The sequence below is a fragment of the Xenopus tropicalis genome, chromosome 8 (assembly GCF_000004195.4).
Source record: "Xenopus tropicalis strain Nigerian chromosome 8, UCB_Xtro_10.0, whole genome shotgun sequence".
NCBI classification, from domain to species: domain Eukaryota; kingdom Metazoa; phylum Chordata; class Amphibia; order Anura; family Pipidae; genus Xenopus; species Xenopus tropicalis.
In genome coordinates, this window is record NC_030684.2 from 115,487,518 (window position 1) to 115,559,606 (window position 72,089).

The 72,089-nt window shown below is 38.8% G+C and overlaps 1 protein-coding gene and 1 long non-coding RNA gene across 2 annotated transcripts; one reads left to right on the forward strand and one right to left on the reverse strand.

Annotated features, from left to right (window-relative positions):
• Window positions 1-19,895: 19,895 nt before the first annotated feature.
• LOC116406724 lies at window positions 19,896-30,693 on the reverse strand. The gene is made up of 3 exons (XR_004219773.1): window positions 30,396-30,693; window positions 28,282-28,401; window positions 19,896-20,214 (listed from the first exon to the last, which is right to left on the reverse strand). It is a non-coding gene; the product is annotated as an uncharacterized LOC116406724 (long non-coding RNA).
• Window positions 24,561-41,525, forward strand: dll4 (delta-like 4). The gene is made up of 11 exons (XM_002939550.4): window positions 24,561-25,045; window positions 25,171-25,431; window positions 26,646-26,688; window positions 27,726-27,992; window positions 34,087-34,147; window positions 34,829-34,959; window positions 35,742-35,911; window positions 36,299-36,518; window positions 36,974-37,667; window positions 38,318-38,426; window positions 39,460-41,525. The coding sequence occupies exons 1-11, from the start codon at window positions 24,986-24,988 to the stop codon at window positions 39,463-39,465; spliced, it is 2,022 nt and encodes a 673-aa protein (XP_002939596.3). The 5' UTR covers window positions 24,561-24,985; the 3' UTR covers window positions 39,466-41,525.
• The last annotated feature ends 30,564 nt before the right edge of the window (window positions 41,526-72,089 follow it).

Genomic DNA, 72,089 nt, shown 5'->3' on the forward strand with positions numbered 1-72,089 from the left:
TAGCTGCCTCATGCATTCATGTTGTATCCCAAACAAAGCTTGCCTTACTTGATTAGCAGATGATGCTGGCAGGAATACAGGAAGATAACTGCATGCAAACACTGAACTGTTCAATGATCCTGTCCTTTGTTCATTCTGTATTTCCTCTCTAGTCTGTTTTATTTATATATTTCCTTGTACTAAAAGGGTGTTCTTTGCTAATGCTCAGGAGAAGTCCTTTAAGTAGATGGCCAAGGTCAGTATTGGCTAAAGCTTTCTTTTAATTCTCAAAACGGTTTAGTTTCTTTCTACTGCAAACTACCAATCTACAAAGCTATACTAAATATAAGGTTTTTTAGGAAATTTCTGAAAATCGTCACAAAGCTTGCATTGTACCCCATTATATACTCCACATTTCATAATGTATGAACATAAAACATTCTAAATATGAACGCCAGGGGTCTACTGAACAGTTTGATGCCCAATATACATAGATTTAGCAAACTATGTGGCACACAGAAGCACCCAAATGAAAATAGTGCATTTGAATTTTAACGTCTGAAACACTGGCTGCTGCAATATAAGCCCCCAGTATGTGCCATTAGACCCCCTAACAGTACGGAGACCCTAGAAAACCTTATATTTTCCGAAAGTACACAATCTGACAAAACAAAAATGGGTTATATGAGTTATTACTGCAAACTACCAAACTAGAAATTTCGTAAAAATAGTCACAAAGCTTGCATTTTTACCCCATTATGTACCCCACATTTTGTAACGTATTAACATAAAGCATTCTAAATACCAACCCCAGGGATCTACTATGCCCTATATGCATAGATTTACCAAACTAAGGGGCATGCAGACACACCCAAATCAATATATATAGCAGACAAAATTTCCATGTGCAAAAGCAAGTAATAAAGAACTACTTGCAATAAAATAGCTAAAATCCAAAAAAAACACTAAAATCAATGTTTTATTTTTAATGTATGAACCCACCCCAAACTGTATGTGTGTGTAAGTGTGTGTTTGTGTGTTGTTTGACATTAACCTGGGGTTGATGGGGGGGGGGTAATAGAAGACCAGGAAACAACAGGCACGTAGTATCCACTGCCTGCCATTTCCCATGGGGCCCCTGGACCACACGTTCCCCACCTCTGCTCATTGTCTAGGTGGCTGTAAACCGAGCAGGGAGCAGCTTTATAAGCCGCTCCTCCACTTCCAAACCCAGAAGTACACCAAAATGTAGCATCTATGATCTGTGTCACTTCAGTCCTTTTATCCACAGAGTGTAGATTCTACGTTCTGTGGCACTTAAAGGGTTAAAGCATGACACTTTGACAAACATAAAGTTCCTCTGTGGGTGTGTGCATTTGGTTTATATGTTACAGGTTACCCGTGGATATCGTCAGATAAGTAATACATGCAATGATATTATTGTCATCCAACGGAAATTGGATATTAGAATGATTATTCAGAGCCCAGACGTGGTCTGTAAATCGTACGGATTATATTGGCATTTGTATGGTCATCTTAAGTCAGAATAAAAGTCACACTCAGGCCAGATTTTTTTTGTTATCCATACAACTGGCCCCATTGGCTAATTCTTCAGTTATTACACAGTTTGGCAAAGCACAAAGATAGCTTAGTTGTAATTAACAATTAGGTCAGGTCCCTAGGGTTCACCAGGATGGCTCTTAGCCTGTTATTATTAGTCACATTTTTTTGCAAAATGAAGGTTTACTGTAGATAACCTGCCAGGTATCCAGGGAACAGATGCACCAGTCTGGGAGTAATCAGTATTACTAGATTTACATGCACAAGAGATGCCCAGGCTCACTTTCTGACACTGGTCAAATGTGCCCAAGTGCAGTATCCCATAGCAACCAATAAAGGGGTTACTTTTTTGTTCTTCCAGCAGTAGACTGAACAAACTGCTCATCTTGCTATATGTTACTGCACTTAGGGGGGAAATTTGCCCAGTTTAGATAAATAAGCCCTTGTTAGCATGGGTTTAATGAAAGAAGACAGCCTTCTTACCCATATAAAACAAGACACAGCCTGCAAGTTGTCTTCTTATATTGCATAATACAGTGAAAATAGTTATCAAAGTGTATAACTGACTTCAGTGAAACTATAGTGAAGCCAGTTCAATATAAGGTATCATAGAGTTTAAGAAATTCTGTGATTTTTTTTTCTGAAAACTAGAATATAGAAAGTAATTCATGCAAAATATTGCATTGTGGCATTCAATAAAATCACTTCTGTTCAGCATACCCATTTCAGCTTAGGAGTTTTATTTCAATGCTCTTTATTAACATTAAGTAATATAGCTTTGGGTCATCTACTGTCATATACTTATGTTTTCCATCAACTCTGAAGTCAAAAACTGCACAAAATAAAAAGCAACACAAACTGCCTCAGAATACCACTGTCTACATTGCGCGATACACTGATTTTAGACTAGTAATTATACAATGTTTGTGGGAAAACTACGTTCTGCTTGTGTATATGACATGCTGCTAGAGACACTCTTTGACTTAGAAATGTCCTTGCCAAGATAGCAATAATAATTATTATCTCTTATTTATAGAAAAAACACAAAATGACACAGTGATATATAAATTATAAGGAAAACAACTGAAAAGAGAAGATGATAGTCAACAAAAATGCCAGCCAAAGCAAGAATAACTCTGAGCACCCTAGGTATCAAGGGATCCATAAATCATGAGCTGAAAATAACAGATTTTCAAAAGCCATTAATTATATTATGCATTAGTTTTGCTTCCCATCTATTGTTTTATTGATGATATATTTAATATGCACAGAAGATCTGAACCTAGTTCATTTCAAGGCTCTCTTCAAAGATCCCATGATTAAATACTGAAATAATAAAAGGGACAAAACAACTGCACTAGTCACACAACTCTAAATTCACAGTTTCATAATGAAGTTTTCCTTAACCTGGCATAAATTACGCATCCATCCCTAACATCTTTATATGATGTGACTAACCACATCACTAAAATGCCATGTATATGATTTTCCTTTGGTTGGAATAATTTGTGACCATGAAAAGAACTGATCCTTCTATCTAGGGTGCCCATTAAATTATTAATTCTGATAAGATTTTGGTCGAGTGCTGTGTTGGTATTCATCAGTTAGCACTAATTTATGAATGATCTGTTAATAAATTTCACACAGATGATTTAAACTGGCATTTAAACTGGCAAATTATTATTTATCATTGTTCAAACCTTCCGGATGTTATCTCAGACTCCCAAAATAACAAGTGGTCTGAGATGTTGAATCCCACAGAAGACAAAGTTGAATGCATTTTTTTTCATTGTTAATATTAGTCAAATCCGCTTACCTGGAAGCATGAATGTACTACCCTAGATGATTATTCAGAATTATTCTGACTCATTCTTATTCAAATCTCATTCTACTGAATTCTATATTTGGATTAACAAACACTAACATTGTTATGGGACAGTCTGAATCAAATCTAAACAATATACTTTGTTCACTTTTTTTAACAGAAGATGCTTTTTAATGCTCCTGATGTTGCCAGAGTGATTACTAATTTGGCCACATTTTTCTTTATCCACTTTATCCACAGTGTTTCATATTCCTAGATCCGTACAGGCAGAATCACTACTCCAAAATGCACCAGGTAACCAATGTTCCAACTAATTCCTTCTCAGCTATGTCCGCAAAAAAATAATTTTGTGCGCACATTTTAAACTTGTGTGCGCATTTTTAAAAACAGTGTGCACAGGTCAGAATAGATAAAAAATGTAGTGTTTCACACAAAATGCTTTGGGCACACCACAATTTGTCATGTGCACTGCTGTCAAAATTTGTGTGTGTGCGTAGGAGCGCACAGCTTAGAGGGAACATTGCAGGTAAGCAATCTCTCCCCACATCAAGAAGGAGAAATGTAACTTCTCCAAGCCCCCCAGGGGGTCAGCCTCACAGTTTGGAAACCACTGCCTTAAGGTGAAGATGGCTTAAATGCTTTCATTTAATGGTGTGATCCATGCCCACAAATTTGAATTAGAAAAGTGCAATTCATACAACTCTTACCTGAACTTTACTATAGTTCTTTATGTGTATCCCACAAAGTAAGATGGCCACGCCGCTGCGCTTGAGAAAGGGGGTACAAAGTTTCCCGAAACGTTGCGCTTAGGTGGTATGTCTAACTACTATTCATATTTGCTGTATTGGATGATATCATATGGAACTTTTTAAAGATTTGCAAATAAAAGATTCTTTTTAACGAATTTGGAGTGCGACTCGGTTGGAAAATTTATATATATATATATGTATGGATCGATAGATAAACAAAAGCCATAAATATCTTGTAAATTATATCCTTATAAAGGATGCTTAGTGATGCCATGTATTATAATCAGTGCTTAGTAATGTAATTTCTGTCACATGACTTGTTAACTTGTGTATTATAATAAATAAAGTACCACCTATTAAAAGGCCTTGTGCATTTATATGATCATGAAACTCTGTGGTGACTTATAAGATCCTAATATATTACAATATGGAAGATATTTGTGTGGTCTTGTGGAGGCTTGATGTTTTTTTTTAGGACTATGATTTTGGAGCTCTTTCATATATGTTCATTAAAGAACTATATTCATGATAAAATATTGAAAAAGAAGTAATATTTTAAGTCAAGGCCTTCATTTATAATTTATAAAAGTAATTTCATAGTATAGTAGTGTAGGCAAGACCATGGCATTGCCAATCAGAACATTCTAGCAGGTAAGAAAAGTTTAGGAACAGTAAAGAGGTCAGAGCAGGCTGCAAGCAGATGTGACGAGGGCAGGCAAAGGTCATGACAGATAGAGGATTAATCAGACAGACTATCAGACAGAAGCAGGAACTGGCGGGGACAAACCTCATTGAACTGCCACAGGAAGCAGGAACTGGCTGCCTTGTATAGGGTCCTGAAGAAGGGGTGTGCAGCAGACAGGTGCAGACTAGCAAGAATCAGCACTGTGTTCCAATCTAACTAAACCAATTAGACTCTCTCTTGGGCATTTAACACTGATTATATTGTTGTCAACATTGATATGTTCAGTTGCTCTTTTTATTTGATTTCTTTAACTAGTGGTAGATGGCAAAGGTCAGGCAATAGCCTGAATGCACTGGTTTGTGTAAACACCACAAGTATTTACATACATGAGCATTATAGTCTTTTCACGTTATCACGTGCAACGCTTTAGCGCTATGCTAAACTTATCTGGTACTCTAAAAATCTATAAATACATAGTTATTAAAAGACTAATCCGGCACCATTTTCAGTATGGCACAGTGCACTTTCCCTGATTATTAAAGTGCATTTCATTCTAATGCACCTCTAATGGATCCATTACTATCTCCAACTGGTTACCTTTTCAGCCTACTCCCTACACTATCACTCGGCTTCAAAAGATAATTTGGGCCTAGTTTACCGCAAGTAACTTACCAGAAAATCTACTGACAGGCCAAAGCATAATAACCAGTTACTTGGCCTGGCAGTGAATGTCCTTGTGGGTACTTGGCCAAGTATGTGGTTATGGTCATCCATTTTCTGAGTTGAAGTTTTGGGGCATGGCACTTAGACCCCACAAATTTTTTGGTGAGTAATAGCTACATTGTATTTAGCTTGATTTAGGGAGATATATTTTTTCCCTTGATTTTTGTTTGTTTATGTTACTCAAAGAATTCTATCTTTGCTACTGGAGCTTTTACCCCAAGTACAGTGAGCCAAAAAAGCTACATGGTCAGGAGAGCTCTTTATCAAAAAAATGAATTGGACAATTAGAATACTGCGCCCCAGAAACTTCTACAGCTTCAAATGTATTACTCATACTTGAAAGTAGGCTAAGCACATTATCTAAAGAGTGCAAATAAGTCCTTCTAACAAAAAAAACCCTGCATACAATAGTGCCAACTGATCTATCAGGAAATATGGGGTTAAAATAACAACCGGTCGGAAATTATAATTATTCTGTAAGTGTTAAATTTACAATCAAGTTGTATTCAGGCTGCAGATAGCAGCATTCCAATCCCACCCGAACAAAGCACAGTTAGGCTCAAGAGTTCTGTGTTAGTATTATGACAGGGTTTTCCTCAGACTCCATCTAAATGGTGGGAAAGAGGGGGATTGAACAACACAGTTTCCAGATGAAAGTGCCTGTGTGCTCATTCAGGCATGTTCACAGAATAGACGGAATAGGCTATTGTCCTTTTGCTCTCCTACACTGTATCTTGTAACAAGATTCTGCTCTACTAAAAGGTAGAAACCTATGCATTTTTGAAAACTATTATATTATTTTATGCTTATTTTATTTAAAAAGTATTCTAGAATTTATACAGAAATCACATCTTACCATAGCTCCTATAGTACAAAAATAAGTAATAACAAAACACTCTAAAATAAAAATAAAGTGCAAAATATAATAAAAATGAGTGCAAACATAATTAAAAATACATTTCCAAAACTCCTAAAATGTATAGACCTTCTATCCCCTGCTATTCAGAGGGCCAGTACCAACTATTTTAAGTGATATGCATATCAGCTAATAATCTATACCGTATTTTTCGGACCATAAGTGGGGGGAAAAAGTCCCTGCGTCTTATGGTCCAAATATAGCCTACACATATACTTTAAAAAAAAGTTTTTTTACTTGCCCGGCTCTGTGTGGTCTCTGTGCAGGGCCGGCGCTGTGCGCATGCATAATAGACACTAGCACGCCCATACGCATGCGCGTCATTCAAACTATGGCAGCCAGAGGGACAGAGGCGCTGGGGTGCGGCGGTGTGCAGTTGTGCGGCGGGGAAAACCATCCTGAGGCCTGAGCAGGACCGCTGGCTTGGAGTTTACAGGTAGGCTGCTTTTACAGGAAATGGGGGCAATTCTTGATTGCTGCTGGTACAGATGGGGGCAATATGTTAGGTGCTGCTGGTTTTAATGCACATAAAATATTTTAGGACACTATGGGGCTGATTCACTAAAGGTCGATAACGATTATTGCATGCTTTTTTACGTTAAAATGCATGCGATAAATAAGTACAGATTCATCAAAGTAATTTCGCATACGTTAATCCGCATATCGCACGCGAAAAAAAGCATCATCGCAAAGCGTTATTTCTAACGCATTGCATTAATTAGTGAATAGAAATAATACTAACGTATGATTCACAAACACATATGAAGCGTTAAATGCGCTAAATATCGAATTATTCTGTTTGAATATTAACACCTACTTGGGGCAGCTGGTACTTTAAGAAAATTGTGGTTCATGAGCTTTTGGCAATACAATATGGACTTTGCAGTGGGATTTTTTCAAGTCTGTGTTGGCCCTAGAGTGATGCAGCCGCCAGTTTGCAGGGAAATGGTAATTTTCAGAACAGTAGTTTTCAGAAACTAACTGCTATGTGTGTAATAGTGTGCACTAATATGGTGTGTATGGCTAATATGGCATGCGTTAAAATATTGAGTAAAATCTGTCATAGTGAGTTAAATAACGCAAAGTACTTCTGATTATGACACGTGTCCTTTCAGTAAATCGAGTGTTAAGTTGCAAAAAATAAGAAGCGATAATATTTTTAACGCATGCTATAAATAGAGCCTGTTTTATTGACCTTTAGTGAATCGACCCCTATTTGTTTCAGAATCTTTTTTTCTTCATTTCCCTTCTCTAAAAACTGTTGCGTCTTATGGTCCGTTGCGTCTTATGGTCCGAAAAATACAGTACATCCATAGCTTTTTCAAGCTTATGGTTGCTCGACTGCTCATCTGTGCTTTTTTTACCAAGTGTGCTTTTAATTTTAAAATAAATAAAAAAACTGCTGAATATATAGCATGAGTATAGTATACCTAGAAACGCTGTCAAAAAGCCAAGTATTAATTCTGTTGCTAGAGAAGAACTAGTAACATGTAGGGGTAAAAGATTAAAAAAACTTTTTCATAAGATCTAACTTTTCAGCCCCAAGGCTTGAGCAATCATAAAAAGGGCTTTTTTTCTCTATATTGACTTTTTTTGTGCATTTGGGCATTTGCCCCACTATACTGAGTGTGTGCAACTTTACTTTATATATAGCCTCTTTTTTATGCCAGCTAATGCAAAGACTCCACAGGGACTTATTTTTATTTTATACTTTTTTTTGCATTGTAAAATCACTAACAGGGCCATGGTACTAAAAAGGGGGCATTAAGGTCATGACTGCACTAAGGACCCTGCTCCATTTCTTAAGAGCGCAGAATGGTTCTTGTTCAGAAGGCTTCTGACCCAAGAGGCCTGTCCAACTGGTGACCCATGCTCCCCCATGTGACCCCCACCTGTCTGGTTGCTGTGACTGCTTACCTTTGTGTGAGCTGTCAATGGTATCAGAAATATGATTAACTACAGAGTACTGCCTGCCCTACCCTGCCTGTGTGTGCCATACTCTGCCTGCCCTATGCTGCCTATGTGTGCCATACTCTGCCTGCCCTATGCTGCCTGTGTGTGCCATACTCTGCTTGCCCTATGCTGCCTGTGTGTGCCATACTCTGCCTGCCCTATGCTGCCTGTGTGTGCCATACTCTGCTTGCCCTATTCTGTCCGTAGGAGGTAAACCTGCCAAAGGTTTGTTCTGGAAGGTTGTTAGCATTTGCATACAGTCATTATATGGTCCCTAAGGTGTGTAATCATGTGCTGGGGGTTGCTGTGCTATCCACAGGGGAGGCATATGGATTTAAGGGTATGTCTTAATATGACATAATAAACTTCTTTCACATATGAATGAAGGGTGATATAACTGCAGTGAGCACCGACCATTTGGGTTTTTGCTGTGCTACCACCATTAATGTGGGTATGATTTTAAATGCTTTTGTGATAGCATAGGTGTGGTTTGAAGTGGGTCTTTTTAAAAAAGGGGAGTGGTCAAAACTGGCTTCCATTATCAGCCCTCCACCATGTAAGCCAGAAAAATTCTGTCTCACAGAAGTTGGACAGCATTAACCTAGAGAGGATTAATCCTTTCTGCAGTAAACTTCAATTGCTGCAGGAATGGAATAGCTCCTTTTTTTTCCTTTTTTCAGTTTTTTCCAAGCCTCTAGTATCACTTTACAGCTATATTATATAGTATTTTAATGCAAAGTAAACACTTTCTCTTTTGAAAAGTCTCCATTTAGTGCAGGTGAGCAATGTCAACACTGTTTGAATGAAACTGAGTGTTACAGCATTGTTCATTAAAAACTTAAATAAGGAGAGTAATGAGGGCAGGTCAGGAGAAATTGAAGCACAGAAACACAGAAACAAATTGCCAGTGCTCGGTCTAACCCACGCTGTGGCACTGACCAGCTGCTAGAGGCACCCTAGTGCCAGCGCTCAGGCTAATCAGAGAAATTGAAGACCAGAGGAAAGGATAGAAAAAAGTAGGAAAAAATACATTTGGATGTTTTCAGCATACAACTGGCATGTAATGGAGAACTGCCAGAACACTAATACAGAGCATCATTAAAAGGAAATATAAAACATGAAAGAGTGTGTTATGTACAGAAAGAACATTATGTACATACAGTGTGAATATGATAGCTCCTGACCAATTCTCTCTTTATGCTGCATTAACAAATTCTAATCTCTGATATATTTTTAATTTAAAGACCCTGAATCTCAATTTGTTTTAAGTAGCTCTAAAATACAAAGTGTGGGGACTAAACACCGCATATTTCAGTTTATTTTCCAAAGTTAAAAAGCCACATAAAAAAACAGAAAACTAATTTTAAGTTTCATGCTTTGAAATAAAAGTAGCACAGGGAGAAATACACTGAAGCTAATTCTGTTCACTTTGTGTCTGGGGAAGTATGCATCTCCCAAGCACACTGCCTTTAGTCTCCAGTGTGCCTAATTTCCCATGTATGACATTTTTTTTTAAACGCCCAATTTCTGTTGCTACAGATGTCTGGAAGTACATGTCAAGCTAACTAAGGATGCTTAAAGAAATACTGACACCAGAAATAAAACCTAATTTTACATCATAACATTGTATTTAAATGTTATTTATAACTGTACCATACAAATATTTGCCAAATGCTTTTACATCACCTATCTGATCCCACATGTTACTCTATGAGAGGGCTGCCATATTTGTGCAGCAGCAGTCCGTTAGCATTAGAAGCTAGAACTGACAGGCTGAGAAGGAACAGTCAGGTTGGTAAAGTCAGGTTTAGGAATATTAGTTAACAATTACTTACAAAATCAGCTCCATCAGCAAAAAACAAAATACATCAAAATGGCCTATAGGTAATTTGTATGTACATTCATATTTTGAAGATTAGTTTTTTTAGTGTCAGTGTCACTTTATGTATGTCAGACTGCTGTGTGCTTGTACTGAAATGTGGGTAACAACCAAATTTCTGGTATGGCAGGTCTAGACGCTCTGGCTGTTATATAAGACAATGTAGAATCCAGAGAAAGTGCCAAAAGTGGCTGGTATTGCATCCTTAAATTAATATTTGTCTTTCCTTGGCTTGACAATTGCTTACAAGAACCTATCTTAGGTTCACATATCTACTAATCAGATTCTAAGGGCTCTGGCACACGGGGAGATTAGTCGCCCGCGGCAAAACTCCCTGTTCGCGGGTGACTAATCTCCCCGAGTTGCCTCGCGAGTCTTTTTGGGCGATTTGCGCGAAATCACGCCGCCGCGTCTGCCATCCCGCCGGCGACTTACATGTTCGCCAGTGGGATGGCAGGGGGAAGGCAACTCGGGGAGATTAGTCGCCCGCGAACAGGGAGTTTTGCCGCGGGCGACTAATCTCCCCGTGTGCCAGAGCCCTAATAAGTATAATGGGTGCAGGTAGAGATATCACTGGGTTAACTTAGGTGTATGTTCCTTGTCTTCAACCATCTGTCATAACAAAAGCTTTGCTGTCATGAATCATATCTGATAATACTTATATAAGCCTCACTGATAAACAGCATAACATTTTTGCATTTTGCATTTTTTTTAAAAAGTTGTGTATAGGGCCGATTTATTAAACATTTCTGCAAAAACCCAACTAGTCCCACCCCTCTTTTCCACTTCCTGCTGCCTCCTTTCCAAGGCTGTGCAGGAGGGCCGGCGGCACTCAGCACACTGGGCTTTAAAACAGGAACTAATCAGCAGCTAGGCTGACCTGATAGGGAACTGGAGTCTGTCTCTGCACATGTGGTTGCAGGGCTGTGATTGGCTATCCTACTGTGCTTCCAGTAAAAGGGGCATTTTTACAGATAGTATTCATTTTTAGACCAAAGTGAAACCAGCACCATAGATTATTCATAATTGCCTACACAATTAGAGGTTTATTTCTATATGTTTCCTTTAACACTACTAAACGTTTGTGTACATAGTCTAAGGTACACGTATTTTACAACTGGGTATTTAGGAATGCAAGGTTTTATCCAGAGTGGAGGAATTGTTTGTTTTACACTAGACTATACAACTAAAATCCAAGGGGTATGGGGTTTGTTTTCCTGATTTGCTTTGCTAGTATTTACATGATGTTTATATTTATTCCAGGTTGGCAGGGATCAGACCCAAACTGGCACTCTATGGATTCTGGGAAATGCCAGAGGGGCTGCTGTAAGATGCCATAGACATTTTAGTGGGCTGGTGGGGACTGTTTGTACTTGAAATGCCAAGGGCTATTTTGAATCCCAGTGGCAGGGATCATATTGCTGGGTTGTAATATTTTTCTTTTTTATTTCACTAGCATTAAAGTGATTTTATTTTGTGAATTTAACATCTAATCACCACTACAGTGTATAAATATTTGTTACCAGGTTCTGAATAGGTTAGCTTTTGATTTTGTTGGTTAGAAATTTGTTTGGCATTTATTTTGCCCCCATCTCTGTCCTTTTAAACTTTGGACTAAATAAAAGCTTAATTCTATATCCCACCATTTTTACTACACGTTAATGACTCCAGAAGTTAAAGGACATTTAACCTGATGGTAATTTTAAGTTTAATGCCTTAAAACATATAGCAGAATGACTAGCAGTGGGAATTTCATCTTTATTGCCACACTTTCCACCACAAGAGAATGCATGATTTAAGCATTTATCCTATAGTGTCTGTACCTACTGCGCCACACTGAACTGCCAAATGCAGTTAGAAAACAACTTGCTGCATTCCACCTGTGTATTGTGGTTCCATTCAGCACAGTGAGTATGGCACTATCAAGTGTTCCTTTGCAGCGGTATGCGTAAAAAAGCCACTGCAGGGGAACATGAGGAACCCTAGTGTGCATTTTCAACTCTCCTGGAGTTAATTGTCACTTACCCACTTTGATGAGGCAGCTGTCACTTTGTTCTTGGTGCACAATTTGCTTAGCAGTGCTGGGGTCCTAAGCTCAAATCTGACTTGGTCATTGTTTGTAAGGGGTTTGTATTTTCTTACAATGTCAATATGGGTTTCCTCCAGGTACCAGGTTTCCTTCCACACTTCTTAAATATACAGGCACGTTTATTGGCTCCTGCAACACACTAGGGTGTGTTGTTTGAATTTTAAAGAGATCTTAGAGCAGTAAGCACCAGGGTCGGACTGGGGGCTCGCCTGGGCTGCGACCCCAGGGACCCCCCCACTGCAGGGACTCCCACCGACTTCACATGCCCCCCACAGAGGCCCCCGTTGCACGTACATGCTCCCAACAAGGGTAATTGTTCATCACCCAAGCGCACATAAGTAGACTCGATCAGGGGAGGGAGAGCTGCTGAGATCGGGTCTGGGCCACTGGGGCCCACCGGGTTTTTTCACGGTGTCTGACCCTGGAAAAAAACACGATGTCTGACCCTGGTGAGCCACAAGCAGTGGCTCCAGAGCAAAGTCTTGCTCACCTTTCCCTTTACTTCTTTTCACTGTTTCCCTGTGGCCTCAATATAGGTGCCCATTTTTAAATCTCTGGCTTGGAGGCAAGTTTTGGAAGCGCAGAGACACAGTTTTACTCCAAGCAGAGCCTCCTGCAGGCTAGCAGTCCACATGGGGCTACCAAATAGCCAATTGCAGTCCTTACTTGGCATTCCAAAAGAACATTTTTCATTCTGTGTGGATCACCAAAACTTTTACATCTTAACGTGGCTCACAAGTAATAAAGCTTGGGGACCCCTGCCTTAGAGTACAAGCTCTGTTGTGGCAGGGCCTGATGTTAATGATAAACTGTAACATGCTGCATAAAAATGTAAAAAAAAGTATTTAGTATTACAGTAATAGTATGAGGGCTACATTTTAATAAAAAACAGAGCTCTTAAGTTTGCTTATCTGTTATGTATAGCATGTTGCTGTATATATTTCACACCAACAATATTCATAGCGAAAGGTTTCCTCTGATTATTAATAAGTTTTTCTTATTTGTCATGGGAATTTGCAGTATTTATTAACAGTGTGCAGTCTGCCAGGTAACAGAATAAAGGACAAGTTGGGTTGCTAAGGGCGACAGATCGAAGTGATCTTGACATGTGGCTTGTTTATTGATTGGAAGGTGCGCAGGACATGTCAAATCATGAACTAAAAGAGTCTCTTCTGCGCTCGTGGCTGTTACAAGAGAGGGTTATTGAGCTGCTGCAGTGGCATCTGGCACCATGTATATATCCTGTAAAGCAGTTACATAAAATTATAAAATCGATTTATTGAATGGCAGGTGTTAAGTCTAGGGGCAGATGGGAAGCCTCAATGCATAAGAAAGCGTGCCTAAAAAAATACTATTGATTTACAGTCAAACGCTTCATTTGTAATCGTTAGCCTGTTTGATCACAACGTTATCGTTCTTTTTGTATTGGTTAAGCTGTAAATGATTAGAGGAGGTGAATTGCTCTCAGCGTGTGGTCATTAACCAAGGCAAAGATGTAACTGTCTTTTTGGTTAACCCCTTACACTTTTTTTTTAAACAGAACAGCAGGGAGGAATAAAGACAAATTGCTGTATGATTATGTGGGGGCTCTTGAACTCTACAGTCTTCAACTGCCATAGAAACTTACTAGCACAGATGGAGTTTAATGTAAGGGCAACTGAAAATATAAACAGTAAGCAAAGGATGTTGCTTCTTGAACTCATAACACAACATTTGCATTCAAATTTCTATAAATGGTGGACTACTATTAGCAGTGTGATTAATGTCGCACCTCCTATTAGATCCTATTAGCTTTAGAGAGGAGCCCAAATGATAGTTACATGGTTTTAGTAAATGTATAATAAGCCCGTGCTGGCCATCTCTCTGTCTCATTTTGCGATCCCTGATCCCAGATACTGAAGCTGCTGGGGAGAAAGGAGTTAACTCCAATTCTCAGGTCTCCCACCCCATCCACAGCTGTGGCCTTGCCTTTTTTTGTGCAAAGTGGCTGTTTAGGCTTCTCAGGGCTGGCACGTGTCCCCCTTCCCTCCTCACAACACCCTCCCTGCAGAGGAGGCACACGCCAGCTTCATTACAATATTAATGCAGGAGCCATGTGGCAGCAACAGTTTGTCAGTTACAGTCTTTCTCCAAGTGTGTGATCAGAGCTCATTGTCAGCCAATTACTCACTACTAAATCCTCACACAGACACCCCTTCATTCTTTTCTGGTCACCTTCTTTTCTTGCATAGTATTGATGGGGTAATTAACACAGGAATCTCCATAATGCATAGAATGTTAATGTTTTTTTTTTCCTTAGGACCTAAATCTATAAGAGTGCTTTTGATTTCTAGAACCATTTAATTTAAAAGACAAAATAGAAAGACACTAAACTGGAAACCCTTAAGGGAACAGTAACACCAAAAAATGAAAGTGTATAAAAGTAATAACAATATAATGTACTGTTTCCCTGCATTGCTACAACTGGTGTGTTTGCCTCAGAAAGGCTACTATAGTTTATATAAGTAAGCTGCTGTGTAGCCATGGGGGCAGCCATTCAAAGGAGAAAAGGCACAGGTTACTTAGCAGATAACAGATAAACCCCCATTATATGGGGCTTATCTACTAGTTATCTGCTATGTAACCTGTGCCTTTTCTCCTTTTTTCCAGCTTGAATGGCTGCCCCCATGGCTACACAGCAGCTTATTTATATAGTAGCTTTTCTGTAGCAAAACACCAGTTTTTTGCAGAGCAACAGCACATTATATTTTAATTACTTTAAAACGCTTTAATTTTTTTATGTTACTGTTCCTTTAAGTCAAATCAGTAAAAACACACATTTATTGTAAAAATGTTGTTTTAGAAATAACTGATGCATTTTATGAAAGTTTCAGCACTTTCAGCTTTCAGGGTATCAGTTTTCATGCTTTAATTCACACTCATTGCTAGAGGTTTGGAGCTTGCATATCTCTTTAATTTTGGTGACATCATAATCTATAATATTACATATAAATATATATAATACACAGTTGGTCATTTCCCTATGGGACCAAACTGTAAATTATATCCTTAGAAATGGTGCTTAGTGATGTCATCAGTTTATAATCAGAGTGTAGTGATGCCATTTCTGTCACATTACTTATGGAAACTTGTATATTATAATATATTATAATAAGTACCACCTCTTGTAAAATATGAGGATATTAAAAGTCACCTTGGAGTTCCATGACCTGTATAAAAGTACTCAGCCTTTTTATATGGTCATGGAACTCCTCTGCGACTTATAACATCCCTATATTTTACAAAATGTTACTATATATCTCATTCAAGGTGCTAGCTAGGGTGCCCTAAAACAAAGCTTCCCTGTGACCATGTGAGCTGTCACTTAAGCAGGATTTTTAATCTGACACATGGAGCAAAGTGCCGCTTGCAAAAGCCAATGGTACAGGGGCAAGTACTCTGTGTAAGGGCCAGAAAGAAAGTGAACGCCATCAAAACAGCCTCAAGAACTTAGCTGGAAGAAAAATAACTTTATATAACAAATGTAGACACTTTCCACTCTCCAGCTGCTGCAGAACTACATCTAGTCTCCCCAGCAATCCCTACAAGCAGGAATGGGATGCTGGCAATAATTGCTCTGCAACAGCTGGATTATTGAATCAGATCTAAGAGAGCTTGCAGGATGCTGCAGCCTTCCAGCTGTCTCCAGTCATTTATTACTAAATATTATTATAGAGCATATGATGGCTATATAGATGGCTACACAATAGTAGTGGCTACATGAGATACTAAAGAAACAAAATCAGTCACAATCCATGAGACTTACTACTAATGTCCCAATGGTCTTACCTACGTGTAGAAGTTAGCCACACAGTATTCTCTTCCCATTACAGCTCTTTGCCAGAGTTGCTTGTAAAACAGCGGTCCAGGCAAGCAACAAAAGTAGTGCTTATTGAAAGACCTAGCTCAGAGTTTCCCAAGCTGTGGGGCTGGCCTGCAAATGGGGCCCAGAGTAGTGGATGTAAGCCTAGCCTGAAAGCGAGCAGGAGTAGGATTCTGGATAAATGTTCATCTGCTGTCCTACATATTTATGGAATCTAGCCCAAACACCAATTAAGATCATATTTTGAAGGCAAACCGGTAACTTGCTGTCTTATATTATTAGGTATTATTGGAACTGTAGCAGGGTGACTGATTTACTGTAGTTTGAAAATAAGAGGAGGCTCAGAACATGTTTGACCAAAAAGGAGCTTCAGTCCAAAAAGTCCTCAGACCTAGCCTATAGTATACCATCTATCATATTTCCAATGTATTCTTTCTATACTTGCTCTATTTGTATTCTCATCTCATTCATACTCAAAGGCTAGTTTTCATCTTTATGCATAGGAAGGTCGGTTTGGTTTCCACAGCATGTCATTACCTGGTCAGTCAGTGACCTAACCATGTTCTGATGCAGTGGTCCCCAACCTTTTTTTTTTTTTTTTTAGCTGTGTGCAACATTCAGATGTAAAAAGTGTTGTGGACCACACAAATATGAAAACATATTCTGGATGTTGCCAAATAAGGACTTATAATGGTTATTTTGTATCCCCATATGGACTGACAACCGCTGTTGTTGGCAGTAAACTTGTTTCTCGCCGCCTCCAAAATTTGAGCCAAGCCAAGAATTAAAAAATTATCACTTTCTTTATGGACTCTGTGAGCAACATTCAAAAGAGTGGTGAGCATCACGTTGCTTACTTCTGATGTCCATGTGGGAAATACTGCTGCTTTCCCTCAACCTGGGTATGGCCTCTGTTAGACTACACCTCCAGTCGGGGAATCAATTTTGATATTTGATTCTTTAAAATTTGAAAACAACATTCTCACAAAACTTTTGACAAGATTAATTTTCTTTCCTCTAACAAAACTAAGGATTTGCACCAGCCACCTGGTGGCTTCAAGTTTTGTGTCTCTTCTTTGTACAAATTCCTAGTGAATACAAAGAGATGTGTAAACAGTTCTCTGTGTTATATTTAAAATACTGTTTGGGAAATACAAACATCTGCTTAAGTAAAAGAATTTTGATGCGCTGATGAATGGAAAGAAAAATTTGTAGATACACAGTAATTATGATAATTATGTGTTATTTGTCATTTGTGGTGATTTTCACATTAAACATGCTGGATTTGGGCATGTGTGGAATAAATAGGTGAGTCTAATTGGGCTTTGTTGGCAGTTGCCAAATGTTTACCAGTAAAAAAAGACCGGATTTTCTATATTTACAAGTATCAGACTATAGCAGGTGCTATAATATTTGTATAATTTGTCACTTAATTTGGTGAGTACGAACTGGCAGGGCTATGGTACATGTGGCCTTGTGCCTATTAACAGTTCTGAGAGCCAGGAGCAAACTTTGACTTCAATGCCTCACAGACTACATACATATAGCTGGTATACACTGCATCCAATACTCAACTGCCTAATACACAGGCATCAAATGCATGGGCAATTCTAATCATTGTGGCAGGATTTAAAAGGTGTATGAAAGGATGTATTAAAGATGCTGCTTGGGCTATGGTATAGTTCACTACAGTATAACTAGCAGCTATTAACATAGCCACCCACTGTATCTGACATCAGTTGTTGGACAAAGGGAAACCAATTAGGCAAAATCTGGTTAGTGTTAAAATGCTTTTGTATTTATAGACCTAATCATTACTTGGTAATATGGATTGCTATATGACACACACTTATCAAACTGTCATGGTCTGTGGAAGTGCTAGAATAACCTATGCTATACAGCAGGGCATGTTTGCTGTCAGAAGATAGGGGTCCTTTATAGAGTCCGCCGTATCATGGCTGGTGTCCATCTGGACTTATATTGTTTGTGTGTCTCCCTTGTACTGAAGCCGTGTGTCTCCCTTGTACAGAAGCCATGCCCTGTTCTGTTTTTGTGGCTGTGCCAGATGGCGTCTTCATCTATATCATCATGCATGAAGTGTCTGTGCTTAGTGCAATAAGCATACACCACAAGTAAAAAAAAAAGAAAAATCAAAGCACACCCATACTAACATCTGCTGAAGCCAATATTACCTAGCTTGTCTTTCAGGACTAAATTAAAGAACCTGAGATCCTTCTGCTTCTTTGTGTCCTGATTATAAATTATTATGAAGCGCTGCTGTTATCTCACTAATGTTAGAGACACAGGATATTACAATTGATCATGATTAAAGCTTCATAATATATAGTTGTTTACACTGGGGACAATAGTGTGTCATCAGCTATATACAACTATATAGCAATTGCACTTATTATGTATGTATTTTTATAGCCATGGCTTTTGACTCTGACTGCAGGTTCTCTTTTTTTGTGACCTTAACCCACACTGAAAAAGGTCCATGCAAGCGGGCTATCACCAACATTCAAATCCATAGCATATTGATGTAGTATATTCTAATCAGAATACTTCCAGAACTGGTCTTAGATTCATTTTGAACCCCTTGGTCAAAAATATTATATTATGAAATAATTTATGTATATTAAGTTAACGTTTAGTATGTTATAGAATGGCCAGTTCTTAGCAAATGTTCAGTTGGTCTTAATTTTTTAATCATTTTTTAATTATGTGCCTCCCTCTTCTGACTCTTTCCAGCTTTCAAATGGGGGTCACTGACCCTGGCAGCCAAAAAAACTATTGCTCTGAAGTTATAATTTCATTGTTATTGTTGCTTATCTTTCTCTTCAGACCCACTCCTATTCAGATTCTCATTCAAACCGCTGCCTGGTTGCTAAGGTTAACAAGATCCTAGCAACCAGATAGCTTCTTAAATACCGAACTATAGAGCTGCTGAACAAAAAGCTAAATAACTAAAAAAAACACAAATAGTGAAAAATGAAAACAATTGCAAATTATCTCAGAATATCACTATCTACATCATACTAAAAGATAATTTAAAGGTGAAAAACCCTTTAAATTACTAGTGCGGGAAGCATGTTCTGCCTCTTCTCTGCTCATTTTTTTCCTGTCCCACTATAGAAATGAGCAGAGAAGTTAGGATAGGAAAAGATGATGCAGACAATGGTCAGCAGCAGGTTTTTTAGTTGCTGTTTGCACACAGATACAATTCCCAGTGCAGGGTAATTTGGGCCCTAGCAACCATATAGCTGCTAAAATTCCAAACTGGAGAGTTGCTGAACATAAAGCTTAATAATTCAAAAACCACAAATAATACAAAATGAAGACCAATTGCAAATTGTTTCAGAATAGCTTTCTCAACAACATGCTAAACATTATATTAAAAGTGAACAACCTCTTTAAAGACGCCCACATTGCAGCCTGACAGCAATTGTTGAATACCAGCATCCTACTGACAACCTAGAGTAGAGATAACCCAAAGAAGAGCTAAGATTACAAAGTAGGGCCAGATTCAATTTAAAGAGAAAAGCGGATCTCCTAATTCAGTTCCAGGTTCCCCAGATGCAACTTTTCTCACTGTTCATCACATAGAAACTCAGTTGAAGCCTATGGGTAAAAACTGCTACTGAATTAAAGTGAACAAAAAAAAACAACTGCAACTGAATTAGGTAAAAAGTTTTTTCGACTCAAATTGAATTTTGCCTATAAGTTTTCACACGATAAACCATAAAATAATATCTTCTCGTTGGATTCCATCTGGTTGTATGGGACAATCTGAAACTGAATTGGGAGATAAGTGTTTCTTAACACATTGAACCGGTTTCCAGTCCTTCCTTTATTCCTTTTCAGGTGTTTCTTTATGCTTCATTGTATCCAGCTCCTATTCTGATTTGTGCCTTATTTCCTACCCTAACATTTGTACCTACTGTAGAGACTCTGGCTCATTCTGAACTGTTCCTTGTGCCAGTGAGTTGTTTCCCTGCAAAAGAAAGCCAGAAATGTTAATTAATTATCAATCTGCAACTGGAATAACAATCTAGCCCCATAATTATAAGGCCATCGATCACCAGGCCCCTCTGGGCAGTGGGCCCTACTGACAAGTAGAATGGAATTGTCTCACTATGCCTCAAGTACATCCATTTTTCGCCCAATACCACAAGTCCCTCCCACAAGCAAATCGCACATTCATGTCCCTTGGGCACTCCTCTACTGTTTAACAGGTTCTTACAAGGAAAAGGCCTGCATGCTGTAGCACCACTCACAGCTGAACTATTCTTGAGCATTGAAAAGGTATGGCATTTCTAACAGGTATCTGTGATGTACAAATGAGGGCCAACTGTATATTTAATTCTGCAGAACTGCATGAGTGGGTACCTCAACAACAGTGTAAATGCATGTGCCCTTGTATGGAAATCTAGAAACAACTGCTTAAAGGCTTTTGTTCTTTGTATCTGCCATTTGAGACAAAATTGAACACAAAACCTTTTTGTTTGTTTTACTTCCACATGTTCTGGGTCAACAACAACACAAAAGCTTCTGATATGTTGAACTTGGTGGACAAGTCTTTTTCATTGAGTAGCTATCTTAGTGTGCCCAGAACTCTTTGCTCAGCGCCTTATCATATTTACTGATGGCTTCCTCTCTGTTCAGAACTGCAATAGTGTCTCACAAAATAAAAAACTCTTCTGGGATGCAAAATTAATTGCAGAGAATATGCTACTTTACTATCTCATTTTGTTCATTTTTCATGTTACATGATATCTCTAATTATATATTATAACATTAAACATGTTAAATGTCTTGTCTTTTGTAATGATTTTATTGAAGCATTCCCTTTTTATGCCTTGCTGTCACCCTGCTAGTAGAAGTACCCAAGATATAGCTATCTCAGCATGCAGTATTCAGGCTAAATAGCCTTCACCACAGAACCCTTAGTCATGGCTCAGAGCCATAAAGCAGTCATAGGGTCCAGTTATGCACATAACCCTAAATATGGAAGATTTCTTTGTGAGAGCTTTCTGGCAAAATTGATTCCTAGATATGTATTATTGCATCTAATTTGATTTGGTTTCCAAGGAGACACTGTTAAATGCTTGAAAATATTAGTTCTATTTATCCTAGGAAAAGGCATGATTTGGAATGGACACTTCTCGGTGTCAAGATTTTCTTAAAATGATAAAGTTGCATGGCTTATACAACAATACTTTCATAAGCCTGTAATCTTGCCAAGGGGTAAAGGAATTTGCTAATGGACCATAAGGGCGCTTAAAAATGGATTGAACATGAAAACCACAGCTACAGATGCAAACCCAATATCATCCTGCTGTGCAGCCAGAGGCATAGCTATTTAAGTTGAAATAAGGAAAGAGGGCACACATTTGCAAATAACATATAAGCTCTGCAGAATACAATAGTTGCAGACTATTAACACATGGGCCTTTTGATTGGTGATGCCATCCAGCAAAATAAACCCGCATGCCACCAATTTTAATGCTATTTAAATGAGAAGGAAAGGGTTAATCTTTAGACTTCATCATTAGAAAGATCTCCCTTGCCTTTACCTGATTGCTACCTTTTTTTTGTTCTTCATAGCGTTTGCATCTGCTGCAGTCCACTTTCAAAGATATTGATGTTGCATCTCCTTTGCGGCTGCCATTTTGGATATTTAAATATAAAAAGCTCCAGTCTCCCCCTAGACGCAAGCATGTTTAAAACTATTATGCACGGATAGTTTTTGTGTCAAAGACCGCTCAAAAATACATGCACTTCCCACTGGTCTTCGCAGGTGCGCATGTATGCCGGTCTTGGTGCAGGAGTGTGGCATGATGGGTATTTCCATTAAAAAACTCAGCGGGTTTTTTTTTATATGAGGCCCCCTATACCACACCCCCTTATAATACATAATCTCGACACAACCACGCTTTACTGTACTATGAGAGTTACAGCCCCTTCACTAACCCACTGGTGCAACTGCTCCTGAAGCAATTCTGAAGTTGCAGAAAGCTGAAAAAATCTAAATGGTCTAGCAAAGTTGCTTTGCTTACCTTCTGCATGCAACTGGGCTACTGTGGGTACCCAGAAATAAAGGGTACACTTGTGTGTGTGATACGTTTGCTATTATGTGATACTGGGTGTGCTCAAGTTTAATCCTGTTACAACTTCACAGTACGTCCTGTGATAAATATGTGATGCAACTGGATGCACATTTTAGCTAAAAACACACCCCCAGGAAGCAAAAAATGTCAAATTGCGTCTTGATTGCAGAGCTTTGTAATTACAGAGATTACAGATTACAAAGCATACAATTCCAAAGAACAGAAGGCAAAATCTCACTTACAAATTCAATGCAATTTTGGGATGCTAATCATCATTTTTTTTCGCACACTGGGTGTTTCCCCCTAAAATTCCAGTGTAAAAAGGGGTGTATTGTAGGGATGTTGTCATACAAATGCGTACATCATCAATAATAGGATTAGCATTCAGTTCACTTGGAACAAGTCAGCAACGGTTATTGCCGAAACCGGCCAGTGGTAAATGAGGCTTACAATCTGCAATATGATCACACAGTATGCACCAATGAAATGACTAATTGAAACAAATGATTAAATACATGCTTAGGCTTCAGGATTATTATATTTTATATGTACAAGTAAATATATTGAAATGAAGGGAAGGCCATGCAGTGATATAAAGTGACTATACCCTGTTATCTTACATCATGTTGCAGGCTTTATTACATAGATGGGAAATGAAAAAGCTATTGTGTTTTTTTCTACCATATTCTTCCTCGCTAGATTCCCCTCTAAACCAGAATGTGCAATCTATTACTATCAGTCTGGGCTATTGGAAGGCTTATTAACACTAAGCATGAGCCACTGGTATTGGCCATTTCTATGTGCTTATAGCAAAGGAGCACTGACCTGAGGTCTGGCTACCATATCCAGCTGCACATAGCAGGGGCCACAGATCTGTCACAATACATTGAACAAAGAGTGCAGCACTCATCTGGAGTTTAATAGTCCTGCGGATTTGCTAATAGCTGTGGCTGCTGGTCTGCTAGCCATAACCAACTGCAGATAGCAGAGACCACAGTAGTGTTGATGATAGTTATATCATGCTGAACATAGCAGGGGGTCTCATATTCTTCTGGATTTACACATATATTGGTGGCTGTTTGGTTCGGAGTATGCTAGCTATATCTAGCTGCATATAGAAGGGGCCACATGTACGAGCTCTGTCATTTGACAATGCATATAACAGAGGCCAGTAGTCTGATAGTAATGTGGATCCACATAGAAGGGTCCACAGTAGAGCATGGAGGGCCACCAATTTGGGGTGTCACAGTCACCCAATATATATTTCCATATAGCAGTGTCCACTAGTATGGGGGGCCTGCAGGCAACATCCAGATGCGCATAGCAGGAGCCACAGATCTGAGAGAAACTACTGTTGAAATTTCCTTTCCTTTTCTGTTAGAGGAGCTTGCGGTTTAGCGCAGGTGAATCAATAGGTTTAGTGCTTTATGGGCTGTCCAAGAGATAGTAGAAAGCGAGTAAGGGCTCATTAACATACAGCTGAAGCTTTATCTGCCTCAAACTACCTCCCCCTCTCCCCCCTTCTAACAAGCACATGAAAGGCCCTCTATGCGCCTGGATTTAATGAGAGGCACGCGACCCAACAATAAACGCATGTTGCTGAAGGTTCCCTGGCACACGCCTGCCTCAACCTGCACACTTTCATTGCTGAGTACAAAGTCCAGTGCGGTTTCATCTTCCCCATTTCTTTAACAATGGCCATATTCTTCAAAAGAGCCTCATTTTCCAAGCCCTTGTAAACTGTTTATATTAAAAGCCCCTAAAATGTTTGCTGTCAGTTCTGTTGTTTTACCTCCATCTGTATGTATAATGGACAGGCAACCTTTGCCACTGCATGTGTTGCAGAACTACAACTCCCAGAATCCCCTGTTGTTGTGGTTCTGCAGCAGCTAATGTATTGTTTCCCTTGACAGTAAGGTCATCCAATTCTGCTGCACACATAAAGTGATGTATAATGTAGAAAGGCTGTTTATTAGACTGTAAATGACCCAGCTTCCCACCCCCCCTCCTTCTTAAGAGGCAGTGGGGTTTTATGAAATATTCCAATAATATTGCTGTAAATCTAGGAACAGATGCTTGGCTTTGTCATAATCAGATAGGCTCGCTGGTGGTCACTGCTGCAGCAGAAGGGCACCATTAATTCTGTGTATGAGTTTTGAAAGGGGCGGTGCTGTGGGTAAATGACAGGCGCATAATGAGCTTTCAGTAGAAAGAGGCAAGTATATAAGTAGCTGGAAGCAGAGCGAGCTGTGCATTTGCTGATCGCAGCACAGAAGAGAAGGAGTATCCTAACAACCAACAAAACACAGCACTTTCAAAGAGATCCACTCTGCTCAGGAGCTAACCTTATTGTTGGCTATCAATTCCTCTGCAACTGAAGCCACACGTACACAAGCTCGGATGCTGGATTTATCCATTCAAGGGCATGCTTAACCAACTGGATTACACCTCATTATCATTTTTGGTGCTCCAGACTTGGGGTTTTGCTTAAAAGAAGTTCAGACCCCTTTATGTGTGATTTATTGTAAATTGTGGTAGATTTTTTCTTTTACATTTTTTTTTATTGTTTTCATTTTTGCTCTTTTTATCTGAGTTGTGCATCAATTTTGGGAATAATACTGATTTTCTACGGACTTTTGGAAGCAAGGCAAGGAGATGAAGGTGGATCCTATTCGCATCTTTGGCTTGACGTTTCTCTTAATACTTGTGAAGCAGGTAAATGGCCATTCAAAGCTATATTCTCTGGGTCCCTGGTGGTCTGTAGGTCATTGGTTGAGTAATGGGAGACCCAGTTTTCCAGGGAGATCTTATTTAGGGGGTCTTGTGTATTTTTCTTCAAGGTATCTAGCTCCGGGGTCTTCCAGCTGGAGCTTCATGAGTTTATCAATACCAATGGGATGTTGGTAAATGGGAAGTCCTGTTTACCCAACTGCAGGACCTTCTTCAAGATTTGCTTGAAACACTACCAGACGGTGGTCTCCCCCGGATCCTGCACCTTTGGCAGCGTCATCACTCCAGTCCTTGGATCCAACACCTTCAGCATCAAAGGGATGGAAGGGTTTACCAACCCCATCAAGTTGCCCTTTAACTTCACATGGCCGGTGAGCCCCCCATTCCATTTTAATTACCTATATGCAGATAAATAGAAAATCCCATAAAATAATAATGATGGCTTAGGGGATTAATCTCTCCCCAAAATATGACAATACATCTTTTGAGAAGTAAATGCTCTCTTGGTGAAAGCAGACCATTATTTACCTCCCCTAAACAATTCACCCATCACCTCTGGGAGAAGCAGGGCTCTCTTTAAGAGTAAACAAATATGAACAACAACTCCAGGTGCCATGCTTTGTGGTATCTCATTGAGCTGCAGCCATAGGTACTGGGAAAGTAAAGAAGCTCTATTGTACCATACAGATATATCTTCTGGGTATGGGCAGCATCTGTGGAATAAAGTGTATGCTAAGAAAATATGGTGTGAGCAAAACCTTATAGCAGAGCTATCTAACATTAATCCTTCAGCTGCTGTAGAATAAAAAGTACCAGTGCCCATCAACTACAGCAGCTGGAAGGTTACAAGTTAGTAGGGTAGCCCCGATTATATAAATAATGATGCATGATATAGGCATTTTTCTCTGGACTTTATCCTTATAAAGGACAACCTTGAAGAAAGAGACCATCAAAGCAAGACATTCAAAATAAAAGTCGCTAACTGTATGACATTGTTATGTACTGTAACTGCTGGTCTTGGAAATTGGTATTTCCCAGATCTGGGCTGATTGTCTAAAAACATCCTCTGTTGTACATTCCCCTCAAGCTGCTCCATTCATAAATTAAAATAATAGACTGTGTAGGTACTGTAAAGCAGTGAACCCTAGGGGGTTACAGGGTTAATTTGTCTGTTATGTTTTTGCCTAGTCAAGGAAGTCCCATGAATTAATAAGCAGCACAAAATATTTATGTAGCATAGAGTAAACCAAACCATCCTAGAATGCGCACGAGAGTAACAGATGTCAACAGATTCAGAAGGGTTCATAGTCATTATAGCCAGTAAATACTGAATTGGAATGCCCTATCTCTACCCCCACCTCTCATACTGAAAATAAACCCAAAGAAGCTCACTTTAATTGAGATCCAGCCAGTAATGCTATATGCAATTAGATTAATTAAACTGCACAGACAGAGAGCTACTCATGCTGGAAATTTAAGGCACGTTTGCCATCTAGTTTTCATGTTAGATCAGTAGTAACGATATCATAATATTACAGTCATAGGTGGATAATGTGTTGAGTATTTTTTCTGCTTTTTATTTCAGAAAACTTTTTCACTGATCATTGAAGCCTTTCATTCTCCTACAGGTAAATATTTAAATATTACAGGCACAAGGGGGCGCTACGATCCCACAAATAAAACGATGTTAGGCAATATCAAATAAAATTTATGACCTTATTTTTTTTTTTTTTTAAATGTTTATAAAGTGACGTCTATTCATTTAACGTACAAACAAAAGCCCTTGCTTTAAGAGATAGAAATCAGTTTCTGCTTTGATATACACATACTTTTTTTTTCATGTCCCTCCATACCTAATCTGCAACACAATTGCGTTTCCTCCAGTTTATTTTTGGCGTGGGAAAGAAATCCGCTCTTTGGTGAGAAAACCAGAAGTCTGCCAAATCATCCTGACTGCCTTTTCCTGTATTTTACACCTTTTTCAAATTCCGCCCTTTGGAAAAGAAATAATGGCTTTTGGATGTTTTGCTGACATAAAGGAAGAGACTATTTCAACAAAACAGTTCTCACGTTGAAAATTTGCTGTAGCTCCATTTTCTAATAAATTTTTAATTAAATATTTCCATCAAATTTGATAAACCTATCTGAAATTCATAGCAAAAATTGATGACAATGAAACAATAAAATCCAAAATATACAAATATAATTCAAGTTTATATTTTTTCATTTTTTTTCTGAAATCATTTCTTTTAGGCCCAGTATTATATATGTTCTATAAATCTTTAATAACAATTTCTTTGAATTAAAAAAAAAAAAAGCTGACATGAATTTTGCTTCTGGGAATGGGAATGGGAAATTTGGTTTCCAGTTCACTCAGCTATAGAAAAACATCAAATTTTTGGGAGGTCATTGTCTTGAAACTAGTAAAATATCTGCAATTGCAAAATCTTTGGTAGCTGATATATTTGGAAAAATTCCAAAATAGACTAATGCAGACAAACTTCCTTAAATCGCATTGGAAGCACATTTTTTTAAAATGATGCAACATGTGCATTTCGCTGCGAGTGCCACTAGTTTCATGCCTGAATAGGAAGGGACATAATCTGCTTTGTCATGACAGACAGGTTGTGTTTATATTAAAAGTACTTCTATCTTTTCTTTTTAGACCTCAGTCAGCAAGAAATCAAGATCAGTCAGTTTACCATCCAAAAACCTCTTAATGTGGGTGAAGAATGGTCAAGAGACATTCAGTCTGGAGGCTCACAGATCCAGCTCAAATTTTCCTACAGAGTAGTCTGCAGTGAGAATTACTATGGAGAAAGCTGTTCTAGACTGTGCAAGCCCCGTGACGATCGCTTTGGGCACTATTTATGTGAACCTGATGGGAGAGTGTCCTGCCTCAAAGGATGGAAAGGCGAATACTGCGCAGAACGTAAGATTTCATTTCACTTTGTTTCCAACTGTGTTACAGAAACAATTGTTGCATGATTGCCCTTCAGAAAGGACCATTTACAATGAATAATTAAGAGTTGATTAAAAAGATTGTAATAAGGTTGGGTTTAAAGTCCCTTTGTAAAGAAAAACCTCTATTTTTAATGGATGACGCATAAGAATTGTAATTGGATTGAGCGTATTCAATTTGCCGTCACTTTACCTGAGCTTGCAGCCAAATACAAATACCAAATTATGCTCTGGCACTGAAAAAAGGAAAAATTTCTCACCCGTTATTTATCCATCCCCAATTAAACACACAATTTAGCATCCTTCATGCTCTGGAACACCTGCCAACTTGTGACACTGTCATTAGTCCCATGATACAGCCTCAATCTGGGCTCATTCATCTGTTCATTAACCAAAAAAAAAAAAAAAGAAAGGGTTATGTGTAGCATGCATAGCATGGAATAGTTTGTGTGATCACACATTCTAACCAATGAAAAAAGGTAGCATCTTAATTAATCTAACAAACGAGTAGATGTAATCTAGTGCTGGCTTAAAATATTGTACATATGCAAGCTGTTTCTATCAGCTTCCACACAAAATCCTGCTACTGCATATGCCTTTAAGAACAGATCTGAGGCGCTAATTTAAGTGATGGGAATTAGGTGGCCATTGTTCTGAATTCAATGGAAATACATTATGTATTTCATTCCAAGTTGATATACAGGCACAGCAAGCATAACAGACAGAACAATGCCAGGACAATTTGCATAAAGATTACAATCTAATCTTGCGTCTGTGGCTCAGGACATATCTTGGCAATGACAAGCTAGAGACAGATCTGACCGTCTATGCCCAAACCAAGTATGTATTGCCATTTTAAAAATGGCTGATTTTTTGGACCAACGGGTTCCATGCATTTCTGTTCTTATTGCAGCAAAAAAAGCAGGGTTTCTTAACATATAGGTTGCGACTCAAAATGGGTCCACCTGGGTCTCCATGATCCCCTTTAATGAAGTTAATTTTCTTCCCCAGTACAAACTTTTAATCAAAATGAGGTGCACAAATGGCTGCATTATTATCTTTATTATGAAGTATGTATATTTTAAATGCAAATTATATGCAGCAATTGAGGTAATCAAGAGGTAACCTAAATTAAAATTTGAGGTTGGGGAAGCTAATTCCAGGCCTTAATCTGTGCCTCCCTGCAAAAATGTTTCCAAAACCCTGTAATTAAGGTATAGGATCTACTATACAAGTTGTTTGGGCCGTAGAATTTTCTAGATAAAGGGCCTGGATAATGGGTTTCTGTATAACATATCCCTTGCCTGTATTAATATGTAGGTCATCGCTCAGTACTCTTAAAAGCAGAATGACATATATAGTATAGGCTGTACGCTCCTATTTACTGACTACACTTAAGTGTTGGCTTTTAAAGGTTTTGTCAGTCATACAGCGCATGTTTTTTTTTAATCAGTGATAACTAGTATAAAAGCATAAAACAGTAACTTAAGAGATAGATTGATCCCTAGAACAACTTTTTTATCAATTCCCATGGACTTAAGCGTGTCACATAATCTCCCAGAACCAAAAGTAAAATGGCTAATGTAACATTAGGCCAAGTGACAGTAGTTGTCAGTCACTGGAGTTGTAATTCCTATTAAACAAGTACAAGTTGGACCCTATTGGTAGGTTTGCCATCTCTGTGATCATTGTCATTAAGTAAATTCTGTACTGGCACATAAATACCAGGAGTTTACCCAAGCCTGTAGGAAAGCCTGCCAATACTGCAGTCCTTGCAGGTGACATTTACTATTTTGCAGGCCCAGACTTTTTCTTCTTCTGGTACCAAAAAATGTTACTCTGCCTTTTAATACTAGTATATAAGTTTATCTTGTTATATGGAATATAATGTTGGTGTGCATGACAGGCAGTGTTGTTTTATTGAGAGCAAGAAATGGGTCATTTATAAACACTGGGCAAATTTGCTCCTGGGCAGTCAATGATAGCAACCAATGAGATGATTGATTTTAGTGTTCAATCTATGCCGGCTGGGAAAATGCTACTGCTGATTGGTTGCTATGAGTTCCTGCCCAGGTGCAAATTTGCCCACAGTTTAAAAATGAGCCAATGTGAGGTAAACTGGTAATGTGAAACCCACAGGCCTGCAGCAGGTGTTGCATTGCGATTCCCCTTTACTGTACCAAATGATAGATTTAAAGATATATTATAATATGGGAAGTGTATGTATACGCATTTCATAACAGCACCGCCACCAAGAGCCAAAATGATAAAATAAATGTCTGACAGAGAGGAGCCTAAGTTCCAGTTAGCTAATCCTTCGCCGAATTGCTTGAAGTAGGCGGGGCCTATATTGCCTAAAGCGCCGTGTAGTTACCTTGGCGCCAAACTGTCGGTGACTGGGATCCCAGCGGCGCGATAGGTCGGAGCCTGTCACATGGCACACGCCTTAGCCGCGATGGCGGGGAAATGATGTTGCGCGCCAGGCGTTGTTATTGTTACAGTGCAATACAGTGTGCCTCATGGCCTGAGGGGATCATGGAGCTGCGAGAACAGCTGTGGGCGGGAGGGGAGGCTTTCAGTAGCAGCTGTTATCTCGTTGAAACGGAGGGGGTGAATATAAGTGGAGGGGGGACGTGCGTGTAGATGAAAATGCCTTGTTCAGAGTCAACCAGGCATTAAACGAGGCTCTTGTCAGCGCTCAAAATCAATGTCACCCAGGCAAGGCATGGCAAAACAGCGGCAAATTAACTGGCTGCTTGTTTGGACTTACATTTCCCTATGAGCTTGGGGGAGGGACAGCAGGATCCTCCTCATTTTTCCTTTTCTCAGAGAATGAAAAATACAGTTTTTTACAAATTAAAAAATACAGGCTTTTTTTAGGTGGGGAATTGTCCGAAGCTTTAGTGCGGCCTCTGAGAAGGAATAAAATAAAAGTAACCTACATTACATATACTGAAATGTTTGATCTATATCTTAATTTTATACTTAAGTGATGTTAAACCTGCGGCCTTCCAGCTATTGCTCAAGAGGGGAGTTGCAGACAAACAATAGTTCTGTAACTAGAGAAATTGTATCCTTACTGACAGAAAATGATGAGGGGGGTGGGTAAGAGCCTGTGAGGGGCTGTTGGTGTGTCTGTGTACTTGAAATACCAGGGCCTATTTTGAATTTCAACCTGGACACTCAAGCAGTGGTTTAAAACCATATAGACCATTTTGTCAGAAGGTATTAATATATCACCAGTGCCATTTTAGGCCTCAGTTCTCCACAAAATACAATTGCCGGCTGCAAAGTTTCCAGGAGGCATGAGGACCAAAAAAAGCATTATTTTGTTGCGTGCAATTTAATAAAAATGCTGAAAGATAACTGTACCTTAATGGTGCCCCAGCGTGCTCTCTATCGCTTCTGCTACCAGCATTCATAGGGAAGGATTTGGGGTATAACGAGACCTTGATGACATAGAGCCTGACTGCAGTATTGTCTGTCATTGTTTGCATTAGGTTTTGCTTTGGGGCCATTCTGTAGTACTAAAATGGCACTGGTGAAATATTAATACCTTCTGACAAAATAGTCAATAAAGTGTTAAACAACTGCTTGAACACCTGCAAAGCAGGTCCAGGTTGAGATTCAAAATAGGCCCTGGCATTTCAAGTACACAGAGATACAAACAGTCCCTCACAGGCTCAATAAATAGAACTGTTTATGGCATCTTAATGCACCCAAGACTAAAAGGAACGAGAAATTGACTGCAAGCATCTGATCAAGTGGCAGGCACATACCATAAAATTCAGCATAGGTGTAATTTCCAATATTAACTGCTAATATGAAAGCTAAGATGATCTCTCAAAGCAATTTTACATTAAGTTGTTTAAGTAAGTAAAGGTCCACTCTAAACAATATTTTATACATTTTTTTCTGTGGAGGCAATGTAAACTTGTAAAAGAATGTTTGCCGACACCTGCAGACCTAATTCTTGGTAGCGATGCTTCACTGAGGGAGGCTGGGTTCTAGCTATGATAAGAATGTGAGACATGGGTAAAAACAAGGAAAAGAAAAGCACAGGTCTAATATATATATTGCAGCATATAATATTAATGTTATTTTCTTAGGCTACATGTTTTGGCTTGAAGATCCTAAATTATGTGATCTTAAGGCACAAATATTAAAAGTAAGCCTTGAAATGTTTGTATCCGCTCAGGGAGGGTGCTGCTATACACAACACTGACTAATAGCACTAATGTTTATAGACTGCCAATTGCCATAACCTGTTTAGCAAAAGGAGCTATTGTGTAAATGGTCTATATGCATGATTTGTATGATTTGCCTTATAAAATCACACATTATACCAGCTGTTAAAGGCTAAGTACACACTTTTGTGCATTATTTCTCTGTTAGTTGTTTCCATTATATAGTTACTATTAGGGAATGAATTGTTGCATGCAGAGTACATTCCTGTGTATGTATGTAATTATACTTTGGAATGTGAGCTTTCATACTTCTTGCCCCAACAGAAGCATCAATAGAAAAGTATTGTTATTAACACGTATTTATAATAAGCCAACACATTCTGTAGCGTTGTACAATAATTCAAGTGTTTACATTAAACATACAAGAAAACATACTAAATAACCAATACAAGAGGTAAAGAGGGCCCTATAATATATTCCCTAGTAGGGGTGCAGGGCCAGTGATGTCAAATTGGTCTGAGAAGGTGTCTAAACACAAGGTAGTCCTATGTATTAATCCCTATTCTGTGTTTAGAATATATGTTCTTTTTATGCTGTCTGAGCCTGCAACACTGCCAGACATTTCCCTGTAAATGAACTTGTGCATACTTTATTGAATGTGATATCATAACATGAGCAATAAATGTGTGTTAATGCTTACTGACATGTAAATGTAAACTAGTCATAAAACAAAAGTTTGTTGTAGGAACAAATAAATGAAGCAGTAATGCTGGACCATGAAGTTGAACAATTCTTTCCAGAACACACAATGATTGTGGTCAGGGCTACATGTGGTTATGTCTTGGCCAAGGTTGACCATTTTTCAGCATCCAAGTTGCCTGTAAATTATAGTTCCAAGTATCGGCCTGGGGCTGATTGTTAGAGGCCTGCTGGAATACTAATGGAATACTAAAGCCTAAACATGAATATGCCTAAAAATGCTGAATTTTATGTAATAAACATACTGTACCTTTAGAGACGTTTGGTAGTTATATAATAGTAATGGGCCCACAACAGTTTGGATCCTATTAGACCAATTTTTGAGTGTCAGTGACACTAGACATGCCCAGTGTGCTCTGGGCTGCTGTTGAGAGGCTAAGTTTAGGTTTAAGTTTAGATTGTCTGAATTCATCAAGCAGACAAATCAGGCTGCTCTTTCATAGAAGCTGATACTAGAGGACTGATTAATAAATTTCTGATTTAAAATTTGCTGTTTTTTAAACTTCCATGTAACATGAATTGCTAATTAGCCTTGTTTTGTAACTTTTATAGATGTCATTTATATTGTGAGTTGGTGCCTAAAATCTGGTAGCTGACAGCAACCCAGAACATGTGATTAGCAGAAATGAATATGAGGAGTTATGAAGGGGGTCTTTAGACACAGATCTTCCCTGCTAAGGGGCTATCATCACCTTGATCTTGTACAGAAACCCAAAACATGAGGTGTAGCATTTATAGCCTAATTTTATGTTAACCTTTAGCCCTCTTTGAAGTGCTGCAGGTTGTACATCCCTGTTATTGTTATTCCATGTCTGACATATACGGCATATACAAACATACAGTCAGATAACAAGGTCACTTGCTTATAGTGCTTTATGGACTGCTGTTGACTGTGTTCTAGCCCATTTTGAACTTGAGACTCTGCACCTTAGAGGCAATAAATATTTTGACAATGGCTTTGTTTTCCCAGAGTCCTCCTCTTTTAGCATTAGTCTTGCTTTAGTTAGTTCTGTCCTGCTTGTGTTTGTTGTGTATATAGAACAACGCAGATGGCTTGATTGTATTTGCAATATTTACACGAGAGCTTAGTTTCACTTTGTTTTCTTTGTTTTTTTACAGCCATTTGCCTGGATGGGTGCAGCGAGCAGAACGGCTATTGTAACAAACCTGGAGAATGCACGTAAGTGGGGTTTTTATACATCACTACTAAAACATACACTCAACAAAGTCGAGATCCGAAGTTTCCTACAGAAACACTATTTAAGATGGGATGTGTGGCTGTTGTTTCCTATGACAGATAAAGCGATACCCTATGAAAGGTTTACAATAGCGCCACATTCATCAGTCTAAAAAGGGAAACCCTCTTGGACTGATGACTACAACAGCTATTGTGAGCCTTCACTACAGGCTCAGTACAGTCTATTGTTGGCTATTTGTCAGCCATTTCTAACTCATGACAAATAGTCGTTCACTTGGCAGGAAAGCGACTAACAATGTCACAATGTGTATTTTTTAATAATACTGAGAACATTTTAAAGAGCTTCCTGTCACTTTCCTGTCACTTTGCATTATTGGGGTTCACTATACTTGTGAAACTTGGTGTAAGAAGGCAATACGAAGACATGAATTAAGTACTTGGGGATGTTTATGCCTGAGACAAACCACAGAAAGTGCCTGCTTTCTAACTTATGTGTCACTTGTGTTGCCTTTTGTGTCCTCACTACTGCTGCACACTCAGCAGCCACCCGGCCTGTAGGCACTTTATAAATGTTTACCCTATAACAGAGTTTACATAATATTTTATCTAGTAATGCTTTTTGTGTCACAAATAGCTTATTTTTGCTCATGTTATATTTTTTAGTTGTCGCCCAGGATGGCAAGGTCGATTCTGCAATGAGTGCATACCCCATAATGGCTGTCGACACGGGACGTGCCAGATTCAGTGGCAGTGTATTTGTGATGAAGGCTGGGGTGGTCTTTTTTGTGACCAAGGTCAGTATCCTATATTTCTAAAGCATTCTGTTATTCTATAGTGATTGTAACTGGAGAATATTAGCAGAAACTCAGATACTTTCATTTCATTTTCCATCATTGCTTTTGTCTGTACAGATGCAAAAAGATTCTTTAGTTAGTATTATCCCTGTTAGCATCACATCACAACATCTTACTCTTATCTAATATAGTGAGATTTGTGCTTGCTGATGGTATTCTGTATTCAAGCATTATACAAGGTGTTCAAAGCTTGAAACATATTTGTAATGCTTTGAACACAATGACATGAACAAATAACAGGGGAATGTGTACAGGGTTGTACACAGAGCTTCCAGCATGCTTTAGCCCCTTATTTTGAAGAATGCCGAGATGTAGTCCAGCAACATTTAGGTGGAGAAACACTGCAATGTATGGTTTATGTTTCCTTTAATATATCTTATGCTTTCAATTTCATGTTCTCTTATTGCTACACTGAATGTTTTTTTTAGATGAAACCTTTACTATAAGTACAAGACAGAAAAATATGGAAACATTACACATTTACACACTATAAATAACAGATTATGGCAGACTGTAAATACTATTAATTAAGTCTGGTGCATATTCAACCGAAGAGCACATATTTTTCTCATAAGTCTCAGGATTGATTTTCCTATCTTAAATTACATACAGTAAACATCAAAATACCCTTTGAGAATAATTGTGGTCTTATGGGTCTATTGACCCTTCTAAAATTCTCCAAACTCAGCCTAATTATAATATAACCTTTCGATTTCTTACAGATTTAAATTACTGCACTCATCATAAACCCTGCAAAAATGGAGCAACCTGTATGAACACAGGACAGGGAAGCTACACTTGTTCTTGCCCACCAGGTTTTAGTGGCGTCAACTGTGAAGACAAAATCAGAGAATGTGACAGCAACCCATGCAGGAATGGTGGCAGCTGTAGGGTAAGATATATATATATTTTAAGTGATTTTATTACATTTTCTTAAAAAAAAAAACCTGCACAGTAAGGTTTAAAGACAGTTAATTTAGGCAGTGTTTGATATGGCAATAAACATTTTTAACAGAAGTTGGGAAAAAAATGTGCCTGGACACAGATTTTGCTCAGGTTGTAGATATTAAATATATGTGTGCAATGGCATATATACCGATGAATTTATTGAAGTTCTTTAGACCGGTTTTTATTTCATCCTATATTTCGAATGACATGCAGAGAAGTAGTTATGAGAAGGGATACCTGTAGGGTGCAGACTTATTTTTGACTTCATTTTACTATTCATGCCATCAACTTTTATATTTAATTGACATTAAATTCACATTTTTTTTTATAGGATTTGGAGAATGGTTACAGGTGTGAATGTCCTCAGGGGTATGATGGAAGCCACTGTGAGAAAAGCGTTCTGAATTGCGGCAACTCTCCATGCTTTAATGGTGGTACATGCAGAGAGAGAGAAGTCGGGGCCAGCTATACCTGTCAGTGCCCTCTGGGCTTCACAGGCTCCAACTGCGAAAAAAAAGTTGACAAATGCACGAGAAATCCCTGCCTGAATGGTGTGTAACAGTTATTAATGTTTATGGCAGTCTTCTCTTTTTTAAAGTAATTATTTTGTACATGTAATATTCTCTATTCATTGTGACTGTTTAGCTGCAGGGTATGTGCAACAATTTATCACAAAACCCTAACCCTTCCCCCATTCAAATTTCTTTTTCATATTATAATTCTATAATAGTAATTGCTTGAATTATTTTATAAAGTACATCTGATTCCAGAACACCAAAGCTTGCATTTTCAGATTTTATTAAAAGAGCAATGAAATATATCTGATTTAAATACTAAAATACAGTCCTAATGATCCTAAAAGGACATTAAATTGAACAACTGCAGATAGTAAACATCTGGAATGCAAGCTGTTGGACAGCCATGATGTAAAGAAGTGTCCACCTCTCTGATGGCTTTATTTTTTGCAGTTAGTGAGTTCAACTTTATGTGTTTTACTCTTTTCCAGGAGGTCAGTGCTTTGATTTTGGAAAAACACAATTGTGTCGCTGCCGTCCTGGTTTTACTGGCCCCACCTGTGCAATTAATATAGATGACTGTGCAAAAAACCCATGTCTAAATGGAGGGATCTGTACTGATGCTGTCAATGATTATTATTGCGATTGTCCACCAGGATACAGAGGGAGAACCTGTAATGTGAAAACCATCGAATGCATTTTGCCTTGCATGAATGGAGGAACATGCTATATTGGACCTTACGACAACAACTGTGATTGTCCTCCTGGCTTCATGGGGAGTCTTTGTGAGAATCCAATAGAACCCAAAGTAGATTTTCCATGGGTTGCAGTGTTCATGGGTGCTGGCTTTGTGGGGGTTCTTGTGTTGCTCTGCATGGTTATAATAACTTTTAGGCATTTCCGTAAACAGCCCTTGCATGAGAGTAATACAATGAACAATTTATCTGATTTCCAAAAAGGTAACTTGATTCCAGCATCGCAGCTTAAAAATATAAACAAGAAGAAAGACCTGGAAGTAGACTGTGGCATTGAAAAATCAAATTACAAACTGAAAAACCACACTTTAGACTGTAATCTAACACACGGAATGATTGGCAATGTCAGTAGTGGAATCGGAAAAGGAAATAAATTCCATAATAGTGAGAAATGTTTAGAAGAAGAGAAGTTTCCTCTTCGTTTTCACAGGTGAGAATTTATTCTGAAAGAAATAAAATGCTTAGCTTTGTCCACATGCTATTTTAAATTTAATACACCATAAATACATTTCTGATGAGCAGTCAAAAACATTAAGGTATTCAGATGCACATAGTGTGTGTACAGCAATTGAAATAGATGTTTGTGCCTGTACAAAAACTGAAATTTCTTTTCTACTTACTGAAAATTTTAGAAAGTGGGATATTAAAATGCACATGTTGCATTTATTTAGGTTAAGTTTATTATTTGGTTTTAGTTATTTAGAATAACTGAGAAATACTCTAGACTATGACAGCTGAAATGACTTGTTACTGCAATTCTGTATTTTAAAACAAAGCAAACAAAACTCCCTTAAAGTATATCATGTATTACTGAAGCTTCTGTAAACCCATTCCCAAGCTGCATAAAATGATTTAAGTAAAAGGCTGTTCTCAGTGTTAGCTAATGGATACTGCAACTATTGAAGGTTTATTCATACACAGACCATACTTTATTGTTATTAGACCATTGAGTTTTGCATACAGGCTGGCAGTGAGATGAGCAGAAGCAGTGGGCTAATTTACTTATGACTAAATGGATCATGTAACAATTTCCACTGTTCTCAAGATTCCTTTCCTTACTTTGTGTTTTTCTATCTGCAGTGATAAGCCAGAGTGTAGAATATCAACGATATGTTCCTCAAGGGATTCAATGTACCAGTCAATTTATGTAATAGCAGAAGAACGGAACGAATGTGTGATAGCTACAGAGGTAAGGGCATATCAGCTTAAACCGATACTTATACCTGTAAATTAAACACTCAATTCTGAACAGTAAAACATCACCAGTTAAATCTAGATTTAAAGTCTACTTAAATAAATAATGGTATGGGCTAATTATCCCCTTTGAATTATGCTTTTGTTCAGCTTTTACTAAACGTTGGCAGTTTTGTGATCGTACTCAATGCTTTCAATGAATGAATAATAATGCACTAACACTCAGCAACTTGTAAATGTTGAAGTTGAAGTGGTGTTTAAAGTATGGTATTTAGAGGTTAAAGCAGTTATGATTTAACCTACTTTAGTAAAATCTACCCAACCCAATGAATATGCATCACCTCATACAGTATTCCATGCAGCTGAAGAAAAATGAAAGCAAAAGCGGACTTTTTTTCATTTAAGCATAAGGTGTAGATTGTATCACTATTTGCGCCCATTTTGTATTTGCCAGTTATGTAATTCTTTTTTACTGTGAAGTGTGGAACAGGCTTTAGTTTAAGCAGGCTAATGAAAACATTCAGGTAGCTGGGGTTACTGGTAAATGATGGCAGGCAAGCCCAGGGGAAGTCACAGTTGAAGTCCCTTTTTGGCATAACTGCATTCTAGTGTGGTGCCAGGTATTGCTATTGATCTGCTACCCCAGCCTACATCGCTGCCTGTTACCAGCATTAAAAACTGCAAGTTCAGTCTTTTCAAGTGACAAGGCAGAATGGCCTGCAGCAATCCTCACTTTGTCAACTGACCTCTGCCTTACTGCCAACAACCTTAGGGGTGAACCCTCAGAATATATCTAAAGACATTACTTTGGCATTTAAATGCCACAAGAAAATATTCCATCTGGCAGCGGCTTTAGATGCCACTAGGGACAAACGCTTTATGCATTTGAATAGCCTAAGTGAACTGTCTCAGGAATCGCTGAATGCAAGAAAGCTTAAAAAAAAATGGTTATAGACAGATTAAAGCTATACATTGAACGCTGAGTGATTTGCAGTACTAACTCATTTGTGTTACTTTTGCTTTGGCAGGTATAAAACATGAGTTGAATATTCAGATATTCAATGTGCAAGGTGTCTGAAAAAGGACAACTAAGGGAAGAGGCCTGCCATGTAGCTCCGTTGTTTACAGAAAAGGTCTTTCGTGGACTGGAGGGGATTTTTTCTCATGCAACTTGCTGCTTTCAGAAGATCGAAAAATCTCAGCTGAAGGGTTAAAAACTGTGAACTTGCAGGATGCAAAAAAAAGACTTCAGCCTTTAGCTATGGATTTTGGAAACCTGATCAACTGAATGTAAAAAAAAGAACTGGAAGAAAACGAAACACAAGCAAGACATAAGTTAATGTTAAAGACATTTTACTGTTTAAGCTAGTTCTTAAAGTGTCCTTTGAGTTTTTTACTCCATGTCATAATGTAAAATTGCAAATGTGAGGTGCTGACAGCAACTGATGTTGGCAGTCACTGCCATATCAAATATATGTTTCAGGATGTGGATTCAGAATTGTTTAGCTATGCAGAATTTAAGCTGTCACGGTCACCATGTTGTCCTCCTGAGTTTTGAAGTGCCTAAAGCATGTCCAAGAGTCTACATTGTGTTGGCTAATGTTCACTGCTTTCCCATGTAATACCTGAACAGTATTAAGCTAAGACAATTGTTTTCACCATACATACACCAGCAAGAGGTTTTTGGATGAACTGCTGTAAAGCAACAAGTGGATATTGCTGTATCTAAAAAAAAAAAGTTTTTAATTAAAATTCTTGGGCATTGTGTCCATAATGCTGTTTGGCCAGCAACCTTTAGTCAAAGCCTTACATTGCGTACCATGTCAATCAAGCTGGGCTCTTTTAATAATTCCTTTTGCACTACTTATTGTGATTAGAAGTATATTTTGTATTGAAAAAGAAAACACTATAAGTGTTGTAATTTCTCTCTATTTATCACAGCCTTAATTTTGCAGGAAAGCCTCAAATGCCATCAAAATAATGCATACCCATTGTAATACCTGTAGAACATTACAACTCATCACACACGTATCTATTTATATAACATGACGACAATAACCGAAGATGGAACAATCTATGATAACTAAGCCAGTTTTTCTAAAGAGGTTTCCACTTGTTTTATTACAGCATTATATTGTATGGTTTCAGAATAAAGATCTAGGACGGTTTGTCATCAAATAGTGCTACATTGCTTCCACTGTCAGGCCTCTAAGTAATGACAAGCAATAATCTATTCCCATACTAACTGGTTCTACAGTATTCTGAGTCTTCATTTTTTCTTGAAAACTCTAAGGGTGAAGACACACAGAGCTACTAGTAGCAGCTACTTTTTCAAGGCTACTAAACTCCAGAGAATACCCTGCCACAGACAATACTGAGAATTGCCTCTGCTAAAACACATGTAGAGAAAATTATCAGTAAATGATAAGCATTCTTTTTTAGTAGCCACAACTATTAGCTGCTACTAGTAGCTCCATGTGTCACCCTGAAAGCTCTATTGAGGAGTGTCCATACTGTTAATCATGTTTGCAGTCTAATGTCGATTCCGACAGCAACGTCACTGTGCTTGAAAGCTAGAAACATTGGAGTAGTCAACAGCATATCCTCCATTCTTTATCATGTAAACTGCAACAATAATTAACAGGCTAGCGGAGATTAGCACTTCTAGTTATCTCTTAACAGGTATTGGTTAGTTTACTACCTGAACAGTGAAAAGTAAAATGGAATATACGTACTACTGAACTGTCACCATACACTTTGCAAAATAATCTTACGGAAACCTGAAATACCGCATAAGTGGCCTGCGGGAATTGACTCCAGCCCACATATCAACTCCAACATTCAATAATAAAAGTTAAGATGTGGCTTGCTGTCATTTAGAAGCCTAGCATTTCAATAATTTAATGAAAAAGAAATCAAAAGCACTGAAGTTTTTACATTTTATAGCATTGTTATGTATATAATGTATATTTATAACCAAAACAAATGTAAATATGTTTATTTCTTCTTATGTCATGTTTTTAATGTGCTAGCAAAAAAGTCTGAATTTTATTTTTTTTTCCAAACAATGAAAAAAACATCTTCCATCAACGTAGTTGTTTCCTGTCATTTTTATCGGTTTCATTGTCCTCGCCACCCAGAGACAACATGTATGTTTAGCGGTAACTTTTTCATTTCAGCCAAAAAACGGTTTACTTACTCTGTAACAGGATACCACGGGGCACAAGCAGTTTGTATATAGAAGCATAGTCCTAAATGCACTTGTTGTATGAACACTTGATAAATTTAGGCAAGAAAAAAATGGAGCACGTCAAGGGGGACAAATAATAGTGCTTATTTCCTGTTGCTTTTCCTGTGGCCTTTGTCCAACTGGTAAAATGGGAAGTAAAAATGCATTTCCCACTAATTCTTCTGTGGATGTTTACAGGAAAGACTTGTGTATCCACTTGCTACACATGAATTCGCATCCTGAATCGGTTGTATTAAATCTGACTATGACTCATAACCCATAAACACTACTGTGGCACTTTAGACCTTGGGGTAGGGGATGGATCTATCTTCCCAGTGGATCCCATATGAAGAGCTTTTCTGTGAGAATATAATAAACTCCCATAGTGGACAAGTCATATGTGTATAAGGATGAGTGCATAGCAAACTCTTCTGTGTTCCAAATGGTATTGCTCATTGACCTGATGCACCAGTGTCAGCATTCGCTACCTGCTTAGCGTGCATAAACCTAAGGTTTTCCCTCTTTCCACTTACTGATATGTAGTACTATATGTAGTACAGCTTTACATTTTATGGGCTGTGACATACTAAGGTACTTAACTTCCTTCTCATACCATTTTGCCAGGCCTCCATTCAATACGCCTCTGTATTTTGTAACAATTATATACGTCTCATTATTACATCCCACCATTTGACATTTGGAATTTGTTTTACAAATGTGTTTCTGAATTTTGTCCATGGAGGGTGAAAAGAGATTGAAGACTAAGATCAGTGAGGGGAACTGGGAAATTCATACAAATCAACTGTATGTTGACTGGGAAGGGAGGGAATGGAAGTGCCATATGGGGATCCGGAGCTAAAAGGGGGTCGCACAAAGATGGGTTAATGAGCTGTGAGGGACAGAGATTGGTAAGGTGAGGAAGCGGAGTGGAACATATGGATATCAGGGAAGGAGCTGTGAGAGGGCACAGAGATCAAGTAGTGGAGGGACCTAAGGGAACTGGGGGAGGAGCTGTGGTGGGCACGTGAAAAAAGAGCATTAAGAAGGCTTTCAGGAAGGCATCTCCCAGGTCCTCTTACACAAAAATAGAATAAGATCTCAATACAAAATCCTGTTGGTGTTCAATATGCCATGGGCAGCACTAATACCTAGAATTTGGTATAGCAATATAGAGAAATGCTTAAATGTTGCATGGGTGATTACCATAACCAAATAAACTAGTACTAATATACTAGTCCAGCTACCAGTAGCAACCAACTGATCAACTTTAATCAGCCTACTATAAGGAAAGGGAAAGCAAATATCTAATTGGAATTTGAGATGTGCATTGGTGCAACATGTCTCCTGTGATATGTGCACCCAGAACTAAAACGCATTTACAGGTATACAAACTATTCAGCCCAAGGCAACCACAGCCCTTTAGCAGGGAACATCTGTGCCCCCAAAGATACTCACACTAGCTCCCCATCTTCTTTTCTGTTACTTCCTGCTCTGTGCTGCTGTCACTTACCTGAGCTTAGGAACCCACTCACAATGTGCTGTATATACACACTATTAATGTCACAATATAAGGCTGATTAGGAAATAATACAGGTTATTAGTACATGGCAGCTCTGAAACCAGTGCAATTAGCATAAGAAATTAATTAATCAGCCCTGTAGCCTCACCCTCTATAACAGACAAACCTTTTTTTCTACTTGATAATAATCTACATCCCCTAAGCTTAGCTTCTCAACAGCTGCCCACTGAGCATGTGAGTGTTGCAGAGACTTTTAACCGATTCCAGTATGGTGAGCCCCCTGTGACAACTTTGAAATACTTGCCCATTACTACTATAGCTATTCTGAACATTCAGACTGGTTCAATAAGTTCAGTTTATAAAATATGGCTGTATTCATTTTTAGTTTAGGTTGTGCCACACAAGGCTGGTTATCAGGCACATGTTGTGGATTTCAGTGCAGAAATTTGCGCCGTGTACCTGCACCTCAGCTGACACAGTGGCAGGGAATCAAATAAAATCGCCCTGGTATGGCAATAGCCAATAGGAACGTAGCACCTATGTTTGTACATAAGCCTGCTATGTAATTGTCTGGGCATACAAGACTTGCTCCTAATTCTTTTCATGTAGCCAGAATACAGACCCAGGATGCAAAGGGAATAATTTAATTGTAGGTAGTATGAAATGTAAAATTCCATGCAGAACTTAACCTTGTGCTGGCGTCTTTGGACTATTTTTTAAACTGACTATTTGTACAATTTGGCCATGCCTATGGATGACCATTGTTTTGCTGGATCAGCTTTTAGAACATTCAGCCCATTCCATCAAAGCTTGGGCAGACACCACATACATAGGTTATTGCTTAGTTCAGTTTTTTCTTTGAAACCTATCAGTTTATCAGTCAGACTATTATTGATAGCTTGGACAAGGAGACATTTCGGTAACGAAAAGTCCAAATCCTATAAAAAACAGTGCTTCTTCCAACCATCACCCCTCACACTGTACTATTTCCATTCTCCCCTTCCCTGGCCACTATCTGTCTCCTAGCTTTCCCACACCCTTCCCAGTAATCACTCTCTCCTACCCCCTTCCCTTTCTCTCCCTTTCCCACCATTCTGCTCTCCATGAGCTTCCTCTCTCTACATCTACATGAAACAAATCAGCAGTTGTTATTATCATTATCTCTGTTATTCATTGCACGAGCCTTAGGTATTGTCATTTACATAATCTTATTTTTGCCTGCTGGTCTTTCATTGTGCAGCACCTCACGTGCCCTTGATTCACTTAAAGAAAACGTATATAAATGTTAAAAAAAAATATATATATATATATATACACACAGGTATCTATACCTATTATCCAGAATGCTTGTTTTGTCTGCAGTAAGGATTAATTATATCTTAGTTGGAATCAAGTACAAGGCACTGTTTTATTATTATTTGGTTATAATGAAATCTATGGAAGATGGTCTTCCCATATGTCGGAGCTTTCTAGACAATGGGCTTCCAGATAATGGACCACACCTGTATGGGAGAGAGAGAAAATGATAAACTCAGCACAGGACTTGGCTAAAATGTAAAAATATCCTTTATTGTACAGAATAAACGTTTTGGTCACATTTTGGGACCTGACCTTAAAGTCAGTCCTATATATATATATATATGTGCAGAAAAGGCCAGCACTCACAGGACTTTTAACATCAGTAACAACAAGAAAAAATAAAAGATTTTACCAAAACAAAGTATCACAGCATGGTTATTTTATTAATCCGACGTTTCAGTTCCAACGGGAACTTTAATCAGGGAGCTCCCTGATGTTAAATGTCCCGTGAGTGCTGGCCTTTTCTGCACCTATATTCATATTTTTTTGGCTTAAGCACCCGGGCACTCCCCCTATTGTTTGTGGTGTGCTACCTGTCCTGGAACTATATATACTGTATATATATATATATATATATATATATATATACTGTATATATATATATATATATATATATATATATATATATATATATATATACCTATAAAAAGTGCCAGCCCTTTTTATAGGTTTTGACCTACTTATTGCACCTGTTTAGAATGCGGACACACAATTTGACTTTATATATATATGTAAAATTATATACAGGTATGGGATCCCTTATCCGGAAACCCGTTATCCAGAAAGCTCCGAATTACGGAAAGCTCTTCTCCCATAGACTCCATTTTAATCAAATAATTCAGAATTTTAAAACTGATTTCCTTTTTCTCTGTAAAAATAAAACAGTACCTTGTACTTAATCCCAACTAAGATATAATTAATCCTTATTAGATGCAAAACAATCCTATTGGGTTTAATTAATGTTTTATTAATTTTTTAGTAGACTTAAGGTATGGAGATCCAAATTACGGAAAGACCCCTTATCCGGAATACCCTTGGTCCCAAACATTCTGGATAAGGGGTCCTATACCTGTATATATATATACATTTTATGGGTGTTATTTTAAGGTTAAACTCACCCAGTTCTTATTGCCGGATTTTATTTTCAAATATGGTATGATCTATTCTACTAGTATGCAGTATACACATAAATAAAGTCAATGTCTATTGTAAATACTCCCTGTTTTTAATATATGAGCTTTTGTTTCTCTTTTAAGTGTAATTCCCTCCCAAAGAAATTAGCTTCTCTGTCATAATCCTTCTCCTTGGCTGCTATTTGTAAAAGAGAAGAGGAAAACACTTCAGTCCTAAAATAAAATGATCCCCTCCCCTCCATCCACCCACCAAATCTTCACCCCATAAAGCAAATTATAAAAAACAAGCCATTGACAAAAAGCTGAGCAGATGCTCGCGGCTTGCCGCTCTCTTCCCGATGTGAAATAAACCTAACAGATGCCTCTCTCCTAATTGAACACATGGATTATACACACACACACACAACCCTGCTAGAGGGGAAAAAGAAATATTATTTCAGGGAAATCCATAGTCTCTCACCTTGCAGCCCAGGAAAGAAATGAGTGAATAAGGCATAAGCGAGCAATGCATGACCTGCTATAACATGCACGTGGTTGCTCAGAGGCGAAGAGCACAAATATACAAACAAAGTGCCTACAATCTGGTGCCCAGTTCTGCTCACGTCAGCAATTGAATACAAGGAACACTGTGTGACATGGACTAAGAGGCAGAAATAGCAAATATGACCCACTTGCCAGCAAGCTATGGAGGGAAATGCCCAAGTGTTCCTGTTTGCTCCCTTCAATGGGCCCCTAAGTGTTCCTGTTTGCTCCCTTCAATGGGCCCCTAATAGTGGCTGAGCCCTGTGGAGTGTGCACCTGCTTGTTGTTCCTGCCCATAGATGTAATTGTAGTTTAGAAACGTTTGATTGTAGGGTCTAAAGAGAAAGCACACTCTATTTTATCTTCTAGTGTTTTATAGATAGTATATCATAGGAGCACAATGGGCTGTGTGCAAGGAGCATTCGCCCATTGCAGATTCGCCTTTATATGTAAGGTTCGGAGAATGTGTCCTCCAAGGTAGGCAAATTCTGCTCCTTTTTTCCTCCAAATATTCAGAAACGGAATCCCTGGGGCCATTTTAATGAAAGACCTTTCATCGGCAATGCCTTTTAGAATGAAGCTTTTGACAGAAATGGAAAACCCCCATCTATATTATTTTTTCCTGTCTGATTATATATTTAAACAAAGGTTCCTAAGCAGTGTCATCTGTAGCAGAGATGGTTTTAATTCTGTTGTTCCATATAGAGGTGGGCTGTGAGGTTCTGTTTGCTTGTTATAAGTTGTTTAATTAGGGGAAGCCAATCACCAGTATAGTTAGAAGTGCCACAGACTTATAGTATTTGTATCATGACATTAATATAATCTAAACCACAAGCTTGTGGTTCTTTAGTAAATTAGTCTGCAACATGGACAGATCTGCATTAAAGGGCCACTACACTTTACCTTTTGCATTTATTTAATGAAATATTAATAGGTGGTTCACCTTCAGGTTACCTTTACTGTTTTCTAGAATAGTCTATTCTAAGCAACTATTCAACTGGTCTGTACTTTTTATGGATATAGTTTTTGAGTTATTTGCCTTCCTTTTTTGAGTCTTTCCAACTTTCAAATGGGTGTCACTGACCCCAGCATCCAAAAACCTATTCTTCTGTGAGGTTACAATTTTATTGTTAGTTTATATTACTTATAGTTCTAATTAGGCCCTCCTCTGTTCATATTGTAGTCTTTCATTCAAATCATTGCCTAATTTTGATCCTAGCAAGCAGATAGCTGCGTAATTCCAAACTGGAGAGCTGCCAACTTTTGCAAACTGTCTCAGAATCGTATTCTCTACACCAGTGTTCCCCAACGAGCCCTTATTTGGCATCTCCAGAGAACTTTCTTCATGCTTGTGTCAAACACCCAACACTTTTTACATATGAGTGCGGGTCACGAGTAAAAAGGTTGGGGATCCCTGTTCTACATCATACTAAGTTCACTTTTTTATTAACACATCCACACCTATTAAAAGGCATTTAAAAATCTTGGTTGTTAGACAAACAATAACTAACTTTCCATTCAGCTCTTCCAAGATGTCACTTTCCCCCTCCCTCACCATCTAATTGTGTAGCCAGTGCCTGGGCCTGGGCATCTGGTCCCCCATTTTATCACATAAACAAATTTTTGGCATGATGCAAAGCTTTCCTTACTAACAGTGTCCCAAAAATGGCGTCTGACTACTTGCTGTGATTGTGTTATTCCAAAGGAAACAATATTTCTATTACTATATATTGTAAGTAAAGTTTATTTTGCTCAATTAATATTATGATACATTTGGAATTATTTCTTAGGGTGACAGGTCCAGTTTAAGGGGCACATTTACTTATTCACGAACGCTCCGAATCGTATTTTCCGCGACTTTTCCATATTTTTAGCACGAAAAAATCGGATCGGCTTTGCCGCTGTTTACAATCGTTTGGTATGAAAATTTCATGACTTTCGGATCGCCAATACGATATTATCGTGACTAATACGATTTTTTTGTAAGCATTTTCGTGATATTTGAGATCTTCAGAAATTTTCGTTTCCAATCTGAATTTTTCCCATTCGGGATTCGAACTTGTGTTTTAATAAATCTGCCCCTGAGGGGCACATTTTACTTATCCACAAATCCGAATCCCGAACGGCAAAAATTCGTATTGGAAACGAAAATTTCTGAACTTTTTAGTCGCCGTTGTGACTTTTTCATATTTTTCACAACTTTTCGGCGCAAATTTTTCGTATTGAACGATCGTAAACGCCGGGAAAACCTTTCTGACTTTGATCCTTCAGTGCATGTCTGCATGGGCTCGATCAGTGCACATGAGCACGAAAGAACGTTCGTTGCCGAAAAATTGCGGTAAGGTGACGAAAAGTCGGGGAAAATACGAAAAAGTCATGACGGTGATGAAAAAGTCACAAAAATACAGATCATTACGAAAAAAACGCATTCGGACACCTTTGGAGCGTTTGTGGATTAGTAAATGTGCCCCTAAGTGTTGAATATGTTACTATTGCCTATATACCCACAACCTTTATAAAAAACCTCTACTTTTTGGAATTGTGGCACAAACAACAAAAACCTCTGGCAATTCAAGCAAAAAAGATCTTCCAGGAAAAGGAAGGGACATCTGACATTGACTTTTACATGATCTCAACAACTTTTAGCTGGAGTATTTTCTGATTTTTAGCTGTTTTGACGTATAGTAAATCTCGAAAAAGTCACAACTTTTTTCCCCCCGACTCTTAGCAAATGTGAATTGGTAAAAAAAAAAATCCAACCGTTAGTAAACGGCCCCTAAATATTACAGGGGAATCAAAGGGGCATTCTCCCCAGATACCAACATAAGTGTCCTTCAGCCAATGCAAAAAAGTGTGGTATAAAAAAGTCATGGGGACCATTCACTTTAATACATTACGTGAATTTTTGTGGTTGCACAAATTTTTCAGTAAAGCGAAATAGGACAGATTTGCTCATCTCTAGTACAGAATTTATTCATTACAGGACTTGGCTACTGCTTTATATTATATCATAGGACATTATATCATATATATTATTGGACAGAAACAGACCTACAAGCAGAAGATTTAAGACTACTGAACCGGGAACCCTTCAATGACCAAACATACAAAACTGCTTATTAAACACTAAACATGACAGCTCACATTTAAATTAAAATATTAACAAGGAAAGGTGCTCATGTTTCCCCCATTTTTATGTATTAGTTTCCTTTCCCTGGTGATTTCCACAAATAATGCGCTGGGACTCTTTTAAGGAGCTTCGTATTAAGCACACAATGGAGCGAGCAGCAGGAGGTTAGCATATTGGACATAGTACCAAGCTTCCAGCCTGTACGCATGCATAAAATAAGTGAAATTAATGTCACTAGAGACATATTATCATAAATGTATATTTGCTAAACAGATTAATACATTCAGATGACATCTTAATAGCGCACAATCTGTGAATAATAAATTCAGGATCGCTTTTTCAGTTATATGCCACAGCACATTCCAGGCATTTTCCTTACACAGGTCTTTGTGTAAATGTTAAATAGGAAGCATCGCATGAACTGTTGAAGGACTCCCCAAGCTGATCGAGGGACCCCATAAAACTACAGTACAGGTATTGGATCCTTTATCCAGAAACCTGTTATCCAGAAAGTTCAAAATTACGGAAAGGCCATCTCCCATAGACTCCACTATAAGCAAATAATTCTAATTTTTTTAAATGACTTTCTTTATCTCTGTAATAATAAAACAGTACCTGTACTTGATCCCAACTAAGATGTAATTAATCCCTATTGGAGGCAAAACAATCCTATTGGCTTTATTTAATATTTAAATGATTTTTAGCAGACGTAAGGTATGGAGATCCAAATTATGGAAAGATCCCTTATCCAGAAAACCCCAGGTCCCGAGCATTCTGCATAATGCTCTGTAGCCTTGCAGCACTGGGATCTGGGAAGTTTAATTCTGTGGCTTCAGCCTAAGGAGGTTATTTACAGAGACACAGGACACAAGTGCAAGAGTAGCACTTGTTCAAAGAGCATCCAGATATGGGGTACTGCTCCACCTCACGGAGGATAAAAATCTGGAGCAAGGTACAGAGTGCAGTACCAACAGGAGCAAGCCAGCCTTATACTTGCTGCCTGCCATAGGGCTCTGTTGCAGCCTGTGCCTCTGAATGATGCTCAGATAAGGGGATGGAAGGGGGGATGTCATTAATGAACACTGCAGGTTAGTAATCCTTAAACAAAGTCAATATCTGGTTATTGCTTCTTTACACCTATGGTTTTGACAAATACCAGACTTCTAAAATGATTGTTGTTTTTGCCTCTGTACTTAAGAGCACGAATAAATATAGAAAGGACTCGTTGACTGACACCGAAACAAACATTTGAGTGACATGACATGTATGGAACTGCAGAAACACATTGAGAATGGAGATTAGAGACAGAATAATAAGCATAATGTCATGATAACAGAGAACCTGGACAGTCTTAATCTCCTACATCCATGGAAAATGACAGCTCCTAATTATCCCGTACACCTGCTTGTTAGTCAGCTATTATAGCAATCGAGCAGATTGTGTGAGCGTGTGGGTTTGGCTGCGGTCATGTACAGTCAGTCTGGGTGCTAAAATCTGCCCTGTAAAGGACATGTGTGTGTGTGGATAGAGAGATAGATAGATAGATAGATAGATAGATAGATAGATAGATAGATAGATAGATTATAAAATAAGGTTCAGGTATGAGTGATGGATAAAATTAATTCATATAATTGCTATGGACCATTATGAATCAAGATACATGTTGTAGGTTTAATACCTCAGGGGTCTGTACCTGGTCCATTTATTTTTAAGTTGTGTATAAGGCACTGAGATAATAATGGATGCATCAAACATGGTGGTCCCACTGACATGTATAAGTAGGGTTATATGTATAAAAGAAGGTTCCCAAAGCAGAATAAATATAGTGAATCTAACAATATTTGCCCCAGCAACTCATGGCCACAATTAAGATCAAGGAAATCTATACCGCCATGATGAATACTTAACCAACAAACCATATCATGATCAACAGGAAGAAGTTTGGGAGTAAAATACAGAACTTTGCCCATTCATTGGCTGATGGGGCCTAGCATGTATGTGTGCCTCGGTTTGTTTGTGTGCACTGTGAATCATATGATCCCAGGGGGCAGCACTTAGTACTTAAAATGGACATTTTCTATTTAGGATTAACCAATGGCACATACTACTAGAAATATATATTTTTATGAAAAAGTTTTATTTAGATGAAGCAGGGTTCTATATATGAGCTGTTTTATGCAATATATTTTTATACATACCTACACTGTTCAGGGGTATAGTTATCCTTTAAGAGCTAACAAGGTTGCTGCGGACCAGGACTAGTGTTAACCTCAAAGCCTGTGAAATGTGAAAACAAAGTTCGCCCATCCATTAGTACATAGCGTGTAAACTATGATTTAATACAATAATGTTTACCCAAGAGAAGTCAACATGTGTACATCATCTAAGGTCATGCACTGGAAATGCACAGTGATTCTAACACATACCGCATTGTACCAGATCTGAGGCAGCATCAAAGAAGTTCCTTGTTTAATAAATCTGTCCTGTGTTTACTAAACTCTTCCTGGTGAGGACAGTGACGGTTGATCTCAAGGAGAGACATTATATCAGTTTCTTTGATTGCATGTATTAGGGCTCTGGCACACGGGGAGATTAGTCACCCGCGACAAATCTCCCTGTTCGCGGGCGACTAATCTCCACGAATTGCCATCCCACCGGCGAAAATGTAAGTCGCCGGTGGGATGGCACATGCTGCGCAGGCGATTTCGGCAAATCGCCGAAGTTGCCTCGCGAGGCATTTTCGCGATTTGCCGAAATCACGCCGCCGCAACTGATCGGGGAGATTAGTCGCCCGCAAACAGGGAGATTTGTCGCGGGTGACTAATCTCCCTGTGTGCCAGAGCCCTTACTCTTTAGCTATATATTAGTCTTTTGGGGAATAGACTACAGTGGTGGGGCTCGGAGTAATGACTCTCTTTAATACTAATTAATGAAGTGATTAGCATTGGATTCTTCAGTGAATAGTACATCGTTTTATGTTTGTGTCAAGGGGACAACGTTTCTGCTGAGTTTTAAGCATTACATAAAGGTCTGCAAAGGGGGGAGCACTGGCTCCAATTGGACCTAACATTATACTTACTTGGCTCAGAAAAACATGTAAAAAATGTTATCTTTAGCAGGGGAGGCTTATAAACGTAGGCAAATACATATACACTATTACAAAGGCTTGGTATAAATGAAACTTGATCTATTTATAGTCTACATAATAAATCTCAGATCTGTAACAATACTGAAATTTACAATCCCAGGTTTCTACCAATCACTTTCATCACAGGATTATTATCTTTACAATATTCACATCAATAAATCTGCCGTTGAGCAGAGTTGTACGGGTTTGTCCTTAGCTTTCTCTTTTCTCTGGAGAGTGGTAAAGAGTCATCTACTATTAGGCATGAAAACAAATCTAAGAAAAAAGGAATGGTTAGAAATCAACGGAATAACATAGAAAATAAATAACATGCAAATAAACACAGGACCACAGTTAACGTAACAATAAATCCTATACCAGAGAAACCTCTCAGGAGTATATATTTATGTTATGTGTTATGATTTTTACAGGATATTTTATTTCTAAATTACACTGTTTACATAGCAAATAATTCACTCTGACATTTACCATTTTATTCATGAATCAACAAATGTATTTTTAGCTGTAATATTGGTGTGTAGGCGCCATCTCAGTGCATTGTGCCTGAGTCTGAGCTTTCAGAAGGAGCCAGCGCTACACTTGCAATTACCCCTTTTTTTTGCATGTTCCCCTGAGGAAGGCCCCTAAGGGACAGAACGCATTGGGTTTGTTTGATGGGTTAAAATTACATTTTGCATTTTTTCTAAGAAGTGCCCTTTTTTTAGCACTAAAATTTAGAACTGCTTTCAGATAAGCTATTGTTTCTCCTACTCTCATGTAACTGGAGGAGTCATGGCCAGACTTGGGTGTTTTACTATTGAGAGCTATTCTTACATCTACCACTAGGTGGGACATGGGAGCATTTTTAGCAATGTTGGTTTTAGAGAACTTGTTATCTTGTTACTTTCCTGTTCTGTTTGTCGGCTACAGGGGGGAAAGGGAAGGGGATGACATCACTCCAACTTGCAGCACAGCAGTAAAGTGTGACTGACGTTTATCAGAGCACAAGTCACATGACATAGCGCCCTGGAAAATCGCCCTGGCTAGGCCGATGTCAAATTTCAAAATTAAATATTAAAAATATGTTTGCTCTTTTGAAAAATGGATTTCAATGCAGGATTCTGCTGGAGCTCTATTAACTGATATGTTTTGTAAAACAAACATAACAGTATTCCTTTAAAACAATATAGTTTATTCCCAAAAAAGATCCACCCACGTTGTGCCCAAAATGGGACTAATCTTGATTGGATAGCTCTAGTGTAAATAATCGGAATACATGGAACAGATGTGTATTTGGTTCTCCAAGAGACCATTCCAATGGAATCTGATGTTCTGCCAAACAGCTTTCCCACCTGGTTGAATTAGAATCTGAGCTCAAAGGGATTGTTTTATTGATAAGGCGATTGTTTCTGCTTTCTTACCTCAATTACTGCATAATAACAAGGGCTCAAATCCTGCAGTGAGCTGAACAGTACTTTTCAGATAAAAGCCTTGCCTTATGCAGTCTGAATGCTCTGTTATCATAGCCATAAAGCATGAGAGAACTGCCGTGCTGTGTGGGAATGGAAGGTAACGTAAAGGGTTAGTTCATTAACTGTTAGTATGATGTGGAAAGTGATATCTGACGACAATTTGCAACTGTTTTGTTTTTTTTATTTTGGGGTGGTGTTTTGCCTTTCTATTCTACCTAAAGTCAAAAATGCTTACTGTCAGTAACAGACTCTACATTTTATTGGCTATGACTTTTTCACTGGATTTTTTGGGGGGATTTTCCTAGTCATCTTTCGGTCTGCCATTGAAACCACTACCTATCCTAGGGATATGAGGATGCTAGCAACCAGATTATTTCCAAACCGGAGAGCTACTGAACAAGAAGAGAATTAAAAGAACTACAATGTGAATTGTCCTAGCATACTGAATTTTGGTCATTCGTCTACTAAGAGGCTTATTTATCAAAATTGCTGTTTGTGGATTTTAGAGTTGTTTTTTTTTAATTCAAATGAACTCAAATTTTCCCAAACACTAATGTCTGCTTTATTTGTTAAAAAAATTGAATCTAAAAAACTTTTTACACACAAATTTTGCCTAGGACAATTCCCATTGACTTCTACATGAACTCGCCAAAGTTTTACGCCTGAATGTTTTAAAAAAAATTTTGCACTTAATAAATACAGAACATTTGGGATTTTTTTAAACCATAATTCCAGTACATGAGTTTGAATTCAATTTTGAAGTATCCAATCACAGCTCTGCCTTTACATAAGAAAATGCAGTTCCCTGCCAGGTAGGTGTCATGCTGCTGATTGCTTGAACCTTTGTTGTTATTACTGACTGACTGTGAGCAGCTATCAGAGGTCTGATTTGAATCACTTCTCCACAGAATATATTGCAGAGATGCTTCAGAACCAGGTATTTACAGTATGTTAATGGTGAGCAAGTCTGTCCCGTCTTGCTTTGCCAAATAATTCACAAAATGGCAAGCAGTCCCAAAATGCATTGAAGTCAATGGGCGTTTTTTTTTTTAACCATGTGACATTTTCTTTTACTGTGCAACTGTTTTTTTCACCTATTGGACTCTAGGGGCGAAACCTGGCAAAATTTTTTGCTGTCACTATTACCCACAATGCTTCCCTAAGATGCCATATCACCAATGACAATACTGCAGACTACAGCTACAGACTACAACTGAGCAGCTTGGATCCAAAAAAACTGTCAAGGAGGGCCACATTTGGCCCTAGGCTCTTGTGTTGGTCAGCCCGGAGCCTCTGACAGTCCACGGTAGAAAGTAAATGTAGATAGTTTCATTCCTTCTTCTGCTAAATACAGACAAATCGCCTAAAAGGGTCAATGTGTACTACCTTTTCTATGCACTATGCTTCCCATGCAAGGAGATACCCTTTGCCCAACAAAAGAAACACAGTTTAACAAATACATTTGATGAATAATCATGAACAAGATGTATTTGCCTTTCAGCTGAAATAACAAATATATATTTATGTTGTATAATTTAATGGATCTCGGTTCATTAATTATACTTGATGGCAATGCTAGCCGCAATAACACCTCCCAGCTAAATTGATTGAGCCTGCATATTAACGCTGTCGTTAATAGTGCAAATCTCCTCATGCATACACAAGTGGCACATCTCTAAATGTGTATACCCTGATTATGTGCAATTAGAAAGCTATAATTAGAAGGCAAAATCAGAGGGAGCCAACCAATATATCTGGCTAACTTGATATTCAGCATTTGAATTTGCAATTTTTTATTTTAATAAGGATAATAATTTTGGAGCAAGAAAGAGCAAACAATATATATTGTCACAAACCTGCAGTCACAATAAGGGAAAATACTGGGATTATCAAAAGCTATCATTTAAAATCCTTCATAAAAATACTTATAATATAATCAAATAGTAATAAGTCCTGCATTATGCCCAACATACAGAGGCATTACAGGAGATAAGACGGGCCCTACAAAAGGCCCTGGCAGATCCACAATTTCAAACAAAACAGTAAATCTTTCCTAATGTTCAGGGGGCTTGCTAAAATGCTGCTGTGGGCCCTACTCTCTTGCATTCATATAGTCTGATGGTGCCAGTGCCAGGCTAAGCCGGCTGGGCTTCCTAGGCAGCCACCTTGCCCCCAACCCCATGGTGACAACGGGGAGGGAGTGACGTAAGAAGTGGGCAGTGGGAGGGGGATAAGGTTTATATAACTGTTTAGATTAGGTTTGGGGCATTGGGGAATGTCCTGTTCTTTGTTACCATATAAAATGGCCAAACTCCAGAGAGATAGGAGATTTGTCACTGTGGGTCAAGGCCTGAACTAGGGCTACGGAAGAGGTATGTTCCACTTCCACCTACCAATAGTTCCTGCCTTGCTGGTGCACTAGGGTAGAGGGGCAAGAGGCACATAGGCAGGGACATATGTTGGGCAAAGTCGAGCCCCTAGTTAAAGCTTATGAAATTTTCTTGTTTTTGTGATAGTTTCCTGTCACGAACATGATACCAGTCAGATCTCTCCATAACCAAGGAAGTGTGGGAGCACTGGGAAAAAAGAACAGGTTTGTGGTATTCTGCTTCTGCTTTCAATCTATCCATTTCTGCATTGATCTTCATGGCATGCCTAGAGTTAATAGACTGGCTGGGGCCTGGGTTTTTTTTATGGTTTTGTTTATTATGGTCATGGTATTTAGGGGGTGCAGCTAAAAGGAGGGCATGTCCTAATCCCAAATTGAATCCTGGATTCAGTGCATCCCTAATATCCAGTAGTTGTTAATTGTAGATTGACAGAATGGGTCATTTTCTTAATTTCCAGGGAATGCTGATCTCTGCACTGAGCGTCGAATTAAAGATCAAGCACTTAGTGCAGAGAGCAGGCAGAAAGGACAGGGTCCCAACGCGGGCATCTAAAGGGCGGCAAGTTACTCAGTGCGGCCCCCGGTGTGCAAAAATTGCCCATTTGCAGACTTATCTTGCACTTTGCACACTGCGTCCTGCATGACCCCTAGCAATACTGTATGTTTCATTCTTTCTTACAGGGAACAATAGACTACTTGCAACCATAGTCAAGCCACTAAATATTCTTTTGTGACCTAAGTGTTACAGATGAACTCTTCCCTGCTTGGTCTTTATAGGACTATGTTGCAAACTGTTAGGCTATGTGCATACAGCAGTCACTGGGAATTTATATTATATATCTTGCCATGTGTAGCGCTTCTATGTGTTCCACCACATTGACCCGTGAGTTCTCTCACCTCCTGTTTCCCAATAGATCTGCAGCCACAGGAATGGAGATCATCTAATCTACCAAAGTTGTAAATTGCTTTAATATACAGTGGCCGCAAAGCTATAAAGCATGATGTATTGTGCTGTATAACAAAAAGACGCATGCACGATATCACCAAAAACTGCCATTACACATAAAATACAACTACAGTCTGGTGCTGCTATTTTCTTTTGAGCGATAAGCGTCTGTGTACCATGCTTGGGAATGGGAAGTAGATATCCCACAAGGATGCGACACGCCATCAGACAATATAAATACACCCTGGGAAAGAGAAACAATGCAATCCCAGCCACCGGCCTCACTAAATCTGCCCCGTGTGATAAAATAAAGGAGGCACGAGGGGGGGAGGGTTTGAAAGACACGGGTCTTTTTTATAAATGAATTTTCAGGACAAAGCTGCATTCTTATTGTATTATAATCATTGTTTCCTGTTTGTTAGCGAATGACATCATTTCCTCTTTCCTGTCTGATTAAAGCCCAGCTCTCTGTTTGACTGTTTTTCTTATAAGGCCATCCTCCCCCCTAGCATTCAAAAAAACCCTAATAAATAAAGGGCAGTGACAATTTTCCCACCGTTAAACTTTCCTGGACTATGCAGGGTAATTACTGCTACAAATGTTACCTAATGTGGTTTCAATCAGCCCCCTCCCGTCCATTAATCAACATTTGTGCTGCATTGCTGCAGTATTGTTTCAGGACATGTTAAACCAACACTGACTTAGAAGGAACATATAACCACTGGGGGGGCATTTACTATGTGCAATTCACCATGTTATTTGCACTTTTGCTACCCCTGCATGTTGAGAATTGGCAAAATGGAGCTCAGAGACCTGCATTTGGCAGAGCTGTATTCATGGGAGGGGGGAAGGCATGTAGGTGTCCCATCACCGGCCCACTACCCATCCCCTAACTTGTACCTAGAGACAGATTTCCCATACTTCCTAATTATGAATGCAGTGCATATTTACCATATTTTTACCCATAATGCGTGTTTTTTCTGAATTTCAGTGTCATTGCAGGTGCACAATAAGTTCCATTCACCGCAGTTTATATGGGATGCAGCAATAGGGATGTTAATTTCTGTTTCGATAAATCATGCATGCAAGTTGCACCGCTGATTTCCGCTTGCATTTGTGCTGCATTATCTGGCATTAATAATGGCAGCCATATTTATCTGCATGTTGTGGTTTTTTTTTTAGTATAGTGGGAGCTGCCATACTGTTTTACATCACAGCAGCCAGCTTGACCTCAAATTTAGACTTAATAAACAATAAACAGTGGCTAGGCCCAGACCGGGATTCAGAATAGGTCCTGGCACTTCAAGACACAGAGGCCCAAACAGCTCCCCCACCAACGCTATACAGCAATACATCTTACAGCACCTCTGGCGTTTGCCAGAACCCACAGATTGTCAGTCTGGCCCTGGAAGATGTCTTAGTCATTACTAAGTGGTTATTTTGGACAAAATCATCTGCAGATATGACTATGCACTTGTGTTACTCACCAGGAAATTCAAAACAATTTGTGCCATTTTCAGAATTTGTATGTGACTAGTAAGTCAGCATTCACACGTGCACCATTAACTGCTTGTGAAACTACTGAATTTGTTTAAACCAGCCTACTCGTTAAGTGTATGTTACTAGTAAACACATGTTAGTGCACATACAAAATGTTAGGGATTTATCAGATCCATAGCAAATCACAAATAGACCTTAGCATTTCAAGTGCACAGAAGCCCAAACTGCCCCCACCAGCCCAATAAAAAGTGTCTGTGCCCCTCAGGCATTTGCCAAAAAAGGGCTCATTTACAGTGGCAGGTAGGTGAGCCTCAAGGGGCACTAAATTGGGGGGACTTTTCTACTGAGCACTTGTACTGTGGGTTTTGCTACACTTTGCACCTTGCACCAGATTTGACATTTTACAGAGGGTGGTGTTCTCGGACACAAGAGAGCCCTGTATACAATACCTGACATAGGCTAGTTGTGAGTACAGGAAACCTGACTCCTTGCACCCTTTTCCATAGCTGTCCGCAGCATGCTATTGCTTTATCCATAGGAAACGCACACAGGACACTAAAGTCGGTATCACAAAGACCTGCACCTACTGTAGGAAGAATCCCATACGATTCATTGCGACCGATTTTTTTGCACTTTGCATCCTGCCCAACCATCCAGCTGGCCATACTTTGTACTTTATTATTGGCCCTAGGACCAACCCTAGGGGAAGGCCGCATCATCAAACCAATGCAATCCTCGATCTGAAAGGAAGTTAAACATGCTCGATTGACATCTGGTTATTGGTCAGGTATCCTATGTGATCCAATATATAATTATACAAGTGATCAGTAGATTATTAAATGTGATGAGCCTACACCAAATCAGGGGTTTGAGACTACCAACCTACATCTGTGCACTATAACTAAGTGGGAGAGTTATAGTCCAACAAGAACCCTCCTTCTAATTTAAGTACAAGTATGGGACCCGTTATCCAGAATGGTCGGGACCTGGGGCTTTCTGGATAAGGGGTCTTTCCGTAATTCTGATCTCCTGCCTTAATTCTGCTAATAAAATTTTTTAAACAGTAATTAAACCCAATAATATTGTTTTGGCTCCAATAAGGATTAGTTATATCTTAGTAGGTACTGTTTTATTATTACAGAGAAAAAGGAATCATTTTTAAAAATGTAAATGATTTACTTAAAATGGAGTCTATGGGAGATTTCTGTAATTCAGAACTTACTGGATAACAGGTTTCCAGATAAGAGGTCCGATACCTGTAATAGTTTTCTTTTGCACTGGGTGTCATTCTTCTCCTTTATAAAACCACCCCAGATAAGGGATTTGTATATCGTTTTTGGAGTTTTTTGGTTTCAACAATTTGATCTCTTTTCTAATAATCATTCATATATTTATATAATGGATTACATAGGGTGTATTGTTAAGAGAAAATACTACACTATATATATATTTATTTTTGCTGTTTCTATCCCTAGGCCAACAGCGCTGAAGTTTTTCTTGTTTGTTTTGAACTAAAAGGATTTGTCCATCAACTTTGGCAGGGATCGGCTTTGAACTTTTCACACAGTTTTCATACACAGATATGCCCACAGAGGGCCCCTTACATGGGCATATAAACTGTTGAATCAGTCGGAAGGGGCCAAATCAGCAGCATAAATCTGCCTGTGTATGGGCACCTTTAAATGAGTGCTAATGTGTATATCAGTTTGAGCACTGCATCATCTGTAAGCAGAACTATGTTGCTGTCAGTTGTCTCTCTCATGACTTTCAGAGGCTGATTTATTATTCATTGTGGGTAGGGATCATGTAAAAAAGGAAAAACAAGAGTTATTTGTCTCACTTGCATGTTTTTCCCTGAAAATATTTTTTTTTTTTTTAAACCCACGATCAGCAATGATTAAGAACACACATTTTTTTTACCTCATTCTACCCGATCCTGACCCTTGATGAATAACAAATCAGCCCACCTCCCCTGGATTTGGTTTGGCTAAATTTTATGCAGTTAGATCTTGCATCTGTATATTATTAAAGTTTGTCAGCAGAATCCATCTGTGGATTTAGAGAATTAAAGCTGCTTTATGTCAGTTATTCTTCAGAATATCTCTCTCTCAGATTTACATCCTTCTGATGCTTGCGGGGGAAGCAAAACTGGCAATAAAGCTTCAACTGATTGGAAACAGAATCAACACTAAAAACACTTAAAACTCTGAAACAGCATAATGATGATGAAATTGTATTTTTTTATACATAATAACTGTGCAATATATTTTTAAAGAGTTGAAAACATCAACGAGTCTCTCACTATGGAAAAAAGTACATTCTAGGCCAGTGATCCCCAACCAGTGGCTCGCGAGTAACATGTTGCTCCCCAACCCCTTGGATGTTGTTCCCAGTGGCCTCAAAGCAGGTGCTTATTTTTGAATTCCTGAATTGGTGGCAAGTCTTAGTTGCATAAAAACCAGATGTACTGCCTCCTGTACTCTGTCAACATATAGGCTGCCAAATAGCCAATCACAGCCCTTATTTGACCCTTCAGGTACATTTTCCATGCTTGCATTGCTCCCCAACTCTTTTTACATTTAATTGTGGCTCACAGGTAAAATAGATTGGGGACCCCTGTTCTAGGCCTTGAGTAACAGGCTGATAGGGGCAGTAGGCCAACCCAATGCTATCAAAGTATTGGGGTGGCCTACTGCCCCTATCAACCTGTTATCTGGCAGCCAAGCATAGCCCTACACTGGTGCCACCAACTTGTTCCATGTCCCAGGCATTGTCTGCATCATCCTGGGAAAGCACATGGGCAATATAGATTTTTTCAGTCATCTTCTATACTGCCATCACCTTCAATAGGGCACACCTGCAACACCAGAAAACATGGTGGCATACCATTCACTTGAAAACCCTATAAACCCTGTGCATTTTTGAAGAAGAGGAGAACTGATCAGGGGTAGTAGGTAGATTTTGCTTCTGGGTCTTGGGTTAGAAATAGATTTTGCTTCTGGGTCTTGGGGGGATGGAAGGAGAACGTTTGGGTCTAGGAGCCAAGAAAAGTAAATTCGGCCCTGTGTGTGGGAATGGAGGCATATAGGATAATTGTGATTAGTGAGAAATGAAAAGTGGCAGGGTCACAAAAGCAAGGGAGGACTAAATCACCTAAACATGGCCATATATAAAAGGATCCACTCATTTGGCAAAGTCGCCAAACAAGCAGATCTTTTCCCATAATACCCACCTTGAGTTAATGCATTGATCAGGCCAAACAGTTAGAGCGCATTAACTGGATACAGGCCGTTGGGACAAGGACTGCACCAATGAGCTGACAAACTCCTCACCCCAATGCGATTTTTAAACCAGCCGATCGGATTCTGGCCGATTTTCAGCCAGATATCAGTCTGGTAGGCAAATCTCATCTGGTATGTTGTGCTGAGCAATAGATAAACATTATGAGTTGTCCCCAAAGCCTAAATTCTGGACAGTACTCCACACTGGAATCTTCATATAATAACTATAACTTTATTCACATAATTGGCACAGACCACTACAGCCAAAAGCCCTGGCACAAATAGCATTTTCTAAAAAATAATGCAGAATCTGAAAAAATGCAGAACATTATATGGAAACGCATTCAGGGCATTTTATTTCCTAGTTTTACTGACCCCTTAAAATCAGATGTGTATTTTCATGTATTTACCAGAGGCCACGCCAGCTGTTTTGTATTTCATGTAGTGACTCATTGGTGGAAATGTTATCTCAGTCCATCTGACTTAAGAACATCTGTCGGGTGCAATGCAAAGTTCTAGAGGACTTTCAGCCACTAGTAATAAATTGATTGAAATTTAGCTGGAATATATATTTATGTACACAAACACAGGAAACTTGTTGTCTCCAGGATTGCCTGTAGTATTGGCCAGTGATAAATAGCTTATTGATATGTAGGGGAAGATTTTGGAACAATCAAACTGGGGAATTTCCAGCAATGTGGGCTTTTTTTCCCATTTATCTTATATGAGGGAAAAACGATTTGGACAATTCTTCCATAACTAATGTTCCTGCTCCATAAATAGTTGCTAATCAGCCACTGAGTCTGTCACACACACATCTCACACCACATGCAGACGCATTTGAAGCAGGTTTGTTGTTTGAATTGTTCTAGGGTCCGTTGGTATTATGAGACCACTATGTAGCCATGTCCCTCATTTCGGGTGTTGGAGGATAATGATGTTCGTTTGAGCATCATGGATTCCAAAATGACCTTAATCCAGGGGTGCTGAGATATTTTCACGTGGCGATTGACTTTGGCTCCTCCCCGCGTATGTGCACAACGCAGCATACGTATGCATACCAAATAAAAGCGCCGCACTTCCGCATTTGCAAGCTTAGATGCGGTCAACCAGAAGTCCAGGGGGGATCGACTGGTGGACCGCGGTCGATGTTTTGGCCACCCCTGCCTTAATCAATAGTTGAGCTTTATTCTACGCCTTTTCATGCTTTTCTTTGGGAAGTGTTGGCAATTAATAACATATTATATTTGATTGACTTATGGCCATCTTGGAAATTTCATTGTATCAAAAGGGATCTTGATGACCATCGTCAAAAACCACTTTTAATCGACTCGGCTGCTGATAAAACTGCCCACAGTTGGGGATCAGAGTGGAAGGTACACTGGGGCAGGGACTGAGCCAAATCATTTAATGTGCTGCATTATAAATACACAGTGATAGTAATACTGAGTCAAGACTTCCAGTGTAAAACTTGTGTTATCATTATCCATCTGCTTAAATCATTGTCCTGCCAGGCAGTTTAATCTTCTTCTCCTTTTCCTGCAGCTCTTGCATCATATGACCCATAAATTAAATCTTTCCAAAAAACATCCTGGGCTTCCTTCTGCCGTATATGAGAGTTTTTGCAAACCCTTCACTAGACTGCTCATAATGCCCATTTGGCTTTTATAACTAACCCCACTAGGCTCCTATGGTTACACACTATATTAGATATTAGCTGTAAGTTATTAGTAAAAGTCATGGGGAAGTTTAATTAGTTCTGACTACATTATAGACTATGGGGTCGCAAGGCAAGGAATATTTATACAATACCCAGCTTTTTTGGGACTGGTTTTTCTTCTGGAGAGTCAACTTCACTTCTTTCCTAACTGTTTGAGAAAGAACCTTCCAATTGCTATTCCATAGAAGTATAAGTGTCAGAAGACTGTCACATCTGGATAATGAATTTATTCCCAGGGGGTGCCATTTTCTGGGCTTTTGGACTTTGTGTTGGTGGAAGGTTGGGTGGTAACTGGAAGGTTTCAGCTGACATACATTTCTGCTGCTCCCTAGGATGGGACGAAATCCAAATTAAATTTACCAGGTGGCTTCATATTCCCCTCCCACACAGCTGCTGGTGGCAATAGAGGCATCTTTTGGGTCCAGTACCTTTAAAAAGAATCATACTCCAACTTTCACAAGGCTGCATATATTGTGTGTTGGCCCTGCAGTTGTTTTCCTTCATTGATGAAAGATATAAGTGGCCCTTTTATAGCCACATGTGCAATTTCAGGTGCAGTTTATCATGTCTTTTTCCCACAATTCCAACATTGTTTTTCCAAGCGCAGAGCTGCTGCAATTGTACCAATTGCGTCAAAATAGACTTAATTTTGCATTTTGACACAAACTGAGTGAAAGTTGCATTTAGCATTTCCAGGGTAAAGGTTGTGCTGAACCTATAATCTCAAAGCAAAGCGTGGCGCTGCAGCTCTGTATATAGGGGCCGAGCCAATGGGCTAGTGTAAAGTACACAATATGGAGCCACACACAGTCACTCTTAGGCTAATGGCACGCAGGCTCATTTTTGGCGTATATACACAAGAAGATAAAAGACCTGTGTGACATTAGACATAAGTCCATTACTAAAATCACAAACAAACCCCCTATTTGCAGATTTACAAGTACATTTTGCATCCTTAGTAAATCAATCCTGACAGAATGGGCGTAAAGTTGTAATTTTCATTTTAACAAATCCTTAGTACCTAAAATACATTGGGGGGTGTAGCTAGTGCACCGATAACACAATAGATGCAGCATATGCTGGAGTGGTTTTCCCTTGTGGGCAATTATCTAGAAAGAAGCCTTCTGAGCTTGCTTTAATGTGCAGATTTAGGTAATGTCTGGGGGAGCAGGGGCAGGCTCATCAGAGGCGGGGGGGGGGGAATTCTGCATTCTGATTTCAATTGATTTCACCCTGTTTAAGCAATTTAATAGCACCCATTAGTTAGAGAGGGAAGGGTGCTGAGGTGAAGTTGACACTGAGTGGAACAAAACCAGTGGAAAATATCTTAGAACTATAATTCTCTTGACAGTGATATTGCATAATCGCAAATTAATTATAATAAAAAGTGTAATTTTGTGGAAAATACATTTTTCCGCTTGATAAAAAGACATAATATATCTGTTTGGCTGAGTTAAACTCACCGTACAGGGGTACCTGGAAGAGAAGGATTGTACCACTTCAAAGGGGTGTATTTAGGACCTTAGGGCCCCTGATTTTATGTATTGTCAGCCTGAACAAATCTACACACCCCTATACCCAATACATAATATTAATAATAATTTGACATTTGACCAATTTTTGATCATTTTGTCTCAATCACATAGCAATATCTGTATGACCAATCTTGCAATAAAACTTATATGATCTTGTTAGATCGTACATTCTATATATGTCTTATATATGTTCCCCAAGTATATGTCAGTGTCTGTATGTGCCCGCCCCAGAAGTGTCAGTACAGGTATCTGACCTGTTATCCAGAATGCTCGGGACCTGGGGTTTTCCGGATAAGGGATCTTTCCGTAATTTGGAACTCCATAACTTAAGTCTGCTAAATATCATTTAAATATTGAATAAACCAAATAGGGCTGTTCTGCCCCCAATAAGGGGTAATTATATCTTAGTTGGGATCAAGTACAGGTACTGTTTTATTATTACAGAGAAAAGGGAATCATTTAACCATTAAATAAACCCAATAGGGCTGTTCTGCCCCCAATAAGGGGTAATTATATCTTAGTTGGGATCAAGTACAGGTACTGTTTTATTATTACAGAGAAAAGGGAATCATTTAACCATTAAATAAACCCAATAAGGCTGTTCTGCCCCCAATAAGGGGTAATTATATCTTAGTTGGGATCAAGTACAAGTACTGTTTTATTATTACAGAGAAAAGGGAATCATTTAACCATTAAATAAACCCAATAGGGCTGTTCTGCCCCCAATAAGGGGTAATTATATCTTAGTTGGGATCAAGTAAAATATAATATAATTACAGAGAAAAAGGAAATCATTTTTTAAAATTAGATAATAATGCTTATAATGGAGTCTATGGGAGATGGCCTTTCCGTAATTCGGAACTTTCTGGATAATGGGTTTCCGGATAAGGGATCCCATACCTGTATACCTTTCATTTAACCCCATTTTATGCACCTCCTCCTTGCAATTGACCTCTCACCGTCTTGGTAATAAACCAGCACATTTACCTCTACAGGCTTTTAAATATCACTGTTTCTTTAAAGGAACAGAACAAAAGGGGAAGTAAAAAAATTTAAAAAAAGCATTTTCCAGTAAAATATACTTGGGAATCATATAATTAACATGATCATTGGAATCTCCCTGTTTGTCTTGTGAAAACCGTGATTGTGTTTTGCTTTCTGACTGATGCTTCCTACATTACATAATACATACATGATACCAGCAGCAGAATAAGCCTGTGGGGGCCCCGGAGCTGTAATGTTATTTAGGGCCAATCAGATCAAATTACTGAAATTATATTACTTAAAATGTTTGAGAATGACATGTGGTTACTGATAATGTGGGCAGAGCATTGGTGTGAGCCCCAATACTACCAGCAGGGTATCTACAGTATCTGCACTGCTTCCTTCTCAATCTACTATATAAATACAGGACCTCTGTGTGCAGTTAAAAGAAATGTTCCCTTTGTATCTGGTTGGGGCTGAGCTTAAGGTGAATATAAACCCTTCTGCTAAAAATTAAATATGGTTTAAAGGGGCGGTTCACCTTTAAGGTAACTGTTAGGATGTTGCAGAATGGCCTAATCTTAGCAACTTTTCAGTTGGTCTTCATTTTTTTTAGTTATTCACCTATTTCTTCCGCCTGTTTCCAGCTTTCAAATAGGGGAGTCACTGACCCCAGCAGCTAAAAAAACTATTGCTCTGTGAGTCTCCAATTTTATTGTTACGTTTTTATTACTGCCTGGTTGCTAGGGTACACACAAAAAAGTAAAATACAAAGCACAAATGCAAAAGCATTAATGATACGGACACTTTCAACATTGTAGGTGAACTTCCCCTTTAACTAAAGATTATAATCAGGGGTGTAAGGGGTATAAGGAAAGCAGATCCTGTGACTACTGGGGGTGGGAGATATAGGTGGCCCAAGGGGCACTAACTGATAAGCGGTTTTAATATATATATTTATTTAAGAACATAATATATATATAATATATATTTAATTTAACAATATATATTTAAGAAAAATGTTTTATTCCAAAACTTTAAAGTCCTACAATGATTTTGCTGTAGGGGATTATAATCTCTAGTTACACAACTAACTGTAAATTCATAAACCTGTGCCCTTCCCTCCATTCTTCAATAAAAGCAAGATGGGTGTAAGCCATACGTAAAACACAACCTTGGTCACATCCCTTTAGGATTTTCCCTGATATCTGCCCATAGTGGCCTATTCATTCTGCATCTCTTATTGTTTGTGATGTGTTTTCAATAACAATAAAATGCTCACAGCCCACAGAACAGGAGTGAGAATTAGAAATAGTGTGTATATATGTTTCTACCAGCAGAGGTCAGTAGTCTCCACAAAAAGCAGCCACCCATCAGGCTGCTAATAAAAGGGTTTTGGAAGAAGTCACCAGGCTGCTACAACGTAATTGGCAAATACGGAAAATGAAAAGGAGGGGCACATTGTAATAAAAAATGTTTTACATGTACATTAGAATACATATCTTGGGCTGTGACATAATACCTGGCACTTAGATAAAGGGGATATTCTTCTTAATATTTACTTTTAGTATGTTAAAAACAGGCCTTCTTAGCAATTTTTCAACTGGTCTTTATTATTTATTTTTTCAATTAGTATTACTAATATATTTCCTGTCACCAACTGAAACTGCTTTCTGGTTGTCAGGGTCCTTAACCTTAGCAACCAAAAAAAAAATATTGACTATGGAGGGAGGTTGATCTTTATTGTTATTTTTACCTGATTAAATTTTTGTCATGTCCTCTTCTATTGGTTTTCCATGCTGATTAATGTCTGCCTGGTTGCTAGGATAATAAAGCCCTAGCAACCAGACAGCAGGTAAAAGTCCTGGCCTGACTAGTGAGGAACAAAACAAATTAAATATTTTATAAACCACAAACAAATAGTAGTAGTTTCCAGATGGAAATTATTTTGAAATCCTGATGACAAAATGATACTAAAATTTGTAGGTGAAGTACCCCTTTGACATATAAGAGTCAGACTGGCCTGCCAGATATCAGGAGATCTCCAGGTGGGCCCCAGGCAAGGACAATTCCTATTAGCTCTTTTTGATTTTCACCATAGCTTTATATGACACCTATTGTACTGAGATTGGGCCCTTGTTATCAGGTTCTCTGGTGGGCCCAAGCAGGCCCAGTCTGACACTGAATGCAGTGGGCTGAAAATCTTCAGTTTCAGGATGTTCCTTGCAACCATGGATTTATTTAAGCTTGTGTTGCCCTCGAGACCTTTATAGAAGATAGTGCCCCCTAGCTTTTGGAAAAATATGCATTTCAAATATTGTTCCCCACCACATCTAGTCATTATTAATATAATAATGTATTTCTAAAGCACCGACATATTCTTCAGCACTGTGCAATAAATGGGTTTATAGCAAACAATAACCAATACAAGAGGTGAAGAGTTCTCTGCCCATAAAGATCTTACAATCCCACTCCAGCCCAACCCTGGTATTAGTATGTGTATATATCTGCACGGGGGTTCATTTGAAGATGTTGAACTTGATGGACTTTGGTTTTTTTTTTAACCCAACTTAACTATATACATTAACTATACATATATTCAGAGCAGCATATGCTTTATTCTGGAGGCAGGGGTGGGCCCCAGTTCTATGTTGTAAATGGTAGACAGATCGCTGCCAGTTGGAACCATAGATAGGCAACATGGGGGCCAGGCCAATGCAAGAATGTAATGGCTTCCAGGTTGGGAATATTTTTTACCATGGATAAAGGGTTTCCTGAATCTAGGGGTCCAAGCCTAATGACATGCGAATGGACACAGATCAAATAAAGAGATAGGTGCAAGTGCATAGTACTGAATAAAATCACTGTACCTGCTGAGGAACCAGAGTGTTTGATAATGGGAGGTGGTAACTTACAGAGCAGTAAGACATGGGCTGCACTGGACTCTCTCACCCAGAATGGGCCTTCGCTAAGTGGAAGAGGAAGGTGAGGGTGTTGTGAAGCTACAACTCTCTTGCTGCTATACAGGAAAATAAAAACAGAGGACGCCAGAGGTTCTCACAAATAACAAGTGTTTATTCCACAGGATTACTCACAACACAGCTTCTCTGAGGCAAGTGGTACAGGCAAAATCACATGAGTGTAATACAGACTGACACTCCCCTGAGGCAGGTTTCTCACTTCAACTCTGCAACACCCCATAGTGGCCTGGATCACCTCAGGGAATTCTCTATCCTGATTCCCTATCCACTGGGATCCCTACACTACAGGCAATATGGCCTGGGAGAGGTAACTCCAAAACTAACAATCCTATGAAAGATCCCAGAACTGCTCTTTCTAGCTCAGCCCTAACTGCCTTACACTCCTAGGGGCTGATTTACTAATCCACGAATCCGAATGGGAAAAATTCGGATTGGAAAACGAACATTTTGCGACTTTTTCGTATTTTTTGCCACTTTTTCGCAGCCATTACGACTTGCGCGAATTGTCGCGACTTTTTCATAGCCATTACAAATTTCGTGAATTGTCGCGACTTTTTCATAGCCATTACAAATTTCATGAATTGTCGCGACTTTTTCATAGCCATTATGACTTTCGCGAATTGTCACGACTTTTTCGTATTGAGCGCTCGAAAAAGTCGCAAAATACCGATCATTACGGAAAAAAATGCATTCGGACGCTTTTCGGACGTTTGTGGATTAGTAAATGTGCCCCCTAGAGTGGTACTGGTACGGGAGCTACACCTGCCACTATCTAATGCCTCATTCACTGGGCCCTGTTCCCCAACTTCAACTAGTCCTGCGCCCATGCCCTGGGCTCACAGCAACATCCACCCTGTTTCTTAGGTGGAAGCAAAGTGCCACTCCTTTCCCAGCACTATATCAAAGTGAGGCAGGAAGTGGTCACCATACCTGCTAGCCAATAGCCTGATATTGCCCACCATATTACATCCATTGTGGTCATGTTCTGTTAGAATATCTCAGATTAAGGGGAAAAAACCTAAAATACTGAAAAAATTGTGATTTGGTGACGTGTACAACAACTGTTACAATTGGTCAGCGGGTGTCTTATTAGGTTCATGCCATTCAGCCATAGTTCCAAGGATCTCCCAAGAGTATTCTGATAGAGGCATATTCTAAATGTAAGTCTTGTATTGCTCTTAAACAGGAATCTGATTTCATTTAAATTACTGGTACTTGGTGGCTTGTTTTTTGATCAGAAAAGGTTGGGAAGGTACGCTATACTTGGGGGGCATCCTCGGAATGGAAATGTGTTGTATACACCCTGTTGCCCTGATTGTTAATCTTAAAAGGGCCAGCGCTCACTTTGAATTGGACAGGGTTTTTGGCAAATCGGAGGCATGTATGTACATAACGGGAGTGGCCCATAGGGGTCGGGGTGTGGCCTAAATGTCCTGCTATTATTTTTCCAGTAATGGGAGATATGCAGTGAATAAGTCAGTTTTCCTTACTGATCCATTATATATGTATATAGAAAGAGTGCGAGGAAGACAGAGGTTGCGCTTATTATAATATATATGTGGAGTTATAGCACTGTAGTTACAAGATTAGAATTACATGTGGATAGGGTCACATTGCCTTATGAAACTGAAGGCTCAGGGAACTGAGTTTATTCCTCCTGTATTAATAGTACGAGTAGGTTACCACCAGGTTTGAACAAGGATCACTTACTGTACTTCACTTACTCAAATGTCCAACTCTTCATTAAACACTTTATGCAATGGTCTCAGGCCTCTGGCGAATGCCAGGCAAGTGAGTGCTCACATGTTAATGCAGCAAGGAATACTGACTCACTAAGTAATGACCAAATAATAGCCATACCAAAACGCTCATTCATGGTACTCTGGTTAGAAAGTAAGGGATTAGCTGCATATCAGGTGTTATCATCCAGATTTTGTTTGGTTATGGTTAATAAAACAGAGAGCACGCTAAGTCCTGTTGATATGTTCCCAGGAATGTATATTGTCTTGCTCTGTGCGTGAGTGGATACTGTACATACTGTGCATGGAAAGGGAACCTTTACAAGTTAATGTTGTGTGAAGCCGAATTCTGCAAAGACTTGGGAATGTCATATTTTAGAGATTATACGGCCCATTTACAAAGGGCTAGGTGCAAGTGCAGAAAATTTTCTTGCACATTATCCCCTTTCTCTTGCATTCCACTATGTGTTACTATTAGGAGAGTAGCCAAAGTGCCTAAAAAAGGGGATCAGCGTGCACTCTTTTTGCACTTTGCAGGGGCCAAAGTTAAAGTATTTGTGCCCCTAGTCGTTATGGCCCAAGTGGCCCCCTCTGCAACAGACCAGACAACTTCCACAGGAAGTGCTTAGGAAGCACTAAGGGGTGCTCTGTAATTGCATTCTGGCTCAGTTATTAGCAGTAATGTGTTACAGAACTGGGGACTAAGTTTGATTCCAACAATTCAGTGCCCCCTCTCATTGACATCAATGGAAACCACCTGGCACCCTTGATACAGGCAGTTCTCGTCTGGAAAATGTGCAGTACACCGTTTGTTAAGCTGATAACAGCCTGTTCTAGCAGTGTCAGGTGGTTTCCATTAAAGTCAATGGGAAGCACCATAGGTGGTTTCCAGCATGAATACAGCATGAATACAGCCTAAGCTAGCTGAAGTCAGCCTTTCTAAAAAGTATATTAAATAACCCCTTTAAATCTTTTTCTAAACATATCCTAAAATATACATTGATGATGCTATCTTTTAAACAGGTTACCAGTATATTCTACCTACTGACTGGTTGCTATGGGTTACTGCTCCTGGGCAAATGTAGTGCCTTT

Coding starts and splice junctions, on each gene's coding strand:
- dll4 (XM_002939550.4), top strand. CDS start 24,986: ATGAAGGTGGATCCTATTCGCATCTTTGGCTTGACGTTTCTCTTAATA. Junction 25,046..25,170: donor TCTTAATACTTGTGAAGCAG/GTAAATGGCCAT, acceptor TTTTTCTTCAAG/GTATCTAGCTCCGGGGTCTT. Junction 36,519..36,973: donor GAGAAATCCCTGCCTGAATG/GTGTGTAACAGT, acceptor ACTCTTTTCCAG/GAGGTCAGTGCTTTGATTTT.